Genomic DNA, 72,089 nt, shown 5'->3' with positions numbered 1-72,089 from the left:
GGAACCCAAATGCCACTCGATGGACTTACATCGGCTTCCAAGCACACAACGACACAACAAGTTAATAGGGAGTCGGGGACTCGAGCCTATAACTGTCAAACGCACACAAAAAGAAAAGAAAAGGCGCCCGGAGAGATCAACTCAATCTCCTGCCTACATACTTCATCTGGTATGAAGATCAGGGCGATGTAGTTCCCCTACGCAGGGACGAGGATCTAGCCTAACCAGATAACAGAGGGAGACACAACTCTAGGGAGACTACGACTCGAGCCTAGATGTTGTCATGCAAAGTCAACCCTAAGTTAAGGTTTCTAGCTAAATGGCACAAGGGCCAAACTATCCTAGACAAGGCTTGCACAGGAAGCAAGGGTCTCGATTGCAACTAGGGCAAGAGAAAGGGAAAGTCTCAATCGCAACGAGGGCGAGAGAAAGGAAAAGGCTCGATCGCAACGAGGGCGAAAACAAGCACGGATTAGTTGTTAGTCAAACTCGACAAGACATCGCATCTCGTGCCTACGTATCTCATCTGGACATGAGAATCAGAGTTGCCGTAGTTCGGCCACGGAGGGAGAAAGGTTCTATCGCAACGAGGGCGAGAGAAAGGAAAAGGCTCGATCGCAACGAGGGCGAGAGAAAGGAAAAGGCTCGATCGCAACGAGGGCGAGAGAAAGGATCGCAACGAGGGCGAGAGAAAGGATCGCAACGAGGGCGAAAGCAAGCAAGGATTAGCTGTTAGTCGTTAGTCAAACTCGGCAAGACATCGCGTCTCGTGCCTACGTATCTCATCTGAACATGAGAATCAGAGTTGCCGTAGTTCGGCCGAACAGTTCTAAACATGGCTCACACAAGGGTTAAGCCACACAGACTTGACTTGCACAGGAAGCAAGTCAAGCGCAAACCTATTGCACAAGGGCAAGCAAAACTAAAACCTAAAGAGGCAAACAAAGCAATCACAAACACATACAGCATAAAATAAACACACCAACAAGGGGGCTCAAACATCAAAGGTTAGGCACTAGGGCCAACTGGAATGGGGTAAGTGTGCTCTTAACCTTGCCATTGAGAGGCTAAGGTGAAGCAGATGAAAGGAGATGAGGGGTGTGCCTCATTGCTTCTATCCCTGGCCAGAGAGAGCATTTGACAAGAATGTGTGGGTTCAGAAAGCGGGAACCCTTCTACACATTTAAACTGACTCAACTGTGCAATTGCACAAGATCTTGGGTTTTTATCTGAAATGCATCAACACATTGGTGTGAGCAAGACAGAAGACACACTGAATAGTGGGGGATAGATTGCATATCCCTACCTTCCACCAATTGCCTCTTCACTTAGGAGGTCTTTGACTCTGTACAGGGACAAAGTAAACATACACAGGCATTGCCTCTTAAGGAGGACTTCAGACAGTTTGCCCGGCCAAATTAACAAGCCGGGACTCCAGACTACATGAAGTAAAAGAGATTATACCTCAAGCAAATTGCTAAATAGCAAAGCAAAGCAAGTTCAGAGAACTTAAGCAACTAAAGTACCTGAAAAAGTCAAAACAATCAGCAAACAGTTCAAAAGTTTAAATCAAAAAGAAATGGCAAACAGTCAACACAGGGGATCAACTGAGCCAAGCATAAGACTCAGGCACATGGGTCAAGCCTACAAAACAAAAGGTTAGCACAATATAGACAAACAAAAATCAATCATATTGGTATGATCTTGGAAGCACTATGCTCAACCTGAAACAGATGAACTCAACATAAGTCCAAAGGACCACTAGGGCTAGCCTAGGGTCAAGCATGAAAGGAAAAGTCAAGGCAGCAAGGAAAAGTCAACCCAAAATCAAATTCAACCAATTAGAAAGCAATCACAATTGGGCCCACATTCAAATCATGCATTAATATCATTTCATGAACATCTGAAGTCAAAGTAAGGCAAATGAAAGCACAAAAAGTCAACAGAATGACTTGCATCAAAAGTCAACTCAAACAATTTCAAAAATCATCAAATAAATCACACTCAATCCTAACATCTAACATGGTAGACATGCAAAATTTCATGGCATTTGGATGAGAGGAAGGCAGTCAATTAAAATCATGAAGTCAAACCAAGTTCAAGCATGTACAAAGAAAGTCAACAAGCATGGGTCAACTTCAAAAAATCATATCAAATTGAAAACAGATGAGAAATGGATGAGATTAACACCAATGCAAAGCTTGAGGTGTCTAGTTATCACATATGAAATTTCATGGACATATAACATGGTATGAGGATTTCACAAACTATTTGGCAACATGTAGCACAAAGAGTCAACCATGGACTAGGCAGGGAAGAAAAATCAAAATCAAATGGAAAATTGCACAATTAATTCCAAGAAAATTCATACATGAAATAGACATACAAAGGATCATTCATGCAAAAAATGGGGTCATTTGGATGTAGGGAAACATGTCAACAAAATTAGGGAACATGCATGATCATGGTATGACACCAAATGTGACACATAACTTCAAAAAATCATAACCAGCAAACCACAAATGGGAAATCCACAAACTTTATACCAAAATGAAGGTGAACATGTCTAGTTTCATAACAAAAAATTTCAAAGGCAATGGGTATGTCAGGAGTATTTCACAATTGAAATGGTAAGGTATATCATTTATGCACACATGTTGGGAAAATAATTACCATAAAAAATCCAGCCAATGGAAAAATCATTAAAAATTACAATTAAAAACTAGACTTAATCATGAACATGATGAAAAAAGAATCAGAATTTTTGGAATTAAAATGAATGAGAAATTGATTTTTGAAGTTGAGGCATAAATGGATGAAGTATGAACAAATAACATGGAAAGGATGAGTCAAAGTGGTCAACAGCGTGGCATTATGGTAAATATCCCCTTCATTAATCAAAACGCCCCGTTTTGAAGGGACACGGGAAATGTTCCCATTGGCTGTTGCCAATGGAACAGTGAACTTGGCCAATAGCATACGAAATTCTGGGTTCTCACGCACATGAACTAGGGTTTGGCAATGGTTCATGGATTCAACAACATCAACATAAAATTCGACCAGCACAACAGCATATCATCATCACTCAAATAGGCACGACTCATGAACAACAAATATCATGCATCATCAGCCAACAACAACATAGTATAATCATGAGATTTCTGGGCAGAGCAAGTTTGAATACAACAATGTTCATCATCATCATGCAACATCATCAAGAATCAAAATGTCCAGAAAATGAAACCAAGCATGCCAATAGCATCATCAAGCATTCAGTATCACAAATATGGCACCAATTTTCATCAAATCATCATAGCCGAGCCAAATCGATAGAAAATGCAATTGTTCACAAAAATGAAAAACAAGATTTCAGACAGCATAGTTCACCATTTCAAGCAAATTAACATTCGTTGGAATCAGCATACAACAAACTATCTAAAACACATCATGGCATGGAGAAAGAAGGGATTCGAAAAACTTACTTAATTTGAAGAAAATGTGAAACAGTGGTGTATTGGTTGATTCAAGCTCAAACAGTTGGCCTTTTAGTCTTGAAATAAAGGATGATGAAGCTATTCTAGCTCAGCAAAGCATGAAAGTGTTCAAACCAAAAGCTGCCATTGTTGTATGCTTGAAGATGCAGAATGAGAAAGAGCTGTTACAGCAGGGGAATGGAGGTTGATTAAGCTTCAAAATGTGGTTTGGACTATGGAGGAACCGAGTGTGCTCGAGCTTCTTTGAATGATTGTGCAGAATTCTTCTTTTTTCCCAAAATGCAAGATGAGAGTGAGAGTGTATTTCTGTTTTGTAGGCTGCAAAACTAGGGTTGGATTTGACAGAAATGAGGCTTAAATACCATCTGTTTTAGGTCCTTAATCCATGTTGTAAATTGGTTTAGTGTGAAATGAAGTATTTGCAAAAATTGCTAAGTTTGGTATGAGTGAGTATGGGAGGTGTGTGTTGGGTTGGAAGAGAGGTTGGTTGAGGGTTGAGACTGAAGGATTGGTTGAAGACGATTCCAGATCGTGATTGTGAAGTGTTTCAGAATTCCTTCCGATTGTAAATTTTTTCTGTTAGTTTTCTTTCTCTTTTCGTTTTTCTTGACTGATGCTAGCCAAAACCAAATTCTGTTGCAGGTTGTGGAATATTTGGTGAAGTTTGTTTAGAGGTGCGATGAGGATTCGAGAGCGAGCTGGAAGATGGGAAGAAGATTGATTTTATAGGGTGATGATACTGATTTTTCTGTTATGGATTGGTTATTATGCAGGTTGTGCTTTTGGAAGTTTGATGCTGCGTTCTGCGTTTTCTATAGCTTGGCGTGCGTTTTCAGTGTTGTAAATGCGGTTTGGGAATTGTAAATGCGTTTGGTTGCAGCAGCTTGTGCGAGCTTGGAACGCCGTATTGCATTTTACAGCACGCACTATCCCTCTTTCAATTCATTCTACTGCACATTGTTTTTTGTCTCTTCTGGATATATCTTTTTTGGTTAATATTATGTGGATATGTACATGAGCTTTAACGTGTTGGACTCACTGGGACATAAAAATGGATTAAGGTTTGATTTTTTGGGATGGGCTATACGGATTTGAATTGTATTGGGCTAGATGAGTTGGTAAAAATGGATAGGGATGAATCATGGTAACAATGGATAATTGGATAGAAAGTGGACATATGATTGGATATGGAATTTGGATAGTTGTTAAAAAAATGGTTAAATGGATCTTTGGTTATTGGATAATTGGTTATAAAATGAAATATGGATTTGGTTAATTAGAAATGGACATGGTAATGAATTTGGATTACTAGTGGATTTTATTGTAAAAAATGGACTTAAAAAAAAGTTATGGATATGCAAATGGGCTATTGAAGATAATGGATCAAATGGATATTAGGAATTGGAGTTGAATGGATATCTGGTTTATGGACATTTGGTTTTAAAATGCGGATATGGGTTAGTGATATGGACAAGGATGGTATATGGGTATTTGGTTAGACGGTTGACTTTTATGGGCCCCAGCCGACTTGGTTACGCACTGTGGGCTCCTGAACCCCCAACTTTGGCCAACTTGCTACAACATGAGCCTTAATTCACATGAGCTTTCCAGAACGACCATAGGACCTTTTCCAGCATGAAAATCCCTTGCTCTCTTGTTCAGATGACTTCTTCTGATCAGTTTTGCATGATAAAAATGCACTATGCTATGCAATGCTAAGGCAATGTTAATGACCTAAAAAATGAAATGAATGTACAATGATAGGTGCAAATTTGAGGTGCTACAATTATATGTAACCTTAAGTTGGAAATGGGAACTAAGATAAATATCTTGTGTCTTTTACTTTCTTGAACTTTATTTTTTATGTGTTTTCATTCAAAGTTCATACACTTAAATTCCGGAAAAAATAAAAGGAAAGAATCATCGTATAAAACAAGAAAGATCAAGAAAACCTAATTCACCCCCTCTTAGATTGCACTTTATAGTTAAATTACTATCAGTACAAGTTAAGGTAACTTACTCCTCGATCCAGATAGATATGGCTTCCTTAAAACCTTTTTTGGCAGATGGTGGCAACAACAACAAACAACCATGTTTCGTTGGTGAATTAATGACTTCTGGAAGATTCACATGCAAATGTACTTAGAAGCACAAGGAGAAGAAATATGGGATAATGTTGAAAATGGATCATACATTCCCACAACTGTTATAAACAATGAAGAACAACCAAAGATGAAAGACTCTTGGAATGATGACGGCAAGAAGAAAGTTTTATTTGTAAAAAAGGCAAAGAACATACTTGCATAAGCATTAGGAATGAATGAATTTTTCCGAGTATCAAACTACAAAACAGCCAAAGAAATTTGTGATACATTGAAAATAACAAATGAAGGCACATTGGAAGTAAAAAGATGCAAACTAAATACTCTATCCCAAGAGTATGAGATATTTAGAATGAAGCCCAATGAAATAATTCTTGACTTGAAAAAGAGATTTACACACTTAACAAATCACTTGATGACATTTAAAAAACCCTTCAAAAATGATAAGTTAAATCTCAAAGTCCTTAGATAATTGACAAGAGTATGGCAATAAAAGGTAACTGCTATATCAGAAAATAAAAGTATTTCCAAAATATCTTCAACGACATTGTTCAGAACATGAGTTAAAACTTGGAACGCTAGAAAAACATGAAGATCTAGAAAAAAACCAAAAGTATTGCCTTAAAGGTGGAGTCAAAGAATGCAATGCAAGATGGTGATTTGGACGAAGAGGAAAATATTACCTTACTTGTCAAAAAGTTTGGAAAATTCCTTCAGAAAGATAAGACTATAAGATTTGGTAAAGGAAGAAAATTTTTCAAGAAAAATGAGGCTTTAAAATGAAACCAGAATTTCACTTGTTTTGAATGCGGGAAGCAAGGTCACATGAAGCGGATTCCATCTCTTGCAAATAAAAGTAGTTTCAAAGGAAAGACAAATTTTAAACCAAATAAGGTCTACATTGCTTGGGATGACAACAAAGTAAGTTCATCTTCCGACTCGAAAAATGAAAATTTTGAAAATTTCACATTGATGGCCTCACACCATTCAAATGATGAACACTAGATTAATGATTTTGAAATTAATGATAAACCTTCATACGATCAATTACAAAATTCTTTCTGAGAATTATATGATGAATGTTTGACACTTTCTAGAATATGTTCAAAACAAAACAAAATTATGTTGTCTCAAAAAAGAAAGAATAATGGCACTAAAGTGGATTTAGACAAAGTTTAAAATTCAGCATGGATTAAATGTCAATTACATGAATCTAAAATTGTTGAAGTAAACCAACTCATAAAGAAATATGAGAAATGTCAAATTGGTTTGGAAAATGTGCTAAGCAGACTAAGATACTCAAATGATAAACGTGAACTTTGTTTCTCTAAATTCCTTTGCATATAAGAAAATCATGTCTTTAGGCCTACATAATTTTATTGTAATACAAAAGGCCATACTCCTAATGATTGCTATATAAGAAACTACGATGTTCATAATGGTGAGTATGTATGGGTCAAGAAAGAAACTAACCAAAAATGATCCATAATATATTGGTTACCTAACAATGTTTAACTTGTTTTGTAGGTATGCTTGAAGACCACTACCAACATGTGGTATCTAGATCATGGTTGCTTCAAGCACATGACCGAAGACAATTCAAAATTTTCATCTCTTACTCTAAAATATAAAGGATTTGTGACATATGGAGACAATAACAAAGGAATAATTCTTGATATTGACAAAGTTGGCACTCCTTCATTTACTATAATTGATGATTTTCTATATGTTGAAGGATTGAAGCATAATCTTCTAAGCATAAGTCAACTATACGACAAGGGTTTAAAGATCAACTTCAACAAGGATGAATGCATTATAGAGGATGAAATTTCACATGAAATAAAGCTTATAGGAAAAAGAATCAACAATATATTCATGATATCATTGGATGACTTATCTTTGAAACTTAAGTGTCTTATGGTAAATGAAAATAACGATGCATGACTTTGGCACAAAAGAATAACACATTCACACGAAGCATTTGAATAAATTAGTCAAGCATGACCTTGTCGTTAGATTACCCAAGATAAAATTTGTCAAAGCTAGGGTGTTATGCATGTCAAAAGAGCAAGCAAACAAAAGTCTCCTTCAAGCAAAAGAATATGGTGTCAACTACAAGGCCTCTTCAATTTATCTATATGGATTTGTTTGTTCCCTCAAGGGCTAGAAGCTTTGGTGGTAACCGATGACAATTTAATAGCAAGTGCACTAGTGTTGTAATCGAAGTAATAAAATAAATTCATCTCCACAAGGATTGCGAATTTAGAACAAGGTACATTGTGCGATGTGAGTAAAAATAGTAAACAAGAGGGTTTTTCAAAATTGTTTGGTCGAAAACACAAGAAAAGAATTTGAATAACAATGATGATAAATGTGGCCAGGTCTTATTATCAGAATCCCCTATTTCTGCTTGATTGTTGAAAGACTCGTTAACAAACATGCAATGATTACAAAGTTACACGATAGACTAACTCTACCACTACACCCAATCCCTTGGTGTGAAACTCACTAGTCTAGGTGTCAATTCCCTGATCCCCCAGGTTAATTGTACCACTAGACTAGGCAATATAACACGTTAATCCCTAAGTCAAAATTCCTATTTATCCTATCCATAGTCAATTAGCGAAATCAACAATTATAGTAGCTTAGATAAATAGCCATAGAGTTAGTAGTCACTACTTATCAAAATCAAATTTAATGTCGTAACAAACAATAGACAATAAGCATAATCTATAACTGAATAATAACAGAGAGTCAAAACTATTACATTAACGTCATCTGATCATATGTCCCAATCAAATACAAATAGGTTCATCATAAAATAAGACTTAACTTAAGAGAAATCTAGCTACTTATGTTGAAATTAATCAACACCACAAGTGTAGATTTGAAGATCATGAAGAATCGCCGATGAAAAAGCTCTTCAATGGCCTTCAAAAGCTCTAAAATCGTTTAAACACGTCCTTTTTCTCTCTAGGGAATCAAACCATATTTTTCTCCCCCCTTTTTCCTTTTAAAGCCATCAAAAGTGTGTCAGGAAAGTATCCTAACGCGGCTGCACTGAGGTGTAACACGGGTGCATTAAGCAATGATGTCAAAAACGCGATCGCATTATGAGGTAACACGAGCGTGCGAATTCCAGAAGCTTCAATGCATTTTCGCTCCTTTTTGTCTAAATTTCACACTAATTCCTTTATCCTTCTTTCGACTATGAAGAAGCATAACAGAGGTTAGAAAATGGTTAAAAAGATTTATAACCTAAAGAAAAGATAAGCATTTTTGGAGAATATACCTATGAGGCTTCCTTTGTTGGTTCATATCTCCCTCCTGTAGTGTGGGTTTCTTATTGTGCATCTTTCAACGATGTTGGATTAAGGGAAACACCTGAAGAAGCTCGACAAAAATAAGTTAAAAAGACAAAAAGATAAATTAAGTAATTTTCTCCTAAGAGGTTGTCATACCCCAATTTTGTCCCTCATTCAATAAACCAATGAATTCATTAATACATCTACATCATATCATACATTTCATCTCGCATAATGTTTAAAATATCAGTCAGAATAAATTTTTGGATTTACAGACAGACCGATCGAACTGATCCTAAAAGTACGTGATATAAGCGGGTAATTTTTTTTTAAATTCGGGCTTGCAGACGTCAATTTTATTAATCTACGATTTACGTAGTTTAACTTGGTGTGCTCGTTTTATTTTTTGACTACTTTTTCTGTCTCATGTTAAATAGCCTGAGCCTTTTGACCGATCAATTTTTATTTCAAAATTTGAAAATTTGTATGTTTCCTATAAATTTATTTCACGTTGATCATTTTGGTGTATTAAGTTTAATTTTTCGAGCACTTTTGCGCCTGACTTTTATTCATTTTAAATCTTTTTATTTTTATTTTTAGTTAAAATGTTCATAATAAATAACTAGAATTTTCTATCGTTTAGTTTCAATTTAATTTTGTTTATTTAAGATAGTGTGATTTTTGTTTAATTTGTTTTAACCATTTTTCATATTAAACAACACTAAATGAGCATTATTGGTATAATAAAAATAGAGAAACCCTAAACTCATGCTATATATTGTGACACCATTGACCAATTGATAAGGGGGGAACAACCAAAAATATACCAGCGTTGCCTCTATCCATAAGTAACTCTTTCATTCATTTTGAATTGAAAAAAGTGGGAAACCAAAATCACACATACCAATAATGAATACCTCTCATTCCAGACTTGCAGAGGAAATGACAAAGAAAGGAGATTGATCTTCTTTTCTTCAACTACCTTCCATCTCACCCTCATTCATTTGTAGCAACTCACCATAACAAACCCCATACACTCACCAGAAAAATGACCTTACACAGTGCATACACAATGATTATATCTCCATCCAAACAAAACCTCATCATCTCACCTTCATAAAAATTCCAACTAATATCACCATCACCTACGTAACTCTCTCCCTCACGCGAACCACAAACCTACAAGATCCACCACAACAACAACTCCAACACCATACCGTAGCTGTCCATCATAACTTTACTCACCCATCTCATCTAAAATCTTACCATTTTAATCCACTCAAACAACACAACAAAGTTCTTTACTCCACCTACCTTGAGGTCATCCACAAGCAACCACTCAATCCCTTTGATTTCTCCATTTCCAATCACTACCAACACCATAATAGAAAAATGGAAAAGAAAAATAGAAAGAGAACAATAAGCATAAGAACGAATGAGTGCAAATCTGCACCGCTGCGAACCGCACGAAACCGCCACATACATCAACAACAACATCAGTTAAAAACAACAACGACTCATTGAACGAATCTCAGCAACAGAAGAGCAAAAAAAAGGCAAAGAAGGAGGAGATCTAAACTTTTCTCGTCCTTGTTGTCGGAAAGTTGCGGGTGACCTCTTTGTCCCGAACACTCCTCCACCGAAAATGATGACTAGCGAATGCGGAACCGCCACTCGTCCCCTCCAGCAATGTCAATCACCAACGTCCTCTTGCTCACGCCGTCGTCAGAGGTTTTTTCGTTCACCATTCCGTTTCACTCTCACTCTTTGCATTTTTTCGTTCTTTTTTTTCTTGATAAAAACATGTGATATATAATTAGTTTTTTAGCTTATTATTACTATTATCATTTCTTTTAAAAAATTTATGATAAAACGAAAACACACACAAAAGTTTTGAGAATGGGCTGATTCACTTTTCTAATTTTAAGCCCAATCAATAAACACACCCCTGTCCATCCCTGCACCTATATTTTCTTGTTTTTTATTTTATTTTATTATTTTTGATAATTAATTATTTTAAATGATTTTTGTTTGATTAAATCTTTTTTCTTGGTCAATATGATTGATTAATTCCCTTGAGTTGATTAATTGATTTTCCTTCCGATTATAATGGATCAATTAAATTCTTATTTAGGTTAATTGGTTAAGTTTAAATTGTTAATTATTTTATCCTTTAATTAATTAAATTGATTTTTGTTTGATTAATGGTTTAATTAATTTATTCCCAACTTGTCGAGTGGTTTGATTAACAATGTTTTTTTGAATAACGTGTGTATCATCACACCTGTAAACATCTCACTGACATTTTAAAATATTTTTGATTAGGTTTCAAACTTCTTCAAATCATATTTCAAACTAATACGACTAAAATGCTTGATCAATATCGAGTTTCTCTTCCGCTTACTAAACTCGTTAAAATCTTTTTTTCTTAACAAACACGGAAGAAGAGGACTATTGGAGTATAGCATTCCGATTGGAATACTCGAATAACCGGTCCCGAGGCACACGTTTTTGGGTTATTCATTCATTCTCTCTTTTGCTCATAAAATACTTAATAAACTTGGACAAAAAAGGACCGTTGAAATCTAGCATTTCAGTGGAACCCTTGAGCAATTGATTCCAAGACACACGTCTTTGTTCTTATCAAGCGTTCATTGTCCATTTAACAATTTTCTTAAATACCTAAAATGAAAAAGGACAGTTGGAATCTAGCATTCCGGTGGAACCCCGAATGTTTGATCCCGACGCTTATGTCTCATTCTCATCGAGCATTCGTCATTCACTTAAAATACATCAAACTAATCAAACTCTTATCCGGCCGCTGTGCGATGACCTTCAAACCATTTTCACAAACAAAAAGTATTTTGTCTCTAGATGATGCAAAATAATGCTTCGTCCATAATCCTGGGAGTTGAGATAAGTGACGTTTTCCCGTGAATGTTGATATGTAGAAATCCATTCAATATGATAAAAACGCCCAATCCTTACTTGTTTTGGGTGCAAGCAATGTTTTCAGTCGATTGTGACAAAATAGCTTTCGCTAAAATCGACCTATAACATATTTTCTTCCCAGAACTACGTATGCCTTGAGTTCTCCATCGCACCCGAAGATACGTAGGAGCAAGACTCACAATCTTGTCAGGCACACTAATAAAAATCTTTTTTACGACCCCTTTTCTTTTTCTCTTTTCTCATTTTATCTACTCGAAGAAAACAATTAACATAAGCTAACATCAAATCATAAGTTTAACTAAAAGGTTCCCGTTGATGACAATAAACTTCAGGGGTGCTAATATCTTCCCCTTGCGTAATCAACTCCCGAACCCAAATATGGTTTTTACGAACATGTTCTTTTCTAAGGTTTTATCAATATTTTCCCATTCCTTCGTTGGAATAGATAAAGTTCGGTGGCAACTTTGTTCGAACATGAGTTAAAACTTGGAACGCTAGAAAAACATGAAGATCTAGAAAAAAACCAAAAGTATTGCCTTAAAGGTGGAGTCAAAGAATGCAATGCAAGATGGTGATTTGGACGAAGAGGAAAATATTACCTTACTTGTCAAAAAGTTTGGAAAATTCCTTCAGAAAGATAAGACTATAAGATTTGGTAAAGGAAGAAAATTTTTCAAGAAAAATGAGGCTTTAAAATGAAACCAGAATTTCACTTGTTTTGAATGCGGGAAGCAAGGTCACATGAAGCGGATTCCATCTCTTGCAAATAAAAGTAGTTTCAAAGGAAAGACAAATTTTAAACCAAATAAGGTCTACATTGCTTGGGATGACAACAAAGTAAGTTCATCTTCCGACTCGAAAAATGAAAATTTTGAAAATTTCACATTGATGGCCTCACACCATTCAAATGATGAACACTAGATTAGTGATTTTGAAATTAATGATAAACCTTCATACGATCAATTACAAAATTCTTTCTGAGAATTATATGATGAATGTTTGACACTTTCTAGAATATGTTCAAAACAAAACAAAATTATGTTGTCTCAAAAAAGAAAGACTAATGGCACTAAAGTGGATTTAGACAAAGTTTAAAATTCAGCATGCATTAAATGTCAATTACATGAATCTAAAATTGTTGAAGTAAACCAACTCATAAAGAAATATGAGAAATGTCAAATTGGTTTGGAAAATGTGCTAAGCAGACTAAGATACTCAAATGATAAACGTGAACTTTGTTTCTCTAAATTCCTTTGCATATAAGAAAATCATGTCTTTAGGCCTACATAATTTTATTGTAATACAAAAGGCCATACTCCTAATGATTGCTATATAAGAAACTACGATGTTCATAATGGTGAGTATGTATGGGTCAAGAAAGAAACTAACCAAAAATGATCCATAATATATTGGTTACCTAACAATGTTTAACTTGTTTTGTAGGTATGCTTGAAGACCACTACCAACATGTGGTATCTAGATCATGGTTGCTTCAAGCACATGACCGAAGACAATTCAAAATTTTCATCTCTTACTCTAAAATATAAAGGATTTGTGACATATGGAGACAATAACAAAGGAATAATTCTTGATATTGACAAAGTTGGCACTCCTTCATTTACTATAATTGATGATTTTCTATATGTTGAAGGATTGAAGCATAATCTTCTAAGCATAAGTCAACTATACGACAAGGGTTTAAAGATCAACTTCAACAAGGATGAATGCATTATAGAGGATGAAATTTCACATGAAATAAAGCTTATAGGAAAAAGAATCAACAATATATTCATGATATCATTGGATGACTTATCTTTGAAACTTAAGTGTCTTATGGTAAATGAAAATAACGATGCATGACTTTGGCACAAAAGAATAACACATTCACACGAAGCATTTGAATAAATTAGTCAAGCATGACCTTGTCGTTAGATTACCCAAGATAAAATTTGTCAAAGCTAGGGTGTTATGCATGTCAAAAGAGCAAGCAAACAAAAGTCTCCTTCAAGCAAAAGAATATGGTGTCAACTACAAGGCCTCTTCAATTTATCTATATGGATTTGTTTGTTCCCTCAAGGGCTAGAAGCTTTGGTGGTAACCGATGACAATTTAATAGCAAGTGCACTAGTGTTGTAATCGAAGTAATAAAATAAATTCATCTCCACAAGGATTGCGAATTTAGAACAAGGTACATTGTGCGATGTGAGTAAAAATAGTAAACAAGAGGGTTTTTCAAAATTGTTTGGTCGAAAACACAAGAAAAGAATTTGAATAACAATGATGATAAATGTGGCCAGGTCTTATTATCAGAATCCCCTATTTCTGCTTGATTGTTGAAAGACTCGTTAACAAACATGCAATGATTACAAAGTTACACGATAGACTAACTCTACCACTACACCCAATCCCTTGGTGTGAAACTCACTAGTCTAGGTGTCAATTCCCTGATCCCCCAGGTTAATTGTACCACTAGACTAGGCAATATAACACGTTAATCCCTAAGTCAAAATTCCTATTTATCCTATCCATAGTCAATTAGCGAAATCAACAATTATAGTAGCTTAGATAAATAGCCATAGAGTTAGTAGTCACTACTTATCAAAATCAAATTTAATGTCGTAACAAACAATAGACAATAAGCATAATCTATAACTGAATAATAACAGAGAGTCAAAACTATTACATTAACGTCATCTGATCATATGTCCCAATCAAATACAAATAGGTTCATCATAAAATAAGACTTAACTTAAGAGAAATCTAGCTACTTATGTTGAAATTAATCAACACCACAAGTGTAGATTTGAAGATCATGAAGAATCGCCGATGAAAAAGCTCTTCAATGGCCTTCAAAAGCTCTAAAATCGTTTAAACACGTCCTTTTTCTCTCTAGGGAATCAAACCATATTTTTCTCCCCCCTTTTTCCTTTTAAAGCCATCAAAAGTGTGTCAGGAAAGTATCCTAACGCGGCTGCACTGAGGTGTAACACGGGTGCATTAAGCAATGATGTCAAAAACGCGATCGCATTATGAGGTAACACGAGCGTGCGAATTCCAGAAGCTTCAATGCATTTTCGCTCCTTTTTGTCTAAATTTCACACTAATTCCTTTATCCCTCTTTCGACTATGAAGAAGCATAACAGAGGTTAGAAAATGGTTAAAAAGATTTATAACCTAAAGAAAAGATAAGCATTTTTGGAGAATATACCTATGAGGCTTCCTTTGTTGGTTCATATCTCCCTCCTGTAGTGTGGGTTTCTTATTGTGCATCTTTCAACGATGTTGGATTAAGGGAAACACCTGAAGAAGCTCGACAAAAATAAGTTAAAAAGACAAAAAAGATAAATTAAGTAATTTTCTCCTAAGAGGTTGTCATACCCCAATTTTGTCCCTCATTCAATAAACCAATGAATTCATTAATACATCTACATCATATCATACATTTCATCTCGCATAATGTTTAAAATATCAGTCAGAATAAATTTTTGGATTTACAGACAGACCGATCGAACTGATCCTAAAAGTACGTGATATAAGCGGGTAATTTTTTTTTAAATTCGGGCTTGCAGACGTCAATTTTATTAATCTACGATTTACGTAGTTTAACTTGGTGTGCTCGTTTTATTTTTTGACTACTTTTTCTGTCTCATGTTAAATAGCCTGAGCCTTTTGACCGATCAATTTTTATTTCAAAATTTGAAAATTTGTATGTTTCCTATAAATTTATTTCACGTTGATCATTTTGGTGTATTAAGTTTAATTTTTCGAGCACTTTTGCGCCTGACTTTTATTCATTTTAAATCTTTTTATTTTTATTTTTTAGTTAAAATGTTCATAATAAATAACTAGAATTTTCTATCGTTTAGTTTCAATTTAATTTTGTTTATTTAAGATAGTGTGATTTTTGTTTAATTTGTTTTAACCATTTTTCATATTAAACAACACTAAATGAGCATTATTGGTATAATAAAAATAGAGAAACCCTAAACTCATGCTATATATTGTGACACCATTGACCAATTGATAAGGGGGGAACAACCAAAAATATACCAGCGTTGCCTCTATCCATAAGTAACTCTTTCATTCATTTTGAATTGAAAAAAGTGGGAAACCAAAATCACACATACCAATAATGAATACCTCTCATTCCAGACTTGCAGAGGAAATGACAAAGAAAGGAGATTGATCTTCTTTTCTTCAACTACCTTCCATCTCACCCTCATTCATTTGTAGCAACTCACCATAACAAACCCCATACACTCACCAGAAAAATGACCTTACACAGTGCATACACAATGATTATATCTCCATCCAAACAAAACCTCATCATCTCACCTTCATAAAAATTCCAACTAATATCACCATCACCTACGTAACTCTCTCCCTCACGCGAACCACAAACCTACAAGATCCACCACAACAACAACTCCAACACCATACCGTAGCTGTCCATCATAACTTTACTCACCCATCTCATCTAAAATCTTACCATTTTAATCCACTCAAACAACACAACAAAGTTCTTTACTCCACCTACCTTGAGGTCATCCACAAGCAACCACTCAATCCCTTTGATTTCTCCATTTCCAATCACTACCAACACCATAATAGAAAAATGGAAAAGAAAAATAGAAAGAGAACAATAAGCATAAGAACGAATGAGTGCAAATCTGCACCGCTGCGAACCGCACGAAACCGCCACATACATCAACAACAACATCAGTTAAAAACAACAACGACTCATTGAACGAATCTCAGCAACAGAAGAGCAAAAAAAAGGCAAAGAAGGAGGAGATCTAAACTTTTCTCGTCCTTGTTGTCGGAAAGTTGCGGGTGACCTCTTTGTCCCGAACACTCCTCCACCGAAAATGATGACTAGCGAATGCGGAACCGCCACTCGTCCCCTCCAGCAATGTCAATCACCAACGTCCTCTTGCTCACGCCGTCGTCAGAGGTTTTTTCGTTCACCATTCCGTTTCACTCTCACTCTTTGCATTTTTTCGTTCTTTTTTTTCTTGATAAAAACATGTGATATATAATTAGTTTTTTAGCTTATTATTACTATTATCATTTCTTTTAAAAAATTTATGATAAAACGAAAACACACACAAAAGTTTTGAGAATGGGCTGATTCACTTTTCTAATTTTAAGCCCAATCAATAAACACACCCCTGTCCATCCCTGCACCTATATTTTCTTGTTTTTTATTTTATTTTATTATTTTTGATAATTAATTATTTTAAATGATTTTTGTTTGATTAAATCTTTTTTCTTGGTCAATATGATTGATTAATTCCCTTGAGTTGATTAATTGATTTTCCTTCCGATTATAATGGATCAATTAAATTCTTATTTAGGTTAATTGGTTAAGTTTAAATTGTTAATTATTTTATCCTTTAATTAATTAAATTGATTTTTGTTTGATTAATGGTTTAATTAATTTATTCCCAACTTGTCGAGTGGTTTGATTAACAATGTTTTTTTGAATAACGTGTGTATCATCACACCTGTAAACATCTCACTGACATTTTAAAATATTTTTGATTAGGTTTCAAACTTCTTCAAATCATATTTCAAACTAATACGACTAAAATGCTTGATCAATATCGAGTTTCTCTTCCGCTTACTAAACTCGTTAAAATCTTTTTTTCTTAACAAACACGGAAGAAGAGGACTATTGGAGTATAGCATTCCGATTGGAATACTCGAATAACCGGTCCCGAGGCACACGTTTTTGGGTTATTCATTCATTCTCTCTTTTGCTCATAAAATACTTAATAAACTTGGACAAAAAAGGACCGTTGAAATCTAGCATTTCAGTGGAACCCTTGAGCAATTGATTCCAAGACACACGTCTTTGTTCTTATCAAGCGTTCATTGTCCATTTAACAATTTTCTTAAATACCTAAAATGAAAAAGGACAGTTGGAATCTAGCATTCCGGTGGAACCCCGAATGTTTGATCCCGACGCTTATGTCTCATTCTCATCGAGCATTCGTCATTCACTTAAAATACATCAAACTAATCAAACTCTTATCCGGCCGCTGTGCGATGACCTTCAAACCATTTTCACAAACAAAAAGTATTTTGTCTCTAGATGATGCAAAATAATGCTTCGTCCATAATCCTGGGAGTTGAGATAAGTGACGTTTTCCCGTGAATGTTGATATGTAGAAATCCATTCAATATGATAAAAACGCCCAATCCTTACTTGTTTTGGGTGCAAGCAATGTTTTCAGTCGATTGTGACAAAATAGCTTTCGCTAAAATCGACCTATAACATATTTTCTTCCCAGAACTACGTATGCCTTGAGTTCTCCATCGCACCCGAAGATACGTAGGAGCAAGACTCACAATCTTGTCAGGCACACTAATAAAAATCTTTTTTACGACCCCTTTTCTTTTTCTCTTTTCTCATTTTATCTACTCGAAGAAAACAATTAACATAAGCTAACATCAAATCATAAGTTTAACTAAAAGGTTCCCGTTGATGACAATAAACTTCAGGGGTGCTAATATCTTCCCCTTGCGTAATCAACTCCCGAACCCAAATATGGTTTTTACGAACATGTTCTTTTCTAAGGTTTTATCAATATTTTCCCATTCCTTCGTTGGAATAGATAAAGTTCGGTGGCAACTTTGTTCGAACATGAGTTAAAACTTGGAACGCTAGAAAAACATGAAGATCTAGAAAAAAACCAAAAGTATTGCCTTAAAGGTGGAGTCAAAGAATGCAATGCAAGATGGTGATTTGGACGAAGAGGAAAATATTACCTTACTTGTCAAAAAGTTTGGAAAATTCCTTCAGAAAGATAAGACTATAAGATTTGGTAAAGGAAGAAAATTTTTCAAGAAAAATGAGGCTTTAAAATGAAACCAGAATTTCACTTGTTTTGAATGCGGGAAGCAAGGTCACATGAAGCGGATTCCATCTCTTGCAAATAAAAGTAGTTTCAAAGGAAAGACAAATTTTAAACCAAATAAGGTCTACATTGCTTGGGATGACAACAAAGTAAGTTCATCTTCCGACTCGAAAAATGAAAATTTTGAAAATTTCACATTGATGGCCTCACACCATTCAAATGATGAACACTAGATTAGTGATTTTGAAATTAATGATAAACCTTCATACGATCAATTACAAAATTCTTTCTGAGAATTATATGATGAATGTTTGACACTTTCTAGAATATGTTCAAAACAAAACAAAATTATGTTGTCTCAAAAAAGAAAGACTAATGGCACTAAAGTGGATTTAGACAAAGTTTAAAATTCAGCATGCATTAAATGTCAATTACATGAATCTAAAATTGTTGAAGTAAACCAACTCATAAAGAAATATGAGAAATGTCAAATTGGTTTGGAAAATGTGCTAAGCAGACTAAGATACTCAAATGATAAACGTGAACTTTGTTTCTCTAAATTCCTTTGCATATAAGAAAATCATGTCTTTAGGCCTACATAATTTTATTGTAATACAAAAGGCCATACTCCTAATGATTGCTATATAAGAAACTACGATGTTCATAATGGTGAGTATGTATGGGTCAAGAAAGAAACTAACCAAAAATGATCCATAATATATTGGTTACCTAACAATGTTTAACTTGTTTTGTAGGTATGCTTGAAGACCACTACCAACATGTGGTATCTAGATCATGGTTGCTTCAAGCACATGACCGAAGACAATTCAAAATTTTCATCTCTTACTCTAAAATATAAAGGATTTGTGACATATGGAGACAATAACAAAGGAATAATTCTTGATATTGACAAAGTTGGCACTCCTTCATTTACTATAATTGATGATTTTCTATATGTTGAAGGATTGAAGCATAATCTTCTAAGCATAAGTCAACTATACGACAAGGGTTTAAAGATCAACTTCAACAAGGATGAATGCATTATAGAGGATGAAATTTCACATGAAATAAAGCTTATAGGAAAAAGAATCAACAATATATTCATGATATCATTGGATGACTTATCTTTGAAACTTAAGTGTCTTATGGTAAATGAAAATAACGATGCATGACTTTGGCACAAAAGAATAACACATTCACACGAAGCATTTGAATAAATTAGTCAAGCATGACCTTGTCGTTAGATTACCCAAGATAAAATTTGTCAAAGCTAGGGTGTTATGCATGTCAAAAGAGCAAGCAAACAAAAGTCTCCTTCAAGCAAAAGAATATGGTGTCAACTACAAGGCCTCTTCAATTTATCTATATGGATTTGTTTGTTCCCTCAAGGGCTAGAAGCTTTGGTGGTAACCGATGACAATTTAATAGCAAGTGCACTAGTGTTGTAATCGAAGTAATAAAATAAATTCATCTCCACAAGGATTGCGAATTTAGAACAAGGTACATTGTGCGATGTGAGTAAAAATAGTAAACAAGAGGGTTTTTCAAAATTGTTTGGTCGAAAACACAAGAAAAGAATTTGAATAACAATGATGATAAATGTGGCCAGGTCTTATTATCAGAATCCCCTATTTCTGCTTGATTGTTGAAAGACTCGTTAACAAACATGCAATGATTACAAAGTTACACGATAGACTAACTCTACCACTACACCCAATCCCTTGGTGTGAAACTCACTAGTCTAGGTGTCAATTCCCTGATCCCCCAGGTTAATTGTACCACTAGACTAGGCAATATAACACGTTAATCCCTAAGTCAAAATTCCTATTTATCCTATCCATAGTCAATTAGCGAAATCAACAATTATAGTAGCTTAGATAAATAGCCATAGAGTTAGTAGTCACTACTTATCAAAATCAAATTTAATGTCGTAACAAACAATAGACAATAAGCATAATCTATAACTGAATAATAACAGAGAGTCAAAACTATTACATTAACGTCATCTGATCATATGTCCCAATCAAATACAAATAGGTTCATCATAAAATAAGACTTAACTTAAGAGAAATCTAGCTACTTATGTTGAAATTAATCAACACCACAAGTGTAGATTTGAAGATCATGAAGAATCGCCGATGAAAAAGCTCTTCAATGGCCTTCAAAAGCTCTAAAATCGTTTAAACACGTCCTTTTTCTCTCTAGGGAATCAAACCATATTTTTCTCCCCCCTTTTTCCTTTTAAAGCCATCAAAAGTGTGTCAGGAAAGTATCCTAACGCGGCTGCACTGAGGTGTAACACGGGTGCATTAAGCAATGATGTCAAAAACGCGATCGCATTATGAGGTAACACGAGCGTGCGAATTCCAGAAGCTTCAATGCATTTTCGCTCCTTTTTGTCTAAATTTCACACTAATTCCTTTATCCCTCTTTCGACTATGAAGAAGCATAACAGAGGTTAGAAAATGGTTAAAAAGATTTATAACCTAAAGAAAAGATAAGCATTTTTGGAGAATATACCTATGAGGCTTCCTTTGTTGGTTCATATCTCCCTCCTGTAGTGTGGGTTTCTTATTGTGCATCTTTCAACGATGTTGGATTAAGGGAAACACCTGAAGAAGCTCGACAAAAATAAGTTAAAAAGACAAAAAAGATAAATTAAGTAATTTTCTCCTAAGAGGTTGTCATACCCCAATTTTGTCCCTCATTCAATAAACCAATGAATTCATTAATACATCTACATCATATCATACATTTCATCTCGCATAATGTTTAAAATATCAGTCAGAATAAATTTTTGGATTTACAGACAGACCGATCGAACTGATCCTAAAAGTACGTGATATAAGCGGGTAATTTTTATTTTAAATTCGGGCTTGCAGACGTCAATTTTATTAATCTACGATTCACGTAGTTTAACTTGGTGTGCTCGTTTTATTTTTTGACTACTTTTTCTGTCTCATGTTAAATAGCCTGAGCCTTTTGACCGATCAATTTTTATTTCAAAATTTGAAAATTTGTATGTTTCCGATAAATTTATTTCACGTTGATCATTTTGGTGTATTAAGTTTAATTTTTCGAGCACTTTTGCGCCTGACTTTTATTCATTTTAAATCTTTTTATTTTTATTTTTTAGTTAAAATGTTCATAATAAATAACTAGAATTTTCTATCGTTTAGTTTCAATTTAATTTTGTTTATTTAAGATAGTGTGATTTTTGTTTAATTTGTTTTAACCATTTTTCATATTAAACAACACTAAATGAGCATTATTGGTATAATAAAAATAGAGAAACCCTAAACTCATGCTATATATTGTGACACCATTGACCAATTGATAAGGGGGGAACAACCAAAAATATACCAGCGTTGCCTCTATCCATAAGTAACTCTTTCATTCATTTTGAATTGAAAAAAGTGGGAAACCAAAATCACACATACCAATAATGAATACCTCTCATTCCAGACTTGCAGAGGAAATGACAAAGAAAGGAGATTGATCTTCTTTTCTTCAACTACCTTCCATCTCACCCTCATTCATTTGTAGCAACTCACCATAACAAACCCCATACACTCACCAGAAAAATGACCTTACACAGTGCATACACAATGATTATATCTCCATCCAAACAAAACCTCATCATCTCACCTTCATAAAAATTCCAACTAATATCACCATCACCTACGTAACTCTCTCCCTCACGCGAACCACAAACCTACAAGATCCACCACAACAACAACTCCAACACCATACCGTAGCTGTCCATCATAACTTTACTCACCCATCTCATCTAAAATCTTACCATTTTAATCCACTCAAACAACACAACAAAGTTCTTTACTCCACCTACCTTGAGGTCATCCACAAGCAACCACTCAATCCCTTTGATTTCTCCATTTCCAATCACTACCAACACCATAATAGAAAAATGGAAAAGAAAAATAGAAAGAGAACAATAAGCATAAGAACGAATGAGTGCAAATCTGCACCGCTGCGAACCGCACGAAACCGCCACATACATCAACAACAACATCAGTTAAAAACAACAACGACTCATTGAACGAATCTCAGCAACAGAAGAGCAAAAAAAAGGCAAAGAAGGAGGAGATCTAAACTTTTCTCGTCCTTGTTGTCGGAAAGTTGCGGGTGACCTCTTTGTCCCGAACACTCCTCCACCGAAAATGATGACTAGCGAATGCGGAACCGCCACTCGTCCCCTCCAGCAATGTCAATCACCAACGTCCTCTTGCTCACGCCGTCGTCAGAGGTTTTTTCGTTCACCATTCCGTTTCACTCTCACTCTTTGCATTTTTTCGTTCTTTTTTTTCTTGATAAAAACATGTGATATATAATTAGTTTTTTAGCTTATTATTACTATTATCATTTCTTTTAAAAAATTTATGATAAAACGAAAACACACACAAAAGTTTTGAGAATGGGCTGATTCACTTTTCTAATTTTAAGCCCAATCAATAAACACACCCCTGTCCATCCCTGCACCTATATTTTCTTGTTTTTTATTTTATTTTATTATTTTTGATAATTAATTATTTTAAATGATTTTTGTTTGATTAAATCTTTTTTCTTGGTCAATATGATTGATTAATTCCCTTGAGTTGATTAATTGATTTTCCTTCCGATTATAATGGATCAATTAAATTCTTATTTAGGTTAATTGATTAAGTTTAAATTGTTAATTATTTTATCCTTTAATTAATTAAATTGATTTTTGTTTGATTAATGGTTTAATTAATTTATTCCCAACTTGTCGAGTGGTTTGATTAACAATGTTTTTTTGAATAACGTGTGTATCATCACACCTGTAAACATCTCACTGACATTTTAAAATATTTTTGATTAGGTTTCAAACTTCTTCAAATCATATTTCAAACTAATACGACTAAAATGCTTGATCAATATCGAGTTTCTCTTCCGCTTACTAAACTCGTTAAAATCTTTTTTTCTTAACAAACACGGAAGAAGAGGACTATTGGAGTATAGCATTCCGATTGGAATACTCGAATAACCGGTCCCGAGGCACACGTTTTTGGGTTATTCATTCATTCTCTCTTTTGCTCATAAAATACTTAATAAACTTGGACAAAAAAGGACCGTTGAAATCTAGCATTTCAGTGGAACCCTTGAGCAATTGATTCCAAGACACACGTCTTTGTTCTTATCAAGCGTTCATTGTCCATTTAACAATTTTCTTAAATACCTAAAATGAAAAAGGACAGTTGGAATCTAGCATTCCGGTGGAACCCCGAATGTTTGATCCCGACGCTTATGTCTCATTCTCATCGAGCATTCGTCATTCACTTAAAATACATCAAACTAATCAAACTCTTATCCGGCCGCTGTGCGATGACCTTCAAACCATTTTCACAAACAAAAAGTATTTTGTCTCTAGATGATGCAAAATAATGCTTCGTCCATAATCCTGGGAGTTGAGATAAGTGACGTTTTCCCGTGAATGTTGATATGTAGAAATCCATTCAATATGATAAAAACGCCCAATCCTTACTTGTTTTGGGTGCAAGCAATGTTTTCAGTCGATTGTGACAAAATAGCTTTCGCTAAAATCGACCTATAACATATTTTCTTCCCAGAACTACGTATGCCTTGAGTTCTCCATCGCACCCGAAGATACGTAGGAGCAAGACTCACAATCTTGTCAGGCACACTAATAAAAATCTTTTTTACGACCCCTTTTCTTTTTCTCTTTTCTCATTTTATCTACTCGAAGAAAACAATTAACATAAGCTAACATCAAATCATAAGTTTAACTAAAAGGTTCCCGTTGATGACAATAAACTTCAGGGGTGCTAATATCTTCCCCTTGCGTAATCAACTCCCGAACCCAAATATGGTTTTTACGAACATGTTCTTTTCTAAGGTTTTATCAATATTTTCCCATTCCTTCGTTGGAATAGATAAAGTTCGGTGGCAACTTTGTTCGAACATGAGTTAAAACTTGGAACGCTAGAAAAACATGAAGATCTAGAAAAAAACCAAAAGTATTGCCTTAAAGGTGGAGTCAAAGAATGCAATGCAAGATGGTGATTTGGACGAAGAGGAAAATATTACCTTACTTGTCAAAAAGTTTGGAAAATTCCTTCAGAAAGATAAGACTATAAGATTTGGTAAAGGAAGAAAATTTTTCAAGAAAAATGAGGCTTTAAAATGAAACCAGAATTTCACTTGTTTTGAATGCGGGAAGCAAGGTCACATGAAGCGGATTCCATCTCTTGCAAATAAAAGTAGTTTCAAAGGAAAGACAAATTTTAAACCAAATAAGGTCTACATTGCTTGGGATGACAACAAAGTAAGTTCATCTTCCGACTCGAAAAATGAAAATTTTGAAAATTTCACATTGATGGCCTCACACCATTCAAATGATGAACACTAGATTAGTGATTTTGAAATTAATGATAAACCTTCATACGATCAATTACAAAATTCTTTCTGAGAATTATATGATGAATGTTTGACACTTTCTAGAATATGTTCAAAACAAAACAAAATTATGTTGTCTCAAAAAAGAAAGACTAATGGCACTAAAGTGGATTTAGACAAAGTTTAAAATTCAGCATGCATTAAATGTCAATTACATGAATCTAAAATTGTTGAAGTAAACCAACTCATAAAGAAATATGAGAAATGTCAAATTGGTTTGGAAAATGTGCTAAGCAGACTAAGATACTCAAATGATAAACGTGAACTTTGTTTCTCTAAATTCCTTTGCATATAAGAAAATCATGTCTTTAGGCCTACATAATTTTATTGTAATACAAAAGGCCATACTCCTAATGATTGCTATATAAGAAACTACGATGTTCATAATGGTGAGTATGTATGGGTCAAGAAAGAAACTAACCAAAAATGATCCATAATATATTGGTTACCTAACAATGTTTAACTTGTTTTGTAGGTATGCTTGAAGACCACTACCAACATGTGGTATCTAGATCATGGTTGCTTCAAGCACATGACCGAAGACAATTCAAAATTTTCATCTCTTACTCTAAAATATAAAGGATTTGTGACATATGGAGACAATAACAAAGGAATAATTCTTGATATTGACAAAGTTGGCACTCCTTCATTTACTATAATTGATGATTTTCTATATGTTGAAGGATTGAAGCATAATCTTCTAAGCATAAGTCAACTATACGACAAGGGTTTAAAGATCAACTTCAACAAGGATGAATGCATTATAGAGGATGAAATTTCACATGAAATAAAGCTTATAGGAAAAAGAATCAACAATATATTCATGATATCATTGGATGACTTATCTTTGAAACTTAAGTGTCTTATGGTAAATGAAAATAACGATGCATGACTTTGGCACAAAAGAATAACACATTCACACGAAGCATTTGAATAAATTAGTCAAGCATGACCTTGTCGTTAGATTACCCAAGATAAAATTTGTCAAAGCTAGGGTGTTATGCATGTCAAAAGAGCAAGCAAACAAAAGTCTCCTTCAAGCAAAAGAATATGGTGTCAACTACAAGGCCTCTTCAATTTATCTATATGGATTTGTTTGTTCCCTCAAGGGCTAGAAGCTTTGGTGGTAACCGATGACAATTTAATAGCAAGTGCACTAGTGTTGTAATCGAAGTAATAAAATAAATTCATCTCCACAAGGATTGCGAATTTAGAACAAGGTACATTGTGTGATGTGAGTAAAAATAGTAAACAAGAGGGTTTTTCAAAATTGTTTGGTCGAAAACACAAGAAAAGAATTTGAATAACAATGATGATAAATGTGGCCAGGTCTTATTATTAGAATCCCCTATTTCTGCTTGATTGTTGAAAGACTCGTTAACAAACATGCAATGATTACAAAGTTACACGATAGACTAACTCTACCACTACACCCAATCCCTTGGTGTGAAACTCACTAGTCTAGGTGTCAATTCCCTGATCCCCCAGGTTAATTGTACCACTAGACTAGGCAATATAACACGTTAATCCCTAAGTCAAAATTCCTATTTATCCTATCCATAGTCAATTAGCGAAATCAACAATTATAGTAGCTTAGATAAATAGCCATAGAGTTAGTAGTCACTACTTATCAAAATCAAATTTAATGTCGTAACAAACAATAGACAATAAGCATAATCTATAACTGAATAATAACAGAGAGTCAAAACTATTACATTAACGTCATCTGATCATATGTCCCAATCAAATACAAATAGGTTCATCATAAAATAAGACTTAACTTAAGAGAAATCTAGCTACTTATGTTGAAATTAATCAACACCACAAGTGTAGATTTGAAGATCATGAAGAATCGCCGATGAAAAAGCTCTTCAATGGCCTTCAAAAGCTCTAAAATCGTTTAAACACGTCCTTTTTCTCTCTAGGGAATCAAACCATATTTTTCTCCCCCCTTTTTCCTTTTAAAGCCATCAAAAGTGTGTCAGGAAAGTATCCTAACGCGGCTGCACTGAGGTGTAACACGGGTGCATTAAGCAATGATGTCAAAAACGCGATCGCATTATGAGGTAACACGAGCGTGCGAATTCCAGAAGCTTCAATGCATTTTCGCTCCTTTTTGTCTAAATTTCACACTAATTCCTTTATCCTTCTTTCGACTATGAAGAAGCATAACAGAGGTTAGAAAATGGTTAAAAAGATTTATAACCTAAAGAAAAGATAAGCATTTTTGGAGAATATACCTATGAGGCTTCCTTTGTTGGTTCATATCTCCCTCCTGTAGTGTGGGTTTCTTATTGTGCATCTTTCAACAATGTTGGATTAAGGGAAACACCTGAAGAAGCTCGACAAAAATAAGTTAAAAAGACAAAAAAGATAAATTAAGTAATTTTCTCCTAAGAGGTTGTCATACCCCAATTTTGTCCCTCATTCAATAAACCAATGAATTCATTAATACATCTACATCATATCATACATTTCATCTCGCATAATGTTTAAAATATCAGTCAGAATAAATTTTTGGATTTACAGACAGACCGATCGAACTGATCCTAAAAGTACGTGATATAAGCGGGTAATTTTTTTTTAAATTCGGGCTTGCAGACGTCAATTTTATTAATCTACGATTTACGTAGTTTAACTTGGTGTGCTCGTTTTATTTTTTGACTACTTTTTCTGTCTCATGTTAAATAGCCTGAGCCTTTTGACCGATCAATTTTTATTTCAAAATTTGAAAATTTGTATGTTTCCTATAAATTTATTTCACGTTGATCATTTTGGTGTATTAAGTTTAATTTTTCGAGCACTTTTGCGCCTGACTTTTATTCATTTTAAATCTTTTTATTTTTATTTTTAGTTAAAATGTTCATAATAAATAACTAGAATTTTCTATCGTTTAGTTTCAATTTAATTTTGTTTATTTAAGATAGTGTGATTTTTGTTTAATTTGTTTTAACCATTTTTCATATTAAACAACACTAAATGAGCATTATTGGTATAATAAAAATAGAGAAACCCTAAACTCATGCTATATATTGTGACACCATTGACCAATTGATAAGGGGGGAACAACCAAAAATATACCAGCGTTGCCTCTATCCATAAGTAACTCTTTCATTCATTTTGAATTGAAAAAAGTGGGAAACCAAAATCACACATACCAATAATGAATACCTCTCATTCCAGACTTGCAGAGGAAATGACAAAGAAAGGAGATTGATCTTCTTTTCTTCAACTACCTTCCATCTCACCCTCATTCATTTGTAGCAACTCACCATAACAAACCCCATACACTCACCAGAAAAATGACCTTACACAGTGCATACACAATGATTATATCTCCATCCAAACAAAACCTCATCATCTCACCTTCATAAAAATTCCAACTAATATCACCATCACCTACGTAACTCTCTCCCTCACGCGAACCACAAACCTACAAGATCCACCACAACAACAACTCCAACACCATACCGTAGCTGTCCATCATAACTTTACTCACCCATCTCATCTAAAATCTTACCATTTTAATCCACTCAAACAACACAACAAAGTTCTTTACTCCACCTACCTTGAGGTCATCCACAAGCAACCACTCAATCCCTTTGATTTCTCCATTTCCAATCACTACCAACACCATAATAGAAAAATGGAAAAGAAAAATAGAAAGAGAACAATAAGCATAAGAACGAATGAGTGCAAATCTGCACCGCTGCGAACCGCACGAAACCGCCACATACATCAACAACAACATCAATTAAAAACAACAACGACTCATTGAACGAATCTCAGCAACAGAAGAGCAAAAAAAGGCAAAGAAGGAGGAGATCTAAACTTTTCTCGTCCTTGTTGTCGGAAAGTTGCGGGTGACCTCTTTGTCCCGAACACTCCTCCACCGAAAATGATGACTAGCGAATGCGGAACCGCCACTCGTCCCCTCCAGCAATGTCAATCACCAACGTCCTCTTGCTCACGCCGTCGTCAGAGGTTTTTTCGTTCACCATTCCGTTTCACTCTCACTCTTTGCATTTTTTCGTTCTTTTTTTTCTTGATAAAAACATGTGATATATAATTAGTTTTTTAGCTTATTATTACTATTATCATTTCTTTTAAAAAATTTATGATAAAACGAAAACACACACAAAAGTTTTGAGAATGGGCTGATTCACTTTTCTAATTTTAAGCCCAATCAATAAACACACCCCTGTCCATCCCTGCACCTATATTTTCTTGTTTTTTATTTTATTTTATTATTTTTGATAATTAATTATTTTAAATGATTTTTGTTTGATTAAATCTTTTTTCTTGGTCAATATGATTGATTAATCCCTTGAGTTGATTAATTGATTTTCCTTCCGATTATAATGGATCAATTAAATTCTTATTTAGGTTAATTGATTAAGTTTAAATTGTTAATTATTTTATCCTTTAATTAATTAAATTGATTTTTGTTTGATTAATGGTTTAATTAATTTATTCCCAACTTGTCGAGTGGTTTGATTAACAATGTTTTTTGAATAACGTGTGTATCATCACACCTGTAAACATCTCACTGACATTTTAAATATTTTTGATTAGGTTTCAAACTTCTTCAAATCATATTTCAAACTAATACGACTAAAATGCTTGATCAATATCGAGTTTCTCTTCCGCTTACTAAACTCGTTAAAATCTTTTTTTCTTAACAAACACGGAAGAAGAGGACTATTGGAGTATAGCATTCCGATTGGAATACTCGAATAACCGGTCCCGAGGCACACGTTTTTGGGTTATTCATTCATTCTCTCTTTTGCTCATAAAATACTTAATAAACTTGGACAAAAAAGGACCGTTGAAATCTAGCATTTCAGTGGAACCCTTGAGCAATTGATTCCAAGACACACGTCTTTGTTCTTATCAAGCGTTCATTGTCCATTTAACAATTTTCTTAAATACCTAAAATGAAAAAGGACAGTTGGAATCTAGCATTCCGGTGGAACCCCGAATGTTTGATCCCGACGCTTATGTCTCATTCTCATCGAGCATTCGTCATTCACTTAAAATACATCAAACTAATCAAACTCTTATCCCGCCGCTGTGCGATGACCTTCAAACCATTTTCACAAACAAAAAGTATTTTGTCTCTAGATGATGCAAAATAATGCTTCGTCCATAATCCTGGGAGTTGAGATAAGTGACGTTTTCCCGTGAATGTTGATATGTAGAAATCCATTCAATATGATAAAAACGCCCAATCCTTACTTGTTTTGGGTGCAAGCAATGTTTTCAGTCGATTGTGACAAAATAGCTTTCGCTAAAATCGACCTATAACATATTTTCTTCCCAGAACTACGTATGCCTTGAGTTCTCCATCGCACCCGAAGATACGTAGGAGCAAGACTCACAATCTTGTCAGGCACACTAATAAAAATCTTTTTTACGACCCCTTTTCTTTTTCTCTTTTCTCATTTTATCTACTCGAAGAAAACAATTAACATAAGCTAACATCAAATCATAAGTTTAACTAAAAGGTTCCCGTTGATGACAATAAACTTCAGGGGTGCTAATATCTTCCCCTTGCGTAATCAACTCCCGAACCCAAATATGGTTTTTACGAACATGTTCTTTTCTAAGGTTTTATCAATATTTTCCCATTCCTTCGTTGGAATAGATAAAGTTCGGTGGCAACTTTGTTCGAACAATTTTCTACGAGCGTGCGATGTGCTTTGTGAAGGATCGTAATTTTTGAGGTAGGACAGACGAAGACTCTTCTAGAGACACATTTTTTCCGCGAGCATGCGATGCGATTCACGAAGGATCATATTTTTCGAGGTGCGATGGATGGTGACTATGCTGTGGAAATTCTCCAAGCAAGAGAGAGTCAAACCTAATTTAGTTAACTTTGCAATGATCAGGACACAATGTTGATCTAACAATTCATAGAGGTTTTGCTTGTCACCTTTTAAAGCAGGTTGTAAGATTTACCTTTTCCTTTTTCCTCTAAGTTCTGCAGGAACGAAAAGGCGTCAGTCAGGCACCGAGCCATGAGACAAGGATCTTGCACGTTCTTGTGATAAGCATACCACTAATACTAGAATTATTTAGTGCAACAGAAAGAAGGCGAGAATTTGAGAGGGTCGAGAAATACAACCTTTTTCTTGAAGAAAGTAGTACAATTCCCAAGCCATTCTTAATTTGGTTTGTTGGTAGAAATGAATACGACACATGCTTTTAAAATAAGGGATTCTTGTAGGAATTGACTAAGACCAAACTGTTTAGCAACCAAGTTTGGCTGATAGGCAGTCGCCCTTACACCTGATTTGGAAGAACATAGTTTGGTTGACAAGGGAGCATGTTGAAAAAACTCTAGAAAAATGTCGTGAATCTCTCTCTTCATTAGGTGAAAGTGTTGGGAATGGTTTTTTGAACCAGTCAGGTCCACAATTTTTACTGGAAAATGATGCATAGTCGAGAAAAGGTTTTACAGTTGTAGAATAAATAAAAATAGGTCTCAAAAGCTTCCTTTTATGCAACTTTTCCATCATCCGATGTGAGTTGATCAAGCCTTAGACCTTTAACACCACCCTTTAAATTATGCCAGACAAAGGTTTTCAGGGAATATTCAAAAGTTGCATTAAGCCAATACTACATAAGCCATATAGGATCAGACACCAAGAGACTTTTTGGATTTGCCCGATCATTGAGGTCAGGAGTAACTAATCTCAGAGATTCATAAAGGCCACACAAGACCAGTTTGCTAAGGCAAATATTCCTTTTTTTGTTAAGTTAAGTGGCCAGAGGCACAAATTTTTTGGCAACTTGAAAGGATACAGAGTAAAAAACATAGTGAGAGAGCCAATAACTGAGGAAAGTTATGTGTTCATGGTCTCCTACATTCTCAGTCGAAACATAAAGTTCTTCTAAGTATGTGCTATATGCAGGGTTATTAAAAACGATTTTGGGTTTAGTCTTAGTGGTCTTAGAGGGTTCAAAGAGTTCTCTAGTTGGTCGAAGACCAACAATAGCTGCTATGTCGAAGAGTGTTGGGGTTATCATCCCACATGGTAAGTGAAAAGCGGTTGAGAAACGAAAATAGGAGTTGCAGATTTTTTTAAAAGGATGTATAGGGTTTTTGGATAAGAAAATAGTGAAAGAAAAGAGAAGAGGTTGAAGAAGCCTATAAATAGCCACCAAAAGGAAGAAATTTTTGTGTTTCCTTCCAAAAGAATTAGGACAAGTGGCACGTTCGAATCGAAAAATGGAATTTTCATTTATTGGGAAAATAAAATTAAATGAACTCTTTTAATATTCATGTAAGTTAGTGGCTCATTAATGTTATGGGAACTCAGAGTAATGATGAGGGCCCACACACATATCTGTGACTTGACGATTTCATAGTAAATGGTTATGATGACCATAATGTGTACAAGCTATGATAAATAGTGTCGAGCAGTTACAAAAAAATTCCACCTTTCTTCCATTTGATACATATGATCGAAAATGGAATTTTTGGGGGACATCTGTTAGCCTGAGATTTTTAGCTAAGTGAAAAGTCAATGAATTAATGGTCATAGCTAAGTTGGCATTACTAAGTGTCTAAAGCGTAAACCAAAAGTTTCGACATATTGACTGTATCGACCAGTTGGTTTAATTGACCTATAAGCGAAGTCGAGGTCAATAACGGTTTGAAGGAGACTCATGAACATATCCTACATTCTCAGTCGAAACATAATGTTCTTCTAAGTATGTGTTATAGGCAGGGTTATCAAAAACGAATTTGTGTTTTATCTTAGTGGTCCTAGAGGGTTCAAAGAGTTCTCTAATTGGTCGAAGACCAACAATAACTGTTATGTCAAAGAGATTTGGGGGTTATCATTCCACATGTTAAGTGAACATATTGGTTATGGATTCCCATAAATAAAAAGTAAGAACAAGCATGTGAGAATTATACCTAGGGTAAACTCTTGAGAGTTTTATCACGTAAATAATACCATGATCTTTCCATACATATTTCTTCTTTTTCTGTACCCTATCCAACCACCTGATGTATGAAACATTATTGTCAGCCAGGAGAGATGACCGAAACACACAGTTCTTCATAAAACTAAGATCAAAAGGTTCGTACAGAAATACTAAGGGTTCACACGAGGGATAACTTGGGAACAAATGTTTCAAAACTTGGGGTTTCCTAATGTGCCTAGGAAGAGGACCCATAAAAGAGCAAGTAGTACCTGAAATTGAGTAGGGAATTAGTACATGAGAATACCAGGGCATTCTTTTCTTTTCGTCCATGGAAGGATCTGAAACATAAGTGTGATTATCTATGAGGATAAGGTTGGGGATGTAAGCAACAAAAGGGATTTATGGAGTAAGCTTGATGATACGACCATAAGCTATCGCTGGGTCTGGAAAGCTTTTTTAAGAAAAGAAGCAGTTGAGAGACCAAAATAGGAGTTACAAAGTTTTTCAAAAGGGTGTTTAGGGGTTTCAGAGAAGAAAATAGTGAAAGAAAAGAGAAGATGTTGAAGAAGTCTATAAATAGCCACAAAGAGGAAGAAACTTTTGAGTCGCCTTCCAAAATAATTGGGACAAGTGGCACGTCCGAATCGACAAATGACATTTTAATTTATTGGAAAAAATAAAATAAAATTAATTCTTTTAAAATTCGTTTGAGTTAGTGAGTCATTAATGTCCTGGGAACTCGGAGTAATGACGAGGGTCTGCACGCACATCTGTGACATGACAGTTCAATAAAAAGTGGTCATGATGACCATGACATGTACATGCTATGATAAACAATGTCAGACAGTTACAAAAAAAAACGTCACCTTTCTTCCATATAATACATATGATTTAAAGTAACATTTTTGGGGGGCATTGGTTAGCCTGGAATTTTTAGCTAAGTGAAAAGTCAATGAATTGATGGTCATAGCTACACTGACATTACTATATGTCTAAAGCTTAAACCAAAAGTTTTGACATACTGACTGTATCGACCAGTTGGTTTGATTAACTAATAAGTGAATTCGAGGTCAAAAGAAAAATGGAGGAATGTCAAGAACATATTGTAACACGGTGGGAGAACTGACTTTAGTTAAATGTTGCGGATAGCAAGAGTCGCCACCGACTTTTATTTTATCCAAAAGGAAAGGACATAAAAGAACAGGAAAGACCTTAAAAAGATTTTGAGTTCGGGGGGTAGGTTATACAAAGGGAAGGTATTAGCACCCTTTATATCCATGGTTATCCATGAGCTCTTAGTTACTTAGCTCACTTTGTTTGTTTGCAAGAGTGTAGTGTGTGATTAGAAAAATTTCTTTAAGTACTTTGTAATGACCCTCGTATGGGTGTATACAAAGCCTAGTTTAGAAATTGTGAGGTGTAAAAGTAATTTTGAAAAGTGTGAGCAAGTAACTATGAGATACCTACCCTAGATTAAGTCTTTCGTGTTCTCGTATATTCTTTCAGTGGTAAGACTGTCCCTATTATTAAGGAATAGGTAGTCATTACCTTGGATGTGTTTAAGGGACGGGCGTAGGGTCATCGTATGGTCAATGAAGGCAACATAAGGGGTGTCTTTAGCAACTCGTAGGGACTATCATCATATTTACCGAAGGGACAAGATCATTATATCGTAGGCAACCTCGTAGGGGCTTGATCTTTTAAGTTTATAGGGACTTGATGATTTTTCTGTTTGAAGGGACTTTGCTTAAGACACCCCTATTTTCGAGGGACTTGACCATTTAAAGAAGGCAACCAAGAGGAATACCCTAGGAAGTACAGATGGTGATCAAAGATCGACTTACGTGTGTGAGTGTTATTTTTCAGATATTTGTCTTGAATTTAATTTTCTAAGTTCAATTATTTACAGTTAGTTTTTTGCACTCCCTAAATTACTAACCACGCAATAAATATTTACAAAAATAAAAGCAAGAAAAATAAATTCCTAAACTATTACATGGCTATGGGACAAATACATAATAATCAGGCGAGAAAGAATAAATTTACAACCTATACATTTGTTCCTAATATTATAAATAAAACAAAATTAAAATAAGGAAAATAATGAAGCAAAAATAGAATAGATAAAAGCAAATAATAATAAAATAATAAATAAACAATGGTAATAAAACAATAATAAAATAACAATAATAATAAAGTGATAATAAAAATGTTAGAATTTTAAAAGAAATTATTTTAGGTTAAACAAGTTAGATTTTTTTAGAAGTTATTAGAAAAATATGAGTTTAAAATAAATTAGTAATAATAAAAGAATTTAAAATACATTAATGTACAAATTATAAAATAAAAGAGTTATATGAAAAATATTAAGTTAGTTATTTACAAAATAAATAAAGGTTATAGAAAATATCAAATTATTAGATTAATAGGTTTATTATTATTATTCAATTAGAAAAATGGTCAATTAGATTTTATTTACAAAATATATAAGGATTTATTATTATAAGTAAGTAATAAAAAAAAGTTATTAAAATAGTTAGTATTTATTATTTATTTACAAAATAAAATAAAATAAAGGTTATAGAAAAAATATTAAATAATTAATTTAGTAGGTTTTCACGCCCTACATTACTAAACCACGCAGTTAATATAGGATCAATGGCAGGAATTTAAATGGCAGAAAAATAAATGGCAGAAAAATAAAATGGCAGAAAATCAATGGCAGAAAATAAAACCCTAATTATTACAACGCTTTGGTGCAGTTACATAATAAAGATGGCGAAAAGTAAAACTGAAAATATTACAAGTTAAAACTTAAAATATTACAAGGGCGAAGCAGTTACAGTGTATGAATAACATAAATATGAGCGAAAATAGGAAATAATAATAAGGTTTATTAAGGTTTAAGAAAAGGTTTATGATTTAGAGGAAACAACACGGTTAAAGTTTTAGGTTTGAAATTTAGAGTTTGTGGCGAAATTGTCAGGGTTTAGGAAAAATCAGGGTAGTTAGTTATGAAAAAAATGTGCAGATCTAAATATATGTATATATAAAAAAAATGAATTAAAAAAAACAACGGCGTTGCTAGCGCAAAATTGCGATCATCGCAACTGGATCGGATAACACAAATGTCACGCCTCATATACGTATATGTGAAAACGGCGTATTGACACGATCCGATCCGAAAACATAATCAAATATATCAACAAAATAGATAAAGTATATATCATATATAAACTATTACCAAACTGTGTGTACGATAGTATAGATCAGCCACTCTCAGTTTCTCTTTTTTGTTCTGTCTTTCCGCCTCCTTCTATCAGTCATGCTAGTAAATATATATAGGAACAAATTAGGTTAATGATAATGGGCCTAAGTTTATTTTGAAACCCAATATTAAATTAAAAACTGAATAAAGTTAAATAATTAAAATAGTTAAAATTAAAATAAAAACTAATTAACCTATTTATTTATTCTAGACCCAATATTAAATTAAAAACTGAATAAAGTTAAAAATAGTTAAAATTTAAATAAAAACTAATTAACCTATTTATTTATTCTAGACCCAATATAAAAATAAATAGACTCAAAAAAAAAAAAGTCGGGCACCAAAATGCTCGAAAAAATAAAATGAACACGTCAAAATAATCAGCGCGAAATAAATGACTCGGAAAAATACAGCGTTTGGTCGGATTTTGAAATAAAAATTATGACCGTTTAAACTGCTCAGACTGATCAACATATGACCAAAAATAGTCGTAAAAATATTTTTAGCATGACAAATTAAACCACGTGAACCGCAGATTAATGTTACCGACATTTGCAAACTTAAACTTGACATTTTTTCGTTGACTAATTTTAGGCACAGTTAAAAAGTTAATTTGACCAGTCTGTTTGTAAATTCCGAGAAATTATTCCGGCTAATATTAAGACAGAAAAAAAATGTTATGCTATGAAGATGATGCAAATGAATGTGAAACAAAAAATTGGTTAGAGTTAAAAATAGAGGGCAAATTTTGGGGTGCAACACATATCCACAAGATTAGGACCACTTTCTCTCCCAAACATGTTCAAAATCTTGAAAGATCACGAAGCAACCGTTCGACACGACGTCAAAGTCGACACTTTTAAGTGTTAAGAACTTAAAATATTTTCAAGTCCATAAAGCGTGATGTGGAGATATGCCAACCTTCGACAAGGGCGGCTAAAGCGTTCTGAAGCGGTTATCAACACAGTTATCACCATGTTTAGTTTGGTCTTCAACAATTTCTCTTTGAAGACGCGTGGAAGCAAGTTAGAGCAAATCAACCCCATGTAGTAGGACAAACGTTGAATATGTAGCCAACAACTACCGTCGACAGTTATTTTAGGACTAATATATAATGCAGGTTTATGCATTGTAGTTGAGGTTGCAAAATTCCCATTCATTATCTATAGAACTAAAGTATCCAAGTCATCGAGCAAAATAGTTTGTGAGAAATGAGAGTCTGCGTCCACTCTTTAAATTTGCTGCAATTTTTTTTGTATTTTAAGCATCTACAATTAATTCCATTTACTTCGTTTACCCTTGATTAGTTTTTTTTTATCTTTATCCAAAGTTTATTGCTTGCATTCATTTGATTTATTACCCAAGCGTTTTAAATCCAAGTCACACACTTTTCATTGTATATTTTCTTTACACAATTTGTCTTTGAGATTTTTCGAGTTAATCTTTTAAGTGAACTAATCTCGTGATTGTTTACTAAAAACACTAGTAAATAGAGTGATGCTAAAATTACTTGTTATTCAGATGCAGGCTGGGCCGGATCACCGTCAGATAAGAGACCCACTTATGAATATTGTATTCTTATCGGAGGAAATATGATCTCATGGAGGAGTATGAAACAAAATGCAGTTACACTATCTAGTATTGAAGCTGAATACCTTATTATGACAACAACCTCAAAAGAGCTTGCATGACTTAAAAATTTACTCAGAGCTCAGGTTGGGATATCTTTAGGCCACAAAAATCATATGCGACAATCAAGCGACATTCCATATTACATCCAATTCGATTTTCCATGAACGGACTTAGCACATAGAAATAGCCTGTCATTATGTAAGGGACAAAATACTTTTAGGAGAAATCACCACATCATTTGTCAAGTCTGAAGGCCAATTGACTGATATGTTCACTAAGTCTCTCAAGGTCTCTCGAGTGGATTATATTTATAACAAGATCGACTTATATGACATATATGACCCGACTTGAGGAGGAGTGTTAAGAATATGTAAGAATCGATTAGTGTTCAATTAGAATTGATTAGTATTAATATTATATTAATATGATTGATTGTATTATCTTATTGTGTACAACTCATATGAATATAAATATACACTCTGTGATCTCATTAGACACATAACATTATAAATAAAATATCCTTTCAATATGATATCAGAACATATCGATTGGACCATGGGTTGCCCACCATTTATATCCACACACCAAGTCCAAAAGAGTGTTGGGACGTGAGGGAGTGTATTGAAAAAATTTCAAATTTCATATTGATTAGAAATAAAATATTAAAATAGCTTATGTAGAATGATACCCCATATTTTTCAATTTGATTTTAAAGTCGATTTTATAAAGATGAATTATACAAAATTCTAATAATATGAATTAAATTTTTTTATTCTAAATAAAAGTTACACCAAATAATAGTGATGTCCGTGTTCTTTTTACTCAATGGTCGTTAAAGTGGCAACACAATTTTTTTTTTGATGGGAGGTGCTAATATAGTTAAATCAATTTGCTACTTCCACTTCCTTTAATCATTATTATATATAAAAAATCGACTTTTATTAATTAAGAAATTCAATTTAATACAATATAATTTTGTTATTTTGAATAAAACACAATGAAGTTTATTTAATAAAAGAACTCATTCAACTATTATATTAAATGAGTGATATCTACTAAAAATAATAGTAATTTAAATAATTTAAAACACAATTAATTTCTGTTTATTATAATGGCCATATAAAGTAAGAGCACTAGTCTCTTTATATAGTTGATTATTTTACAAGTCAAATTCGATAAAAACAGCGACCAATAAATGGGCAAGTAACCAACATACACCCACAGCGCGTGAACTAACCCTCCAATAGATTGCCTTCAACGACTTCAAAACCACAAAATAAGACACCCTCAAAAGAGTTGCCACGTGTCGAGTCCTCATCCATGGATTCTTCGGCAGCCTCAAAGCACTCAAAAATATCTTCAATTTTTGGATTAGAAAATTAATATCTCTCTTTTCAAATGGACCCCACGTCCATTGCAATTGTCCCTCACAAAAAAATATCCCCTTGATATTTTTCATTTGGACGCAACTTGAATTCAACAAAAAGTTATAACCAAACAAAAAAATAAATAAAAATAAAAAATAAAAAAAATATCCACCACTAATAGAGCACCAACCATGAGTTATTTTTTTTAGATCTAGTTGATGACGTGGAATATGTGGGTCAGTGTCTGCATGGATCTAGATATTTTGTGCTAAAAGCATAAATTTTATGAACCGTTGGATTCGAACCTGGTTAACTTTGGTGTCGCCATCCAAACCGTTAGATCAACTTTATTACCTTAAAAAATCTCGTCAAATATCCTTAGAATTCTTTTTCTTTTTCTCTTCTCATTTTCTTTCTATTATTCTTCTTCAGTCTCTGAATTCTGATATTTGTGTTTTGTGCTGAGATTCTGATGCTATAAGGTGATTCTTGTTCTAGGATTTAGGTTGAAAAATGGGTGAAATTGTGGCGAGTGGCGAGAGATTGGTGAGAGTTGAAGAAGAGGAAGAGAGTGGAACTGAGACTAGAGGAGGTGGTGAAGTGAAAGGGCTTTTGAGATGGGAGAAGTTTTTGCCAAAGATGGTTTTGAGAGTGCTTTTGGTTGAAGCTGATGATTGTACTAGACAGATTATAACAGCACTTCTGAGAAAATGCAATTATAAAGGTACTGTTTGTAGTTTGACTTCATGTATTTTGGTTTCTAATTTTGTTTTCCGAGTTTTTCTCTGGTTTTTTTTATCATTTAGGATTTTTTTGTAATAATTCTCAATTTTGAATTTTTTGTGTTTAATTTAATTGCTTACTGTTGTATGAGTATGTTGCTTTGATTTTTCTTCTATTTTTGTTCTGATTTTCTGTGAAAAATGGTAAATATTGGTTTATCTTGAGGTTTGAGTTGAAAAATGGTAAATATTGGTTTATCTTGAGGTTTGAGTTCTTAAAGAAAATTTTACATTATTGACTTTCTCATCTTGGTTGGGTATTGTAATTTGAAAAACTAAATTAGTACTTGAAGTAAATGTAAGATTTAGAATTTTGAAATAAGTTTGATCTGTTTTTGAGCAGTTGCCGCTGTTGCCGATGGATTGAAGGCATGGGAGATACTCAAGGGAAGACCGCGGAATTTCGATCTTATACTTACAGAAGTCGATTTGCCATCGGTATCTGGCTATGCACTTCTCTCGTTAATTATGGAGCATGATACTTGCAAAACCATCCCTGTTATAAGTATGATATGGAACATAAATCTTCTACTTTCTTGTCAAGTTTCCCTTTTTATTAGTATTTGAATTAATTGTTATGCATTTTTTTCATGCTTTTTCTAGTGATGTCGTCGCAAGATTCAGTTAGTACGGTATACAAATGCATGTTGAGAGGTGCAGCTGATTATCTTGTTAAGCCGATTCGGATAAATGAACTAAGGAATCTGTGGCAGCATGTTTGGAGAAGACAATCGGTAAGACTTGTGATCTTTTACTTTTCAGTTTGCTTTCGCTTTTTCTCTTAAACACTTGGATTTCGATGAAACAAATGGTTGAACTTATGCTTATTATCTGTTTACTCTATCAGCAGTCAACCGCCACCGCTGGCATAAATGGTCCCCAAGATGAAATTGATGCACTGCAGAAAGTTGAAGCCACTGCTGAAAACAATGCTGCTAGTAATCGTTCTAGCGGTGACGCTGCTTGCATTCAAAGAAATAAGGACTTAATTGAGAAAGGAAGTGATGCACAGGTTAGCTTTCCAGATCTTGAAATTATTATTTTCAAATATCATCGCTGTTATGTGAAAATATTTGTGAGCAAAGTATAGATTTTGCCTGTGGTTACATTTATCCATCTTCGCAAGTCTCTCATAGTTAAAAGAAATTGGTTTCTGTTGCAGAGCTCTTGTACAAAGCCAAACATGGAAGCTGAGAGTGGCCTGGTTGATAACATGCAAGAATTTACTCAGCTGAAATGTGCTGAAGCATGTCCAAGTGAATTAAAGACACAAGAATTTGACATTCGTTTAGGCCAGACATTGATCACGCAGGACAGTCACGCTGGAGGTAAATCTCGGTCTTTCACTGCAATAATATTTTGTTCGGCTCGCAAGGAAGAACTATCTAAAATTTGAACACACTTTTATTTTTAGGATTAAGCATGGCTAACCACAAAAATGGAGAGACAAGCACAAATAATGGCAAGGACGTTGATGATCAAGAGCATTTTAGGATTGCTAGCACCAGTGGTGAGGTTCATGACAATCACTATGTTCAAATTAACTCTACTAAGGAAGCTATTGACTTGATTGGAGCATTTCGTACGCATCCGAATTGCAGTCTCAAAAAGCCATCCATTGATTGGACAGACAAGCTTGACAATTCTCCACAGTTGGATCTTTCTCTTAGAAGCTCTCATCCAAGTAACATTGAGAAGGAACTCACTGAAGAAAGGAACACCCTTATGCATTCTAATGCTTCCGCTTTCAAACGGTAATTGCTAAAATTCCTTTTTATTCTTAATTTTTCTCCTTTCTGTGATTAAAAATTGGTCCATGTTGAAACTTGAAAAGATGATATAGTACTTTGAACATTTTTTCCCTTCTTTAGGATGAAGCTAGCAAATGTGTGAATTTTGTCTTGTGGTCTTTATAACTTCCCATCCCTGTTGAATTCTGCATGCTTATCACTGAAATGGTGTTCCATGCTTGCAGGTATACTAACAGACAATTGCAAGCGTCACCTGCAGTAGTAGTTAACTTCTCTGATCAACAAAGAGAACAAAAAACAAATAATGATAACCATAACTCAGATAGTTCAATACCAAGTATGCAAAAATGTAATATATCTCCAGCTACAGCCCAATCAAAAGAATCCGAACTCGCCACTTCACAGTCCCAGCAAGGGCATTCTCTCCCGATTCCTGTAAAAGGCGTAAGGTTCAATGATCTTTGTGTGGCCTATGGTTCAACGCTCCCACAAGGGTTTTGTACACAATCGGGTCCACCATCCATGCCAGGTTCAGTTGTGTTTCTCGAACAGAATTTTCAAGCAGATGCATTTTATCAGCCAAATGTTAAAGAAAATAATTCAGACGAACCCCGTTGTCCAAATGGAAATAGCACCCCAAACCAAAATGTTTACACACAGGAACACAGGTCAGAACATGCAGAGGATCAAAGACTTATCTCGCCAACAACTGATCAAAGTGTATCGAGTAGTTTGTGTAATAATGGAAATGCAAGCCATCTTAACAGCATTGGTTATGGAAGTAATTGTGGAAGTAGCAGCAATGTTGAAAATGTTGCCGCTTTCAGAACATCAGCAGTTTCCGATGGTAAGAATGAAGACCTCACAAACGGTGGATATTCACATTCACATCGATCTATGCTAAGAGAAGCAGCTCTAAACAAGTTCCGATTGAAACGAAAAGAGAGATGTTATGAAAAGAAGGTATATATCAATATCAATATCAATATAAGCTTGTATTTGTACCAGCATGATCAATGATCATCATAGTTTTCGAATTATACTAACTTACTATACTTTTTAACAGGTTCGATATGAGAGCAGGAAAAAACTAGCAGAGCAGCGTCCTCGAGTTAAAGGACAATTTGTTCGCCAAGTGAATCCTGATTCTCTTTCTGGAGAAAAAGATTGCTGAGAATACTGATTATTATTACATTAGTAGATATGTGACTCAGGGGAGAGGATAGTGTGCTTTGTTAGTATTAGTTGGTTCAAAATTTTGATTTCTTGACAACTTAAATAGCAGAACCACTTGATCTGTATATGTTATCTAAAACCATTTTTTTTCTCTTGCCTTTCCTCTAGATCTTGATATATATTTATCTAGTAGTAACCTACTATACATTTGTAATTTTATACAGTTTTTTAAAGACTTTTTTGTCTCATTTTTAAATTTTTTTTTAAGAATTTGTTTAATTCCTAGGACTCACTGATTAACTAATCATGTCGTGTTGGAGCTTCATGTTCAATATATCATATTAGTATTGTTCTTTTGCGTAGCAACCGGTTAATTGTATTTTATTTTATGAGAAATTCTTGTATAGGAATGCACTAAAATTTATATTCTTACAAACAACCTACCACTTTTTTTTGTTAATTAAAAAATAAAAATAAAATAAAATGACACTTATAGCAGACAGTTTAATTGAAAAATGATTGCGTAAAACAGTTCAATATTTTTCTCTTCCCTCTATTATAATTATCTCATGATTTCTATTAAAAAATATTAAATTTTAATTTAAAATATTAATATTTGTTTGTAAGAATAGGGACTTAATGCGTTTCTGTGCAAAAAATTCTCTTATTTTATTGTCTAAAAATGTGTACCTGTTAAAAGCTATTATTGGTCTATCAAAACGTGGTTTGCAGGTATCTCAATTACATATACTCATAGTTCATTTTAAAAGAGTATACAAATATGTTTTCTTAGAATGTGCATATCAGGATGCCCAGTCTGATTTGGGCTGTTAGAGTTAGAATTTGGGTTTTGTTAGGTGTAACTAAAAAGTCCAGTTTTAACCTGTCTTTGAAAAGAGAAATCTTTCAGTCATCCTCTAAATTTTTTGGACAGACCGGCATCCATTATGATTTTATCATAATATACTGTGTTTTTTTTACGTTTTTGAAAAATTATGTTTTTATAGATTTTTTTTTTCAGTTTTTTCGGATTTTTAAAAAATTTCACGAGTTTTTATCGGATTTTTTTAGAATATTTTACCAGAGTTGGACTACTGGATTTTTCAAAAAAGTATGAGTTTTTATCGGTAAAATCTATGAATTTTTATCGGATATTTCGAAAAATCTATGAGTTTGAAATTTTTCAAAAAATCTAAGAGTTTTATACTAAAATTTTCAAAATACACTATCGGAATTTAAAAAAAAACTATGAGTTTTACTATACTTTTCAAAATACACTATCTTAGTTTTTAAAAACCATGAGTTTTTATCAAATTTTTCGAAAAAACTGGTATTATCGGATTTTTTGAAAAATTCAGTATTCTACCAGATTTATGAAAAAATCGATAGTGTTAATTTCAATTTTTTTTCTTATCAAAAATTACAAAATATACCGGATTTTTTGAATTATAGTACCAGAATTTTTGTTCGTTATTTTTAGTTAAATTTTGACAAGGGAATTTTTGCCATTATAAAAAAAATATGGGGGTGTCAGGTTTAATTTGGGGGGGTGATATGAAGATTCCTCCTTTGAAAACAATGTCCAAACTCTTAACAAACTAATTAAAATATGGAAATACTCATCCTACCCCATGGATTGCACCCCACACCTCTGAAAATTTAAAAATGCCCTTACTCTTGTTCGAAGATGCATCTCCGACGCACCTTACACCATATCAACCCTTGTATTTCAGCCAACCATCCCATTTTTTCCAAAATCTATTCCGGGGATGTATCTTCATATATTTTATGGGGTGGTCTAGAGATAATATCTCCGTAAAATCTCCTGTGCATAGGGGTGTCCGTGGTATGGTTTGAGCTGTTTTGGCGCTAAAAGTCATTCCCCACAAGAGAAAAGACCGTGTGATTTGGTTTGGTTCGATTGACTTTTAGAAATAAAACTCAACCAAACCAAACCAACGTGGTTTGGATTGGTTCGGTTTTTAAAAAAAAATTATTGAGTCATACATACACTTATAAAGAACAACATAACTTTGTATTTAGTCATTCATACATTATTAAATAACAACAAAATTCACCATATTTGGACAACAACTTCTCTTTAAATATACATAAGTCAGATTAGACAAAAGTATAATAAAAATATAAAATAGTAGCATAAAACAATATCAAAAATATTATAATGAAATAGAAAAACAGAGGAGGTGGGAGATTAAAGAAGATGAAAAAGAAATAACACAAGAGATGTGAGGTAAGAGAAGAACGGCGCGATAAAAACATAATTAGAAGAGAGAACAATAACATAAAAACGAGAAGATAAAAATGAAATAACATAAGAGAGGAAATGTTAGAGTATAAGAGGTGAGATGTACATTGCAAAGAAGATGAGAAGAAGACATGATATGACTAGGAGAGATTAGAGAATGTTGAAACTTAAACTCTAAATGCGAGTAAGAGAAAATCATCTATAATCGTAAGGTTAATGCGTAATAGATTTTGGTTTGGGGTTGGATGTGGAATAAGTGAAGTTTGAGTTGTAACGTAATGCATTTTGGTTTGGTTTGCAAAATACAAATCGCAACTGAACTGAACTATGCGATTTTGTTTAAAAAATGACCCAAACACATATGAATCAAATGTAGTTTTTTGCGGATTTGATTTGGTTTGCAGTTTTCTATTGAACCGATTCAGTTTTGAACACCCCTACCTCTGCATATTTATAGTGTTTTTATTCATCGAGATGATTTATTTAACAACTCAATGATGTTTCTGGAGATGCATATCCGAAAATGTCAAGCGGGAAATTGAATAAAACACCACCTTGCATGTTCTTCTTCCTCATGATCAAGTCTACTTCACTCTCAAAACCTTTACAAAATATCTTCCATTCTTAATCAACTTTTTGACACCAAAACATCATTCTGGTATTTTATCATATCAAATGAAGGAAAAGAAGTTGGAATTTAAGGTAAAGTTCATTCATTTCATCCCTCATTCATTGCATTAACTTGTTTTTTGAGCTGAGAAAAGAACATTGAGTCTGTTTGCCTAATACTTTGAGTTTTGAATATGTTTTTCTGTTATGATTGATGTTAGATAGGGTGCACCTGAATATATTTCCCAAAGCTACTATGAGGATGTATGTTAAACCAAGTGAAGTGAAGGATGATGTTAAACTGGATGAAGTGAAGTACGATGTTAAATCGAATGCTAGATCAGTTGTTGTTGAGGTAGATGCTCGTGAACAATTTACAAAAAAATAAGAGTGTATTGTTCGAGAACATATGCTACAATGGGTCCGAATGAAGGTTGAGAAATTGGAGTTTGGCTTTGTAATAGGAATGTCTGACAATGGTTCTGGTAAAAGACAAGCATTTGTAACAATGAGATGCGATAAAATTGGCACATACCAACCACCGATTAAGAAGTTGAAACGTGATAATATCAAATCGAGAAAATGTGAGTGTCAATTTAAATTGTATGGATACCATAAGGTGAATGATACATGGAAATTTAATGTAGTTTCTGGTATACATAATCATGTGTTGTGTTACAAGTTAGTCAATCATCCCATTGTATGTCACCTTATTCCGGAGGAGAAAGAACTTGTTTTAGACATGACATTAAACATGGTGGCACTGAAAAACATACTTGCAACTTTGAAATAGAAAAGACTTCAAAATATTTCAAATATCAAGCAAGTATACAATGTTTGTGCCTGAAATAACAAGGCGATAAGAGGTCCAAGATCTGAAATACAACAACTCTTGAAGCTTTTGGATTATGACAACTATGTTTCTAGGTACAGAGTTTGTAAGGATAAAGTCACTATTCAAGATATATTTTGGTCTCATCCCGATTCAATCAAGATGTTTAACACATTCCTCACTATGCTCATAATTGATTCAACATATAAGACCAAGAAGTATAGGCTTCCACTTCTAGAAATTGTTGGTGTTACTTCTATGGAGAAGACTTTTTTCGTGGATTTTTCATTTTTGGATTTGAAAAAAGAGGACAATGTTACACAGGTTTTAGAAATGTGCAAGGCTATGTTGATGGACCAAAAACATATGCAAAAAGTAATTGTTACCAATCACGACACCACATTGATGAATTCGATTGCAATGATGTTTCCTATATCGTATGCATTACTTTGTAAGTATCACATGACCAAAAATGCGAGGAGTCTACTAAAACCTCATGTGGTAGGTACCAAACAAATCAACAGTAAATATGGAAAAATATTCAAATCTAGTGTGGTGTTGGAAAAGATAATGGATGTCTGAAATGGTATAGTAATTTCTTTCACGGAAGATTAATATGATGAATTTATAATACATTTCAGGGGTGTGTGTACGAGATATCTCGACTTCCTGAAATATGTTGAGAGTTCTATTTTAGACCATGTGAAAGAGAAGATTGTTTGTGCATAGCCTGATCAGGTTGGACCAATATAATGAGATATAAACATCTTTTGGTCAGAGCATTACTGTGTTAGAACACCGATTCGAAGATAATATCCTTTATTCACAGTTGGTTGGCAATATCTCTTGGGCGGGATTGAGTTTTATTTATCGCAAAGCCAAATGAGCAGAAAAAATAGGATCAGATGGTTCAAAGCATGGTTGTATACTTAGGAAGACGTACGATCTTCCACGTGCTTGTTTAATTGCAAAGAAAATGAAGGTTGTTACACCGACACGTATGAATGACATTTACACTCACTAGAAAATGGTCCAATTTGATGATGAAGATGGTGCCATGAAGGATGATAAATCAAACATATCTATCATGACCGAGTGGGAAGTGATCCATGAGAGATTCATGAAAGTTGATGACAATATGAAATTGCACATCAAAGAGTAGTTGAGGAAGATTGTGTATCCTGAAACCACGGGATTGAAACCACCATCATAATAGGTTAAAACGAAGGATGCCCCTAAAAAGGTCAAACCAACAGAGAGTGACAATTTTACAAAGTGGCCTCTTATTACTTTGAACATGTTAACACACATTTTCCAGATTCTTCAACTCCTGAATCTAAAAAAATATATTTTCAAGGGTGCTTCCATTAGCAAATTATCTCCCTCACAACCGTTACCAAAAATCATCCACATTGAATAGATACCATTTTTTATACATAAATACATTGAGCAAATTGTAGATGTCGAAGGTGACAGAAATTGTGGTTTTTGAGCTGTTTTGGGTTTGCTCTGTAAATGAGAGAAGGGCCACCAATTTTTCCGCCATCAACTTATACACAAATTGATGGTGCATATGGAATCATACACAACACTATACGGGAAAAAAAGAACAATACGATACAATTCTAAATGTTCTTGTTCCTTGTGTTAGTTGTCTGGTACCGTATGCAAAATGAATGTGTTTCCCGAAAATGAGACATCTTATAGAAAATGCTTATGGTAAGGTGTGTCTTGATTTGACACGATATAGTTTCTCAAAATTTTTTTTCCACTTCGAGGTAGGTCACCTCAAAATCTATCCTGACGCATCATGTCTCTTAGGTGGCTTTATAAAATACAACATTTTGTTCAAATTTATTTGAAACCGGGATGTCATATACCAAATATATCATCGGAGTGGATGACACATTTCACAAAAGAGACTGAAACTTGGCCGGATCACTTTCTGGAAAGAATGGAAGAGTTCACCAAATTTTAAGTGACATTGAAAGAGAATAAAATAAAGAAATGTCAAAGAAGGAACCACCGATAGATATAGATTTATGTGGTGACACGTGTTTTGACGCATTTTAGTTTTTATTTAACAATGTAACATATTTTATATGTAATATTATTAATGAAGTGATATCGATACAATTTGAGACTTACGTAATGTAAAATTTGATAGTAATTTGAGACTTATTTTAAAGAGAAGGCAATTTTATATTTAAAAAATATTTTTAAAATAAAAGAACATTTGAGTTGCTTAATATTATGGAAATCTTTGGATTATTAGATTGCATGATCACTTCTCTAATATATTTCCTTCAGGCGAAAATATAAACAAAAAATTATTCTTTTTAATAACTAATATACTTATTCTAAATAGAAATTAGATATATTGATTATTCTATATTAAACGTCATCTTAGTGCTAGTAACAAACGATAAGTAATTGATAAGCATTAATATAATATATGCAAATAATTTTTTATTGCATGTTTGAATTTATGGTATATTGATAAAATTATGGTAGCAATGATGAGAAATTAACACACAACAACAAATCAGAATGCAACGAAAAAAATTCTTCAAACTAGTAAGAACCTAGGAGGATAAACAACAAATATATGACAACAAATCAAATAAATAAATGCAAAAGAAAACACCAGCATTATAATGTGGAAACCCCTCAATGTGAGAGTAAAAACCACCGGTCGTCAAGACCAAAGAAATAACTCCATTATAATCAAATAAGGGTACAAAAGACTCATAAACTAGTGTTAACAGTAGCATAATCACAAAGTAAACTAGCTTACAAATAAGAAACAAGAAGGTAAAAATACCCAATTTGCATCTTTAGTGCAAAGCCAATATCTCTCAGCACACACTTCTTTTTAAAGATCCCAAAATTCAAAAGATATACATAGGTGTTGAGAACCTTCCCTAAAAAATAAGCTCGATTCAACGATTAACGAATCCAGAATTGTTGATTTACTGAGTATTGTTGCAGAAAATGGGAACTGGTTTCTCTCCTTTTTTCTCCCTTTTGAAGTTGATTTTTCTACCTTCTCTCTCTCTCTCTCTATGTATCTATCTATCTATCTATCTATCTAACTAACTAACTATCTCTCTATCTATCTATCTATCTATCTATCTCATTCTCTCTCTCTCTCTCTCTCTCTCTCTCTCTCACAATTCTAAATTGACCCTTCAACTTTAAATAAGTGAGAGACAAATGGACTAACATATTTGGGAATTTCTCCACATAGGAAGAAAGTTCAAACCCAACAAATCTTCCCCTCATAACCATGTGAATGAAATCTCCAAACCGACGATATCACATTAAGCTTCAAACTTACCTCTTGGTAAAACTTTAGTCATTATATCAAAATGTTATCATCCATATGAACTTTAGTTAACTCCAATAACTTAGCATCCAAAATATTATGTATCCAATGATATCTCACATTAATATGTTTGGACCTATTATAAAAATTTGAATTCTTACCAAAATGAATAATGATTTTACTATCAACAGATAACACATATTTGTCTTAAACAAACTCAAGCTCCTGCAAAAATTTCTTTAAACATAAAAGCTTTTTGCATGCTTTAGCAATGATAGTAAACTCAACCTCTGTTGTAGACAAACAAACTTTTACACTCTGGACTACCAAGCAACAACCCCCCCTACAAATTTAATCACGTAGCCTGAAATGAACTTTCTAAAATTAATGTCTCCAGACATATCTGATTCAGAGTACCCCTATAGAGTAGGCTTATCTCATCCAAAATAAAGCCTCATACAAGAAGTACCACAAATATATCTTAAAACCCATTTTGCAGCATTCCAATGCTATCTACTTAGATTTGACAAAAATATACTAAGTGTACCAGCATATTCTATATATCCTCTTGTACACACCACTACATACATCAAACTGCCCACAAGAGACGTGTAAAGAACACATTTCATATAAAATGTTTCATCTTCACTTGAAAGACTTTGATTAGAACTCAACTTGAAATGAGTAGCAAGAGGAATGCTTAGAACCTTATAAATTTACAATTGGAATATTTGCAAAACTCTTTTGATATATTACTCTTGTGACATCCAAAAGTTCTTCTCCTTTCTATCACACATGATTCTAATGCCAAGAATTTGTTTAGTTCCTCACATGTCTTTCATGAAAAATGACTCGCCCAACTGTTTCTTTAACTTATCAATGTTAGAAATATTTTTCCTTACAATTCACATATCATTAACATATAACAATAGGATAATGAAGTCACTGTTAGAAAAATTTCTAACAAAGACGTAATGATTTGAAGTAGTCTTCTAGTATCCTTGATCACACATAACAGACTTAAACTTCTTGTACCACTCACTGCCTTGGATATTGCTTCAACCTTTATAAACTCTTTCTCAATCTACATGCATGATCTTTTTTTCCTTTAACTTAAGAACCATCAGATTGTTTAATGTAGATATCTTCCTCTAAATCACCATGAAGGAAATCTGTTTTCACGTCCATTTTCTCAACCTCTAAATCAAGAGAAGCAATCAAACTCAACATGGCTCTGATTGATGACATCTTTATAACAATTGAAAAAATCTTATTAAAACCAACACCTTTTCTTTGAAAAAAACATTTCACCAATAATATGGATGTATACCTTGGAGACTTAGAGTTGCTCTCATGTTTAACTCAATAAATCCACTTGTTTTCCAAAGCTTTTTTTCCTTCAGACGCCTTCACTAAATCATAAGTGTGATTATCCTGCAATGATTTTATCTCATAATGCATTGCATCTAACCACTTTTGATTTTCATCACTTTCCGTGGCCTCTTGAAAAGACTAAGGTTCACCCTCATCAGTCAAAGTCACATATTCATCAGAGTTATACCTTATAGAAAGTTGTCTTTTCCTATTAGATCTCATATGGCGAACTTGAGATGATTATGGAGATTCACCAAGAATCTTATCTTGTGATATATCATTCTCCTCTTCATAATCATTAGTTGTAATATTTACCCCATCTTCAAGTTATTGATCATCAACATAATCATGTAGCTCACCATTCTGATCATTCCCACCAATAGTATCTAGATTATGAACAAGTAACCGAACTAGATAAATATTAGACAAACTGATATCTTTTGTGGGTGTAGTATTATTCACCTTATCAATGTCTTCAATAGTTTGGTCTTCCATGAACACTATATTGCAGCTTCTGATAAGCTTCTTCCCTACAATATGATACAACATGTAACCAAACTCATCTTGCTCATTATCGATGAAGATACACTATTTTGACTTTTCATCTAACATGGATATTTCATTCTTTGGAATATGCACAAAACCCTTACAACCAAATACTCTTAAATGATCATACATGAAATTCTTTCCAAGCCATTTTTTTTCTTTCTAAAACTTCACTATTTAAAGCAACAGTAAGAGTGACATTAAGAACATACACCATTGTGTAAAGTGCCTCTCACCTTAATAATAATTTGCCAATTTAACTTCAGAGAGCATACACCTCACTATCTCAATTAGTGTTCGATTCACACTCTCTGCTAAAACACTCAATTGAAGAGTTTTAGGAGGAGCCTTTTCATGTACAATACAATTTTGCTTGCAATAGGCATTAAAGGGCCCATAATACTCACCACCATTGTCTGAATGAACACATTTGAGCTTCATGTCTATCTTCCTTTCAACCCAATAATGGAATTCTTTAAAATTTTCCAACACCTGGTCTTTTCACTTCAAAGCATAAACCCCTAGTTTCCTAGAACAATCATAAATAAAGATAACAAAATAAAATGCACCGCTAAATGATTTTGCCTTTAATGGACCATAACCATCAGAACATACCGCTTGGAGCAAATTTGACTTCCTTGAGGGAGGATGTCTCTTGAAGGATACTCTAGTTTGTTTACCAGCCATGTAATTAGAACACTTCTCAAAATTTGCATTCCTTAATCCTGGAAGCATGTCCTTTTTGGATAAAATATTCAACCATTTTTCAATTATATGAATGTCTTCGGTGCCACAAAGATGCTTCCATGTCGATAACATTCACACTTTCCATAACAACCAAAGCTTTGTCCAATACATTTTAGAAATTTTCTCCCCTCCAGCCACAACTAAGTTACCTTTGTTGAAATTCCACTTTCCAGAACCAAAGTGATTGTCATAACCACAATCATAAAGCATATGCACTGAGATCAAGTTAAAGCGTACATATGGAGCTTGTTTGACCCCTTTAAGCAACAATTGCATTCCCATGTTGGTTTCCAAGCAAACATCACCAACACCAATTACCTTAGATACCCCATCATTATCCATCTTCAACACTCCAAAGTCACCATAAGTATAAGATGTGAAGAACTCCTTCCTCGGTACAAAATGCAATGTATCACCATTGTCAACTATCCACATGCTTTCGTCTAATACAAGATTAACAAATTCATGATCACAGAGAATAACAAGATTATCACTATTAGAAATAGTAACACAATCATCATCATCATAATCTTCATGATTTCTTTCTTTAGACTCACCCTTCTTGCCTTTGTGATCCCCTTTTCACTAATAGAAATACTTATGTATGTGTCTTGTTTTGTGACAATAATGACACTTCAAATTCTTGTATTGCGGGTTGGACCTGCTTTTGCTATTCTCTCTACCACCCTTCAGTTCTTTTTTCTGACTTCTCCCCTATTTTCAGTGACAAGCACCTCGATTAGAGATGAAGAACCACATGTCTTCCTTCTCATCTCCTTATTAATAATACCACTCTTAGTTGTTTTTAAAAAAACAACACCTATAGGAGTAAAACTTGTGATAGAAACCCAAAATGTCTCCCAAGACTCTAGTAAATATATCAATAGAAATAGTCCCAAAAGTTCATCAAATTTGACACCCATTCCTTACATTTGATCAAGGAGCCCTTGAAATCCACTCAAGTGATTTGATCAAGGAGTCCTTGAAATTCACTCAAGTGATCTGAAATAGAAGTTTCCTCCATATACTTCAAACTTATGAAGCTACTAAACAAGAGTGATTTACTATTCCCTGATTTAGAGGCATACAAAGACTTTATCTTCTCTCACAAAGTTTTTGTACGTGTCTCATTAGCAGTATGATTATAAACATTGTCTTCTACATATTTCCTAATAAAACCACATACATGTAGATGTTCAAACTCTAATTCTTTATCAGACACAAGATTCGACTTTGTGAAAATAAAAATTGATAAATGCAATTTCTTCATAAATAGTATGTCTTTTATCTTGCCATTCCACAAATGATAATTAGAACCATTCAACAATACCATATTTATACTTGTATTTGACTCGATTATTCAAACAAGTAAAATAGCCCATAACCAAAAACTCGGATGCCACTCTGATGGAAAATTAATATACAAAAACAAATCAGTATGCAACGGAAATAAAATTTACCATGCCTGTAAGAACCTATAAGGATCAATAATAAATATATGACATCAAATTGGACAAATAACGACACAAAAGAACACTGATATTTTAACATGAAAACCCTCAATGTGAGAGGATAAAACCACATGTCGTCCATACCAAAGAAATAACTCCACTATAATCAAATAAGGGTACAAGAGAGTTTCAAAGTGATTCAAAAACTAGTGTTGACAATAGCAAAATCACAGAGCATAGTAGCTTACAAATAAGAAACAAGAAGCTGAAAATACTCAAATCCCCAACTTCATTGTGAAGCCAGTATCTCTCAGTTTAGACTTTGTTTTGAAGATTACAACGGTCAAAAGGTAGACACAGGTGTTGCGAACCTTCCCTTCAAAATTGAGAATGATTCATCGGTTAACGAATCCAGAATTACTGATTTACAGAGACTGATTGCAGAAAAACAGAAATTGGTTTATCTTCTCTTTTTTCTTTTTAAAGTCTAAATTGACCATTTTCACTTAAAATAAGTGAAACACAAATAAACTAGTACATTAAAACTTTTATCCATATAGAAAAGGTGCTCAAATCCAACGAACAACCACAACTTTAACAAAAAAAAATCATATTTAAAGATTTCAATAAAATAAAAATTCTCATTATTTCACTAGATTTACCACTCATTCAAACATATATAATAATATCAAACACCTTAATATGTTTTTATTTCTAAAATAAACTAAAAAAATGATCAGACACCTTAATATGCTTTTATTTCTAAAATAAACTAAAAGCCTTGAAAATATAATTTTTTAATTCATTTTTAAAGTTAGAATGTATAGCTTTGTGAATTTCTTTTATTAAGCCACCCCCTTTTATATGGAGTGTGATGCTAGCTAGTATAGGAAAGCTAGGAGATTAAAAAACAATTTCTTTTCCATAAAATAAATTAATAAAAATCCCCTTCACTTGCTAATATCTTGAATGATCTTATCCCCTGAAATTTTGAAATGCGTATTTGAAAATTATGGACTCAATCTCACGTTCAAAATTGGCACCCTTTAAGTTTGTGGATAAAATTTGAGAGAAAAAACTTAAGAATAGATACTTTAAAAAAATGGACAAACGAAACCAGCCAAATACTACATACACTCAATTAGTGGACCCCTTGGAAAAAACAGTGCCAAAAGTTGTCTCCTTTTCATTACTTGTACTTCTCAAAAACCATATTGCAAGTTTTATTTACTTTGCTTGTGTTTTCATAATACATTTAATCTATAATATAGTATGTTCAATTACTAGGGAACTTAACCTAATATACATATTCAAAGTATATCAACATTCAAGAAATTTGAAACCTTTACTTTATCACCCAGTTATATAATTTGAACAAGTTGAGAGTGTTAAGATAACAAAAATGAGAAGAGGAGAAACCACAAAGTCATGGGGTCTGAAATTAGAAAAAGGAACTTTTAATGTGAAACGTCTCTACTCTCAAGTGCTATTTGAGGTTAACTACTCAGAACAAGGGTCCAAAATTTGGCAAAATGGCAAAAAGTTAAAGTAATCCAATGGTCCACCCTATGCCATGTTAATCATCTTCTTAATTAATGATTTATTTGGCTAATCAACTTTTTATATGGATTAAACTATGGAAATTGAGTATGGCCCTCCACTGGAAAATCATGTCGAAAGTGGGACATTATTTCAACTCAAAAAAGCCAAACTAAAACACATTTAAGGACAGGTAATCATCAGATATCACAAAATTTCTAGTGTTTCTAAAAAGTCATTTCAATGTTTTTTGACTCACCAAAAAGTAATTTCAAGGATTCTACTTGTTTTATTTGAAGGATGTTGCTAAGACTAGTCTAACAGTGTCTTAATTTGCATTGGTTAAAAAAATCTAATTTTACGTTGTTTAAAAAATTATTCTCAAACTTTGTTTTTTTTAGATATATTAAATAATTAATGTATTTGAGCAAAATATAGATTAAATATATTAAATATTCAATAAATTTAAAAAATAATTTTTATATAAATAAAATCAAAAAGATTATTTGGTTAGGTTTGGTTAATTTTTTAAATTTAAGGTAAAATATAAATAATTTTATTAAAATATTTTTGCGATAAATATTTTTTTAATTAAATGAATATTATATTAGAAATATAATATTAAATAATTTAAAATATTTTTTATATAAAAGTTGTTTTAAAATTATTAATTTATATTTATAATAGTAAATTAAATTTTTACTTTTAATAATAATGAGATAAAATATTAAATAAATGATGATGGATCGATCCCCTTCTGCAATCAATATCAATTTTAATCCAAAACATTAAACTTTACATCTTTTTCTATCAAACCATCTCTCTGTTTTTATTTATAGTTGATATTTGATTGAATGATAGAATTATAATCCTCAATAAATATACTACTTTTAAACAAGAATTACTTTTTACTTGTTTGACTAATATTGCTAAAGACTTAGGGCTTGTTTGATTCAATTTTAATTTTTTGTTTTTAAAAACTATTTTATAAATTAGTTTTAAGAATTATTTTTAGAATGAAAACAAAATAAAAATTCATTTGGAAGCTGTATTTTGTAAAATTATTTTTGAGATGATAAAAGAAAAAATTTGTTTGGTTGATTTGTTTTTAAACTAATAAATAGTGTGATTATAAGTAAATGATAAACAATTATTTATATTAAATAATTATTAAAAAAGTTATAAAATCATTTTTTTATTAAAAAAGTTATTATAATAGTAATCACAAAATAAATACACAAAGAAATAATAATTTAATTTTATTAAAAAATAAAATGTAGACAAATATATAATGTACATGTTATAGACAGGAAAATATTCAACCAATAAAAATATGTTTCCTTATGCAAATATAACATTTTCTATTTGTTGAATTCTTCTTAAACACAACAAAAACACATTTTTTATTACAAATTCATATTTAACAAATCAATGTAATTATAATCATACCATCAATAAAAATTTATAAGTTTTGATTTTTTAGTTTTTAAAACTAAAAAACAAAAACAGTTTTCAAAATCACCTTTTTAAAAACTATTTATCAAATAAATTTTTAATTTTTTAATTTTCAAAAATTAAAAAATTGTTTTTGAAAAGGGAATCAAACATACTCTTAATTTACGTTTAATTTAACAACTATTCAGAATTAGATAAACATTAAGATAAGTACTTGCCCACATCTTAAATTCAAATTTAATTCTAAACAAATAGTTGTGCTACATTTTTTGTTTTTTGTGAAATATCTTTTGAGAAGGAGTTTTCCCACTCATTGTAATTCTTCTAACTCCAGAGATTGAATTATGCATTTAATGCATAAACATACTCAATTCATTAAAAAAGACTAATACCCTACACTCCTCATCATTTTCATTAAGTTTAAATAGTTTTTTTTTTTTTATAAATCAGTGTATTTTTTATTTTAGTCATTACTTTTTTTATGAGGTTCTTATATATTGAGTTTCTTTTGATTTTAGTCTCTAGCATCAATCCTCTCTTACAAAAAAAAATGATGTGTCAAATATCCAATGATGTCGCACCAATAACGTAACATTACAAAATAAAATAAAAAATAATTTTACAAATATATTTTTCTTCCTCCATTCATCTCCATCTCCATCTCCATTTTTTCTCACCTTCAAACTCATCTCCAACCTCTATTTTATCATGCACAACATCATTCATTATTCTCAATCGTCTAAGCATCGTTCTCAATTGCATTCTCACTTTAATCTTCATATCCAAATCCTAGAATGTATCTGAAATAATGAACGGTGTGTTGTTCTGAAGGTGTTAAAGCAACTTTTTTGTGTAGAATTTTTTATATTGTCTCTAAAAATAATTATATTCATGGTTTGTTTATATTTTTCAATGGTAGAAGTGTTTGCCTATTATTAGATTTATGAAATTACCAACCTTATTTCCTTATTAGTTAAATACTTCAATTTTCTAATGTTAATCAAGAGCTTTGGAGTTGCATCATTGGTTTAAAATCTTTTATCATGAAAATCAGAATTAGGGACAAAAAAAGGGGAATAAAATCAAAAACATGCAAAATTATAGGGACAAAAAAACTATTTAAGATAGAATTTTGAGTTTGTATTTATATCTTCATCCCTAACCTTCATACAAACCCAAAAAATTTTCAAACCCAAAAAATTTTCAAACCCAAAATTAATGTTAAAATTGATAGTGTAACACCATAGACTCGATTGCGTCTCGAAGAAATGTGGTAAAATTCAAAAACACGTATACAAATACAAAAAAGAAAGAATGTATAAGCAAATAATCCATGTTACTTCCTCACCCAGATACATTTGTTTCCATAAAAAAAAAGAGTTGAGTGGTTTCAAAACCAACACTAACATGTAAAGTTAGAAGTGAAAATTGAATGTACTAAACTTCAAAGAATAAGAAATTTATGAGATTTGAGTTTTGGATCTTGAAAAAGAGTGTCAACAATTGAAAATTTACAATTAAGGTTGAAGAATTGAGGAGATTTTGGTTATGAGTCAAAAGAGATTGGTCAAGATTTAGAACTTGAAAGAAGACGATTGCAAAATTAATGGGTTTTTAGTGCTACATCTTGAAGATTTTGAAGGGAATCAAAAGAAGCCGATGAAGCTATAATGGAAGATAATGGTGAGGATTTTGAGAAAAAAAGTAAATAATAAAGCTACATAATAAAAAAATTTGAAAAAAAATCATAGGTTGTATGAAGGATGGAGATGAAGATATAGACACAAACCCATAATTAGAGACTAAAACAAAAAAAGATTTAGATTACAGAGACTAAAACCAAAATTGCGCCAACTTACGGGGACACAAATACTATTTTATCCCAGATTTTGGGTTTGTATTCATATCTTCATCTTCAACCTTCATACAAATCCATGCTTTTTTTATATTGAATTTTTCTCTCTTTGAACTGGGTTTGATCAGAAACTGACATAGAATTTGAAGGTGAGAAAAAATAGAGGTCGGAGATGGAGTTTGAAGGTGAAAAAATAAGATCGGAGATGAATTGAGGAATAATAAGATATTTTATAAAATTATATATTTTTTTGGATTGCGTCATCCCATGTTATGTTATTAGACGTTTGACAACTCATAAAGACCTCATCTAAAAAAAAATAGAGTGTAAAATCAATAACATGAATTTAAACCTTCTCTTTATTATATACTAGTATTATAAAATAAAATTGTAACAAAATTTGAAAACTAACAAATACATGATTTTTTGTAATTTTCTAAATAATAAAACAAAATGACAATATTGGATTGAACATCCATCTCATGCCACTAGGCCATTTACACATATTACCTCCAATTCCAATCATGAAGAAAGGGTATTTACGTTACCTCCTCTAACCCTCTTTTCAAAAGTGTTACTTTTGCTTTTCTTTCCTAATCACACTTTATCATTATCATTGTTATTATTAATACCTTAAAGAGTTATCTCTTCATCCTCTTCCTACAATATTAATCGTGTCAGTATCATATTGTATAAACATACTAGTCATCTTATGTATACACACCACACTAACATTGTTTTTGTTTTTGTTGGAAAACCTAGTCTAGGGCCCACTTCTTATGGTAGAACCTTCTTGTGTGTCATATGTCTCACCAACCTTATTAGTGACACCATTTTATTGAATGAGTATATAGTACTACTTGAAAGTTATGAACTATATGAAAGCTTACATGAATTACAACTAGATTATGGTTCAAATTTGACTTAAAATGCTCTAACAAAGTTTGGTCTAAACTAGATTTTGTTTTATATTTTGAGAAAGCTTTAGCGCACCCATTTGTGCACCAAAAAGAAAAAGTTGAATTGGCCCCTATTTTGGTTGCTTGTGTTGTTATATGGATTATGGAAGTCTCAATCACATAATTAACCAAACACATTTGATTGAAAACGACCAAAGATGTTTTTGGCCTAAAGAAAACAACAGTTAATATCTCGAACATTATTAACACAGCTAACATATATTCCAGAGACTTTCTTCTTTGGGAACTTTTTGCATGCCAATTTATTTTCAGGTCAAGAGTTCAAATCTTTGTCCCACTAAAACTTTGCTATGTAATTACTTGCAAAAGGAGAAAACAATGTGTTATTAAAGTGGAGAATGGTGTAGGGTCACGTAGTTTAGATGCACACAATTAAGTGTAAACTAAATTATTTATATGTATAAAAAATAGGTCATTATGTGTCTAATTATTGTGCATGGTTCTTTAAAGGGATTTTCTTTTATATGCTTTATTATTTTCATATTATAATTTTACACCAAATTTACACTTTTCTTGATTGATAAAAGTTGGAAAATAAAGAAATGTGTTTAAACGTGTCTTTCTTGCTTTTTATCTCCTAAATATAGTATAATGCAAAGTATGTCAAAATTGTACTTTACCCCTTTTTTATATTTTATCTTTTTAGCACAAGAAGAGAGCTTAGTTGTAAAAAAAATTGCTCAATTAAATGTCATTCCTAAGCATATAGGAGTAGTAAGTTTTAGGGACATCTTTAAACATGAGAGTACTCTTAGCTGTCTAGGGAGACGTGAAAGATTTCAAAAACAATAAAAATCATTTGAGACATTGAGACATATTGGAAGACTCAAAATCAAAATCAAGTACTAGTATATGATTAAAAACTCTAATCATAAACGATTGTGACTCTCAATGAACAAATGTTTTTCGTATGTGAAAAATGAAGTTGTGTGACTTTGTATTATAAATACATTTTGCACATTAAAAAAAAAACGAATTTTGGCAAGTTACAAGACAATTTCTCTTTTATTTTCTTAATTTAAATCATCTTTATCTTTTTTAAACCATTAGTGAAGTGTAGAAGTACAATTTCTATAAATCTCTATTAAAAGATATATTGCATTCATCAAGATTAACAAATTACTTTGAAGGAGATTTGTTAATCATTTCATTTCATTTATATATTTCGTCATAGAATTGGAAATGAATATTCCAACTTTACGAAAGAATTATAAATGATGAGAGTTGGATAATAGTTGATCATGAATGGTGATTTTAATCTCCTTTACGATGGTTCGGGATGAACCTACATGGTTAACACTCAAACGTCCAAGTCAGTTCAAGATTTAAGATAAGTAAAGTGAAGTTGAAGATCAGAGATTGTGTACCTTCTCATAGCATGTGAATTGTTTTTATATATTGGATCGAGTAGAGTGAGTTTGAGATGGATTGAGCCTTGGTCAATTGGGCCTTTTGATCGATCCAGAACAGTTGTCCCCAAGGCTTTGTCAGGCACTGAAGGAGTCGAGAGAAGCCTTAAATATTATTGATCGATCTCCATGTTATAGTCAGTTGTGGAATAGAATTGAATCGCTTAAGATCATTTTTTTTTTGAAAAAGTAATGGAGAACAAGCACATTTAATGTGGTCTCGTCGATGAAATGCTTCGTCACCCATTCCTGAAAAGTGTGATGACGTGACAAGCTAGGGTGTGACATAGTATATAGAGTACTTGAGTGTACTCGAGTTGGCGTGTATCCATGAGTGGAGATCTAACTGTTGATCTTGTGATCTTTGTTCATAGTTGGACTTGATTCTTTAGTTTTAGTTGCTTATAAATAAAGTGAGTTGAATATTCAGAAGTTTTTGCAACCTTTCAGCTTTCAAGATTTCAGTTACTTTTATCTAGAAACGTCTATGTCCCTTCTTCCCTAAGAATATAATTAGAAGTGAATTGGAGTTTTTCTTAGAGTTTTCCCCTATTTCATTCCTCCTGCTCCATTAATCTTCCTTAACCATGTACTCTTCTAACTCAAGTTTTACTTTCAACATTTCTTGTTTTCTTAGTTAGAATGAGTGATAAAACTGTCAATGTAGTGAGTGGTTCTGAAATGGAAGCTTCATATGGGCCATGCCCTGATTCTCCTCACCCTTATTTGAGTAATAATCACACATGACCAAAATCATATCCATATATTAAAATTATGTTCAGGCAGGGACAAATGTTGGACAAGATGCCTAGGACAACATGTATAACTAGTTTATGACAAATTCTAGGGACAAATGTTAGACATGATGTATGAGACATTGTATACCAGAAAAAAACCAGTTTGCACGCAAGATAATAAATGCAGAAAGAAAATAAATAACACAATAGAATTGTTAACCCAATTCGATTAAACCGCACCTACGTCTGAGGGACACCCTACCCAAAAAAGAAAATAACATATCTTGAATTAGTATAATTAGTCTTATAGGAATATCAATCTCATGATGTTCGATGCATCTTCTTAATCCTAATGACTTTCTATTTAGGCCTCCCCATAAATATGAGAATCCATCTCACTTTCTTTTAATCACTAATCCCAAGTGATAACTCAGTAAACAATTTAAATCAATCACTAATCCAAAGTGATCAACATAATAAACAGAATATTGATGTTGAATTTACAACTCAACTAAACAAACCAAACTGTTAACTTTAAGATATGAATGAAAACACTAGAGTGATGCACAAAAATAACACAAACAAAGACTCAAAGGATAAACCATAACACACGGATCTTCAACACTTGCACACCCTCTCAAGAGAGGTTTGAGTCTTCTTAAATAGAAATACTTATTTTGCGATTTTTCCAATGGATATACGCAACTTTGATCTTGTCCAGAAATATAGGAGATTATGTTTTGATTTGTTCCACAAAAGCCTCCAACAAAATATATGATTTGTTTTTTAAATTATAATTTAAATTTGATTTGATCACGTCCAATTTAACCAAACAAATCTACATAAATGCATTGCTAAAAGATAACAACAAATCTGATTGAGATCCAATCAGAAAATCCTTTTAGCAACTCTTATTGAATAATATCTGCTAAAAGATACAACAACAAATCTTCCAAGAATCAAACATCGATGCACACAGATTCACTCACAAGTCTTGTTCTACAGACTGAGGCCAAATGTTGGAACACATGCTGGAACATCTTGTTCCACATGTTGCCTCTACACAAAATACATCTTTTACATATGTTGTTTTACGTAATGCAGTAAATCTAAAGTAACAACAATATCCCCTTTTGGCAAATTTTTTGGCTAAAATAACTTACAAGATGTGATCTTCAAGAAGTAGAAAACCATATTAGAATATGTCATATTAGAATATACACTGCAGTAATAAAGCATATATGCAAATCAGATCAAACATCAAGCATGGGCTCACAACATCACATCAGACACAACATCACACTCCCTTTTTTTCCCACAATTTGGCAAATGTTTAAAAATGAAAACTAGAGAAATACCATATAACATCAAGGCGTATATGGACATGAATACCATATATGGATTTTCATAGTGCATAAACACATCAAGGTAGCAACAGAAATACCAGGGTTATAGAGCCATTACATAACCAACTCAACACAAAAACACCAAACTTCAGAGTTCCAACATACATCTCTAACCAAAGAACCTCAAATTAGAACAGGTACCATATAATCAAAATACAAGAGCACATATAATAAAAACACCAAAATAGCAGTAGCATCAATAATAGGTTGAGGTGAAAAGCTCTAACATTTCTTCATCAAACACCATATCAGTTTCATCAACAGGTGCACAAATATTGGACATAATGTCTAAGACATCTTTCGCAACAAACATCATAAATTCCTTCACCAACTTAGGATAACAAGCTCCAACATCCATCAGTATCTTCAACAATTGAGCATCACTAAGAAGCTCCATAATTTTATAATACTTCAGTGCCACAACATAATGTTCTTCTTCATCCTCACTTGCAGTTTCCTCTTTCTCACCTGCTTCTTTTTCCTTGGTCAATCTTGTCAATAAAGGGAACCTTGCTTCTGTTCAATTAATTAAAAATTTAAGGTGAAAACTTTACACATTTTCCTCTATCATACACCATTCTATACTCCTTACTACTTTCAACATTACACTCAACAGTAATGTTCACAATAACCTCATTGACCATCTTTTCATAGCAAAGACCAACATCAGTAACAATATTCATTAGCCCAACAACTTTTATCAAATCTATAATCTCCTTACAATCAGGAGCATATGTACCTAGCTTTTTTTCACAAGAAATCCTTCTTAGAAAAACATATTTCCATTTCTGAACACTTGTTTCAAAATGGAATGACACATTATCCAGGGGAGCAACAACAACATTCACATGAGTCCTTTTTCCACCAACTTTTCTCTTTATGGTGGACACAATGTCATAGACATTTGCTTCATCATCTGTCTTAGATCCACTTGTCTGGACAAGATTTCTATTCACTTCAAAATTAACAAGGGCATCTTGGTCATCCTTCCTCTGAGTTGGAAACTCAGTTACCAATATGTCACACATGTTATTTGGCACATCCTGGTTGACATCTTCATTACCATCTTTCATGACTTCTTTGAGCATTTGGTTACTCCACAATAACTAAGTGCAACTACTTCCAGCATATATACTTTTGGAATTAAAGGTGTAGTCCTTCATTTGCTTCACTTGAAAATCATAAAAGTAGGTAACATTTCCTACCATGCTCAACTCCAGGGGTGGCAAATGGGTTGTGGCCCACCGGGTCGGCCCGCACACCCGCCAAAAAATGGCGGGTTGGGTTGGAATTTTGTGTTCGCCTACCCGCTTTTCCCGTCCCGCCTTAAGCCCACCAAAAAAAGGGGCAAGTTGGCCCGTCATTCCGCACCAACCTAGTTATCAAGCACTTAAAATATTTATTTTCTTTGGTTTAAAGTTAATACTTGAACTATAGTTTTGGAATACTTGTTGATGATTCTATTTTATACATTTATTTGTGAATATATGCAGTAGTACTTTTTAAAATAAATTTTTTTAAAAAGATGCTTAATTGTTCTAAAAAATAAGTGAAAAATCTAATATAAATGTAAAAATAAGTCTACTAATCAATTAAAAAAATGAAAAATAAAGATATAAAAAATAGGCGGGCAAGTCCTTCACCTTGGCGGGGCGGGCTAGATTTTTAAACCCAATTTCACTTGGTGGGCTTGCCCGCCCCGTCCCGTCCTTTTTTTGGCAGGCTTAAGGCGGGATGGGACGGGCGGTCTATTTTGCCACCCCTACTCAACTCAAAATTAGACTACATTTATTGAAAAAAATGCTCCACCGTCTTGTCTAAAATGTCATAAACATACATGTGAAGTCTCATAATATTCTCATTGTCTTTCACAATGACATCCTCCAGCAGCTAAACAACCTCTTCAAATGACAAAGCTTCTTTTGACAGCTTCCTTTCAAGTGTTATCCTCTTGTGATAAAAATACTTCCACTTCAGCATATTTTCCTCATAATGGAAAAACACATTATATAAAGATGAAATAGAAACATTTGTAGGAATCTTATCGCCATCAACTATTATGTTTGACTAATTGACAAACCTTTTACTAAGATCAACATATTTAGTAACACCATCATTGATTGGATCAGACCTATCATGAACTTCATTGTTTTTAGGGATATAACCCTCATCAGCACCGACATAATCATCAACAACTTTATTAATGTTGTCACTCACATTATCCACCGCATGATCCTTTTCTTGAGTAGCCTTCTCCAGGATTGTCTTCATCATGTTGACAAAAGGAATGTCATCATAAACTTCCATATAATCATCCTTATTAATGACATCATTCTTGTCAATGACATAATTACTAACATCCTGATTGACCTCCACATTCAAGTACCTATTGAGGAAGGAACCTTTCACATCCATCTGATAAAGTTTGAACTTTGGAATATATGAAAGTCTTGGTATCAATCTGATGGCTCCAAGATGGGAAATAGGAGCAAAAGTTTTAGCATCATAAAAATTTCCATTTTCTTCAGCAGACAACATAATGTTTTTTGTTTTGTCAGCAACAACTTGCTTCACAGCAAGACCAATGAGATAAAAAATCTTCATCTTCATGGGAAGACATTTGAACATCATTAACACCACCACCACGGGCTACAATAATATCAACCTAAACATGTTCATGGACATGATAATCATCACTCACATGATTATTCTCAAGGGTCACATCTTCATTCTCCTTATGAGTTTGAGACTTTGTCAATATGTCAGACATGATGTCTGACACATCTTAATTTCCCAGATTAATTTCCTGGGTCTCCTTAACAAAATACTTTTGAATGAGATAATGATTTCTTATAGGCCCATACATGAGTGGGACGTCAATCACACTTCCATCAGTAACTAGATCAGACTTGTCAAAATGTGGAATATTCTGGAGAGCAATATCTAGAACATACATCTTATAACGAAGATTAACAAACTAAGAGGAACATTAATATCAACTTCACCGAACATAATATCATGTTTTTGAATAGTGAAAATTCTAGAAATGTGATAGGTAACTCCAATAGCAAGATTTATTCCATAATCACTAATCTTCTTTAGCTTCTTCTTCTGAACCACGGTTGGTTGTTCAATGTTGGGAGAACCTCCAGCCTAACCATCATCCATCCCTTTAATGATAACTCTTTGCATGAGTCTCATAAAGTCCATAAGTGGTAATTTAGAAGTATGAGTAAGATGTTGAAACATCTTGTATAACATCTTAGTTTGCTTCCCAACTTGACATATACATATGAAAAGTTTCTCTACACCTAAGTTTCTTGTACTCCAAAGCTTTCTATGTCATAACTTAGTTTTTGTTTCTAACATGTCATCCATGATGTCTGAAACATGATCTTCAACATTTTGCTATATAATGGAAACAATCATATTCATCTTTACAAATTTCTTTCTCTTATTGTTATCACAAAATTTAGCATAGTTTCTTTCTTCTATCAAGTGTTTATTGCAACCATTGTCAAAATGACACTTTTCATAAGAAAATACCTTGTGGAAGGTATAAACAATATGAACAAAAATATTAGGCTTGTCATGCCAAACTTTTTTATTATGCCTTTCATACTTTGCATTCCATTGGGGATACATATGTTGATGATGAGGTTGTCTACCATACAAATTATAATAATATAGTGGAATGTAGTAGACAAAAATATAGCATTGGTAATCATGGGTAACAGGATGTTGAGACATGTTACCTGACATTCTGCATTCTGTTTTCTGAATATGAGTAATACCCATTTTATTTTAATTTGATGGCTCACCAATATGTATAACCTCTTTCATGTCTTTGAATGTCACAAAATTGCCTACTTGATTAGATTCACCTTATTCATCATTAGTGACATTGGAGATTTTTCTTTGTTTCCTTGGTAAACTTGAGCATTCAACTTGAATATGTCCAAAATATTTGCATTAAACACATCAAATACATTTCAGATTTGGCGTTTCACCATCTTTTCTTTTAGGATGAAAATTACACCTCTTGGAGTTGTGTTGTTGATTGTATTGAGCATTATAAGAGATGTTATTCCCAAATCTCATATCTTGTTTTCTCATGACTTTAATAAAGATATTAGAAAGCCTAAGATTTTCTTCAGAATCACATTCTACTTGGTCTTCACAATCTTCGTAACTACCTTTGGCTACAATATTTGGATAATTCTTAATACCATAAAGAATCTTTGGACGATGAACTTGCTTCTTTGAAATTCTCCATCCTGAACATAATAAGAACCCTGGAACACGCCCAAACAGAATAGGGTGTCTGCTCTGATGCCAATTGAAATTCTGTCTAGGCAGGGACAAATGTTGGATCAGGTGCCTGGGATAACATGTACAACTGGTTTATGACAGATGACATATTTTTGGGACAGATGTCAGACACAATGTTTGGGCCATTTAGTGACTTTCTATTTAGGACTCCGCCTAAATATGAGAATCCTTATCACTTTCTTTTAATCACTAATCCCAAGTGAAAAACTCAATAAATAATTTCACTCAATCAGTAATCCCAATTGATCAACATAATAAACATAATATTTATGTTGAATTTAGAAGTCAACTAAACAAATCAAACTCTATTCTTTAAGATATGAATGAAAGCACTAGAATTGTACATAAAAATAACACAAACAAAGACTCAAAGGATAAACCCTAACATATGAATCTTCAACACTTGCACACCCTCTCAAGAGAGGTTTGAGTCTTCTTAAATAACAATGCTTCTTTTAGGATTTTTCCAATGGGTATATGCAACTTTGATGTCATCCAGAAATATAAGAGATTCTATTTTGATTTGTTCCATAAAAGCCTCCAACAAAAGATATGATTTATTTTTTAAATTCGAATTTAAATATCCATTTAAATTTGATTTGATCACGTCCAATTTAACTAAACAAATCTACATAAATTCATTGCTCAAAGATAACAACAAATGGAAACAAATCTGATTGAGATCCAATCATAAAATCACGCTCCAAACAACCACAAGATTGGCCTGCTGACAAGGGCCAGATGTTGCACACATGCTGGAACCTCAGGTCCCAGATGTGTTCTCGTGATAAAATTATGAATCTTAAACAACTTAAATAAAACAATTACTTGATATAAATCACTACTCTAACTTCTCAAGTAAATGATTTAGAATAAATCACTTGCTAAAAACTGAACCACACTTATAAATCTTGGATTGATGATATTCTCATTAAGTGAAAATCTATATCTTATAATTAAAACAAATCCCATTAAATCTCTTCATGGAACATTTTTTAGTTAAATCTTCAGCACAATCTTGGATAAGATTGAACCAAATCTATCTTCAATACGTATTCAATTAAATATTTGTTTCAATGCAAATCCAATCAAATATTCCAACTCCAAATCTTTTTAATTAATCCATATCTAATTAAATTTTCTAATTAAATCTTCCACGAATATTTCTAATTAAATCTTCCAACTCCAAATCTAATAAAATCCTTTTAGAAACTCTTATTGAATAATATTTTCTAAAAGATTCAACAATAAATCTTCTAGGAATCAAACATCAACATGCACACATTCACTCACAAGTCTTGGTCTACAGACTGACGCCATATGTTGTAGCACATACTGGAACATCTTGTTCCACATGTTACCTATGTACAAAAATGCATATTGTACATATGTTGTTTTACCTGATGCAGCCAATCAAAAGGAATAACAATATCTGACTATTCTTACTCATAAAGAATATCTAGGAACTCCTTGGAGGAAGACACTGAAGGAGAAAAGCGATCCAAAATGCAGCGGAATTTAAAATTTCTCCTTTAGTGATCCTTACGAATGGGCATGATCAGTGATAGAATCGTTACCTCTTATGGTGATTGTAATCTTTGATGCAGATCTACGGAGCGATCACGAATGTTGAACGATGACAACGCCTCTACTCAGTCCACACGAACGGATTCCTTCAATCTCAGTGCTAGCTGCTACGAATGAAGGCTTTGAGTGAGAGAGAGAGAGAGAAACGAAATTGCAATTGCACAAATGCTTCTACACAAGGGTTCTATTTATAGAATCACTTGTGTGGGCTGCAAGCTAAAAAGCCCACTCAAGCGTATGTGGCCCATATCTTATAATATGCCAAAATCACTTAAGCGCGTGGTACCTTACCGCATTTCATATTCTACTTAAGTACATCGTACCTTACGATGTTCTACAATTCACTTAAGTGCACCGTACATTACGGTATTCCTTAGTTACTCTATCTCTCATCAATTCGTCCTTTTGTGTATGACCCTGTAGGTTTTCGCGGCATTGGCAATTATATTAAATCACGTATTTAACATAATAAACAGTGAGCAGTATCTAACAACACATCACTGCTACCCAAGACACGAAAATGTCATGTGATATGACAAATCCTTTTGTGATAATACTTATGTGTACAATTACCCTTTTGCCCTTATGTCTATATTGAACACAAGGCATAGACCGTGTCATCCTTGTCCAGTTCAATATTAGGCCCATAGACATTTATCCTGTTACACAGGATGAGCAAATTCCATCTAGGTCACTCATGTCCTTTAGCATGCTTCGTGGAGTACCCATCAACTGTCTTTATGGTCATCCAGTTATGAATAATGTTTGATCAGCAATAAGGCACTCGACTCTACATCTAGGGTCCATAATGGTTTCAGGTCGAAGGGTAGTATACATCATTATCACCATGAGAATAACTTATGACACTTTGCATAACATTCTATATAGTATTCTCATAGCGGGTCAATCCAGTATAAATATTACTCTTAATATTCATACCTATGTTTAAGACTTGATAACTCCTTATCCATGATCCATGAGATGTGACCATCAGTCTATATACATAATAGTCTTAATACTTTAATGTTATCCCACTTCACAATAAAGCTCGACTATGGATACTTTAAGAATAGTGTCCTTATATTTAATGTGATCTCATGATTAAGTCACACTTGATACATTAAACTGACTATCTATTCTAGGGACTTTATTAGACAAACATAATAAAGAAAAAGCCTTTTATTATTAATAAATAATTCGATGCAAGTACCAAAAGTATTAGCCTCTAGGGCTTACACCAACAGACACTTCTTCTTCCGGATCGTTAGACGCTCTTATATCAAATATAGGTGAAATAATAATTCATGCCGAAGTCTCTATGCCCCCTCCTATCTTATCGGAAGAGGAGGACGATCCAATTTCCAAAGAAATAGCCTTACTAGAGGTTTCATTTAGGTTCATCTACAGACGCTAGGTCATGAGCCTAGCGATGCTGAGGTGATGAAACATTTGAATCTTCAAAGTCGATCGGTTGTACTAGAGTACGACTGAGTAGATGTAAAGGTAGTGGGCATTTCCTTGGATCTGACCACTGAGGCCGTCCTTAGCAACACTAACATTATGGTTGGTGATCCTTTGAAGTTGTTAGTCCTTCCAGCGCTAGAGGAAAATAGGATATGTAGTTCTTTTGATGAACGTATGGTCCCGTTATACAAGTGTTTATTTACAAGAGTATGACTCTAGTTGTCTTTTTCTAAAATTTAGGTAACCACCCTGAAACGTTAAAGATTTGCTCATTCCCAACTTCATCTGAGGTCATGGGAATATATAAGGGTCTTCTGGCTGTGTTTTGAGCACAAGTATTGGAAGCCCTCTCTTTATTTATTCTTTGATATTTTCCATTTGAGGTGTACCTCCCCAGATAAATTTCGCAATAAGGGGTTCATTTACTTCCATCAGGACCATTAGTGGTTTGACCCATTTACTATAGTTTGGGGAAATTTTAAGAGACTTTTTAAATTGGTGAAACCCCTCACCTCCATAGCTCACTCTATTTTCTTTTATATCCCGACTAATTCTCCTTAATTATGTCGGTTTTCGTATCCAAAGTATTGGTCCAAGCTCCATTCAAACCGCTATGCTTACTCCTATTGTACTAAGTTGGCTGCTCTTTCTCCGGAAGAGGTGACAATGAAGCAAGAAATGCAATCATGGTTTTAAAGGCTTGGTTGTAAGGACAAGTTCGACCCTAGTTAGGTGCCCCTACGAAAGCGAGGAAGAAGCGAATTGATACTCATGCTATCTTAAGTGTAGTTAATCTTGAGAAAATAAGGGAGATCTTTGATGAGAGCAGTGTCTTCACGCGTTTTTTTACATGTGTGGTTGTGTTTTGCATATAGCATGGATAAAACAAGCAATTTGGACATGTTCTACAACCTTGTAAATGCTCGAGGAATTTAGTTGTGGTGAATACTAGAACTTATGCTCCTGCCCCCACTATTTTGGCGGCTACCGCTCCGGCTTCGACACCTTCTCCTACCCTTGCTATAGAAGCTTAGACTCATGTGCCCAAGGTGGATCATCGTATGGAAGTCACAACTACTTTGTCAT

General features: G+C 33.2%; 2 protein-coding genes across 3 annotated transcripts; both read left to right on the top strand.

Moving 5' to 3' along the window:
* The first annotated feature begins 39,762 nt into the window (after positions 1-39,762).
* LOC127081204 (two-component response regulator-like APRR9) lies at positions 39,763-43,334 on the top strand. Of its 2 annotated transcripts, none has more exons than XM_051021488.1 (8): positions 39,763-40,101; positions 40,503-40,664; positions 40,763-40,893; positions 41,010-41,171; positions 41,322-41,487; positions 41,574-41,913; positions 42,135-42,873; positions 42,977-43,334. In XM_051021488.1, the coding sequence occupies exons 1-8, from the start codon at positions 39,891-39,893 to the stop codon at positions 43,082-43,084; spliced, it is 2,019 nt and encodes a 672-aa protein (XP_050877445.1). In that variant the 5' UTR covers positions 39,763-39,890; the 3' UTR covers positions 43,085-43,334. The 2 variants fall into 2 exon arrangements, with proteins under 2 accessions (XP_050877445.1, XP_050877444.1); XM_051021487.1 differs by having other exon boundaries at positions 41,007-41,171.
* A 2,883-nt stretch (positions 43,335-46,217) lies between these two features.
* On the top strand, positions 46,218-47,375 carry LOC127079520 (protein FAR1-RELATED SEQUENCE 5-like). Its single transcript, XM_051019904.1, has 3 exons — positions 46,218-46,316; positions 46,395-46,580; positions 46,818-47,375. Exons 1-3 carry the CDS (start codon positions 46,218-46,220, stop codon positions 47,373-47,375), a joined length of 843 nt encoding a protein of 280 aa, XP_050875861.1.
* Positions 47,376-72,089: the final 24,714 nt, after the last annotated feature.

This window comes from Lathyrus oleraceus, chromosome 5 (assembly GCF_024323335.1).
Source record: "Lathyrus oleraceus cultivar Zhongwan6 chromosome 5, CAAS_Psat_ZW6_1.0, whole genome shotgun sequence".
Classification (NCBI taxonomy): domain Eukaryota; kingdom Viridiplantae; phylum Streptophyta; class Magnoliopsida; order Fabales; family Fabaceae; genus Lathyrus; species Lathyrus oleraceus.
This window is presented reverse-complemented; position numbering and strand designations above follow the sequence as displayed.

What these genes read in the sequence shown, in the direction of transcription:
- LOC127081204 (XM_051021487.1), top strand. Translation starts at nt 39,891, where the DNA reads ATGGGTGAAATTGTGGCGAGTGGCGAGAGATTGGTGAGAGTTGAAGAA. An exon ending in ATGTTTGGAGAAGACAATCG is followed by an intron (nt 40,894 to 41,006) that starts GTAAGACTTGTG and finishes TTACTCTATCAG; the next exon opens with CAGTCAACCGCCACCGCTGG. An exon ending in AATGCTTCCGCTTTCAAACG is followed by an intron (nt 41,914 to 42,134) that starts GTAATTGCTAAA and finishes CCATGCTTGCAG; the next exon opens with GTATACTAACAGACAATTGC.
- LOC127079520 (XM_051019904.1), top strand. Translation starts at nt 46,218, where the DNA reads ATGAGGATGTATGTTAAACCAAGTGAAGTGAAGGATGATGTTAAACTG. An exon ending in CTAGATCAGTTGTTGTTGAG is followed by an intron (nt 46,317 to 46,394) that starts GTAGATGCTCGT and finishes GTCCGAATGAAG; the next exon opens with GTTGAGAAATTGGAGTTTGG. An exon ending in AATTGTATGGATACCATAAG is followed by an intron (nt 46,581 to 46,817) that starts GTGAATGATACA and finishes TGAAATAACAAG; the next exon opens with GCGATAAGAGGTCCAAGATC.